The 72,089-nt window shown below is 42.5% G+C and overlaps 1 protein-coding gene and 1 non-coding gene across 2 annotated transcripts; both read left to right on the top strand.

The window, feature by feature from the left end:
- Positions 1-11,397: 11,397 nt before the first annotated feature.
- On the top strand, positions 11,398-11,470 carry TRNAL-CAA (transfer RNA leucine (anticodon CAA)). The gene has a single exon. It is a non-coding gene; the product is annotated as a tRNA-Leu (tRNA).
- Positions 11,471-22,254: 10,784 nt separating this feature from the next.
- LOC142586137 (uncharacterized) lies at positions 22,255-34,598 on the top strand. The gene is made up of 5 exons (XM_075697389.1): positions 22,255-22,757; positions 23,027-23,160; positions 25,555-25,674; positions 29,548-29,808; positions 34,384-34,598. The coding sequence occupies exons 1-5, from the start codon at positions 22,255-22,257 to the stop codon at positions 34,596-34,598; spliced, it is 1,233 nt and encodes a 410-aa protein (XP_075553504.1).
- Positions 34,599-72,089: the final 37,491 nt, after the last annotated feature.

Below are 72,089 nucleotides of genomic sequence, written 5' to 3'. Positions count from 1 at the left end.
ATCCTTTGAATATTATAGAGATTTATATAAAAAACAAGGCTCGTAGGCAACCCCTTCATTTATTTTTTTGGGTCCTATTCTGCTCCTGGCGACGTTGTTACAGTTCTGTAGGCATTGTTTACCACCAACTATGAGTGTGCAAATCTAGGCAATGCATTTTGGAGGCCACACGCAGGCTTTTCCGCATTGCCGCCTGATGGCGTCTTGTTCTTATTATTTTTTTTTTGAGAACGAGAGCAAGGAGTCTCGCTGCTGCTCACGCCTCCGACATAACTCGTTTCCACGGTTGCAAATACGCTGCGCCGCTATTGAATGCTAACGTATTACTGTCGCAATCATTATGAGAATGGTTCGGCCGATTACTTCCCCCTGGAAATATATGCGAAGTAGCTACACCTCACATGACTAATATACCGAATGCTCACGTCAACCAAGAATTGCTGTTTTTTTTTGGCAGACCTGTGCTGATAGCTATGGCAGCTCTGCGCGCCCAGAGCTTTCACTCTAAATATTCATTGAGTCATAGCAGCGTTTCAATATATCCATTGTTCATTCATTTTTGCAGAAAAATGCATGACACAATTATATCTGAGACACGCAATTTTGGAGGCGTATATTGTTAAGGCGCTAAAAAATTAAAAAGAAAAGCGAAGGAAAGCGACAACGTGCCGGGAAACGCGCTCATAGAATGTTTTTTTAAATGGAAATTTCACAAACGCAACTTACTAGAAAAAAAACTAATATCACAAGTTGTAGATTAGGCCCTGCAACAAATACTGCCTAGAACGCAAAGAAAATCAGCCGTGTGGGTGGAATGGATTTCACGTTGCACTGCTTAGCTCTAAAACGAGTGGTAAAATCGCGGCCGCGGCCGCTGCATTTCTATGGAGGCGGAATACAAAAATGCCCGTGGGCTGGGCATTCAGTGCAGCTTAGAGAACCCTGGCGGTCAAAAAGTATGCGAGTCTTCCATTATGCCGTGCCTCATAACCAAATTCTTGTTTTACCGCTCAAAGATCCAGAATTTTCTTTTTAAAGTAAAAAAAGAACTATTCTGTGGAAAACCATTGATAAGGCCATTCTAAGCAACTGGGCAGCCATTCCAACGCGAAGGAGCCGACACTTTTGGCCCTCTTGCTTTTTTCCGCCGAATATTAAGAAGCGAAATCACCATGGGTGACACGCACACATACATAAAACCTTTCAGCGCAACACCAGGAAATGCTCGCGTTTGATACAGAATTCGGAATGAACTTGGTTGAAGAGACCGAATTCCTGCTCAAAGTGTGGCGCTGTTGTTTCACCGAATCAGTGTTTCCAAATCGTCCTCATTATACAAGTTCACTAGACTTACATTTATTACAGCGGAGCTGTTATACGCTAAGTTCTGGTAGTTTGTTCGCACTGGCAGAAAAGCTGGCGGTAACCCCGGAGCTAAAAGACCTAAAACATAAAGCAAAAGGTTATCGCCGCATTCAAGCGCGGTAAGAGCCAGAACGTATTGTGATAAAAAAGTATCCTAACAAAAAAGTAAGGAAGAAATAGACACTGCTTACTGGTGATTGCGGTTTGACATCACGGGTCTATAGGCACACTACGTAAGATAACGTTATCTCAGTTCCCTTCCACCCGTGCAATGGAGAGGCCGCGTGCGGTAAGGACTGCGGAAGAACAGCGCACCTACAAAGAACATCGTCGTGAACAGAAGAGGGAATGTGCGCGTCGAAGGTGGGCGGCAGGTCGAAAATCGTGCCGCAAACGCCAAGCGTATGCAACATGGTTGGCTCACCCTACTGACTCCACTCCCATCGTAATTTTGGGTGATTTCAACATAGACGTGTCTCGGCCAGACGCAAAGTGGTTCCTTCCGTTTCCCTTGGACGATTCGGCATACAGTGTTACACAAACCTCAGTCTACCCACGACGCGTCATGCGTCGTATATTGACCTCCCATGGCCAAGAACCTTCCAATCTAGCCATAGAGTCACTGGCGTCATATCATAGCAATTGTGAAGCGATAGCCACCTTGGTGACCAAATAATAAATCAATTAAAACAAACAAAAGAAGGTTAATAATAAAAAAGCATTGAGTATGCAATAAATAAAACAACAAGAATTCGTGAAAAAAAAATGAAATTCTTGGTGGTATATGTCTTATTTTCTTTCAACATATGTATTACCAACATATTTATCTCCAGATATCGAACTGATCTGGTCATCCAATTTCACAGAGTGGAATGGCTGTTATTTTTTAAATACATTTTAATAGTAAAATTTGTATACACTGAGTAACGCGGACGTCTAGATGAATGCGAGGAAAAGCGAATTCTTCATTTCAAATCTGGTTCACCCTGGAAGAGAGCTCGACAGAGCTGCCAAGGGTAGAAAACTGGAGTCCGCTAAAAGGATCAGAAAGCTTACAAAGCCATGCGACATTCTCTCCCTTAAGGTCTCACTAGGAGTAGCAGGCCACTTTAGAAGCTCCAGGAACAATTCTGCCAATATCTCCAAGCCTTTGACGGAACTGAGAAGGAATGATGTACCTTTTATCTGGACCACAGAATCCGAAAAGACCTGTCAAGGAATCGAATATAGTATAACCTGTAAACCATTGCTTAGGCTGTAGGACTATAATATATATTTGTGAGATCAACAAGGACGAATTAATTTACTATACAGGAGTGGTTCTGTACCAGAGAGAGGTGAGATATCTCACTCAGCAGCTGCAAGTAGTAAGATATTTCAGCTATTCAATGAATCCTACTCAGCTGAATTAATCGACAATGGAGGAAAAACCTCTGCCTGGTTTAGTGGCTCTGCATTACTTCCGAGCGCACGTCCATGGAAGGACGTTCAAATAGTACACTGGTCCCCAAGCACTAATTCATATTTGAAATATTTAATAGTTGAGAAAGAGCATGGCCCGTTGGATCAATGAACTTCAGCAGTACGGCTTTATGGTTTTGAATCGTGCAGACAGTCATCTTACAGATTCCCAAGCTCTGTCTTGACTGACCCTTGAGGTCCCATGTGGGTTAGTAAACATTAAAAAAAGTGGGAAGGGTATCAGCACCTGCACTTCGAGGGTGACTGCTTCGCTGTACCTGTTATGCTCATACGAAAAGCACCTCACCTATACCATGAGAGCCCTGAATCTGCGGTCATGACGGCTTCTGACGGACATATAATAAACTTGTTCAATAGTTCCCATGAGAAAGCATGAAAATGCACATGGCGTCAAGCCGTGCCACTTGCGCCAGGCATCAAGGCCAAGTACGGGCCGCACCCCGCAAACTTCTTTAGCAGCTATATTCCGACAAAACTTTTGCGCGTATACTTTGCTAACTAATAAACAACAGCCCTGGTGTTTGCAACGCGCTATCTGTTCAGGTTGCACTGGATCAGTGCACCAAAACAGTAGCAGTGCGGGCAGGAGGAGAAGATGCTCACATCATTATGGGCCTTCTCGAACGAGCAATGTTTTTAGAGCTGAAAGTTGTAGGATCAAAGAATGGGCACGCATCTTTAAGCAGGATACTCGAGCAGTGGGCCGATAGCTGTGGTGTTATGCATGACGCTGTGTTTCATATCACACGCAGGCAAATGCAAATGTTGAGAAAATTATACGTGACGTGCAGCACTTCATCTCCATAAAACCAACGTTTCAACAAGGGACCCTATTGAAAATTTGCCCGTTGCTGGGCATGGTGGAATCCATCACCCATCATCATGGTGGATTATGGTGATGGGTGGCATGCTGGGTGCCGGGTGGCATGCTGGGTGCTGGGCGGCATGGTGGATGACGGGTGGAATGGTGGGTGACGGGTGGAATGGTGGGTGACGGGTGAAATGGTGGGTGACGGGTGGCACGGTGGTTGCTGGGCGGCACGGTGGGTGCTGGGCGGCACGGTGGGTGCTGGGCGTGCGCAGTGGGTGCTGGGCAGCACGGTGGGCACTGGGCGACATGATGGATATGATCATGGGCACAGCAGGTCAAAGACAAGTTGTGCAACGAATTTAAGGAGCAGCCACTGCACTTGGAAAGCTCATGACGCGCTATCTTCATGTGATCTTGAGTCTTGCAAAGTGTATAGTCTGTACCTACATGTGGCCAAGTATATGCGGCCATTTTCATGCAATAAAAATCAATGTAAAGCACCATACTGTGTGGCATATAATCACATTTTATTGAAAAAAGATTTCAACTGTTCACTTTCTAACTCGCTTTCCTTGGCGACCTGCCTCAGTAAAGAAGCTGCGTAAGTGCTTCCGCACTGACGCTATGCGGTGCTCCGGAGGTGGTGCTGGTGGCCCCATTGGATGTTGCCTGATGTACTTCTCCAGGCAGTCTAAAGGACAAGTGTAATAAATGTAGAAGTAAATTGTTTTTGCAATGACTTGTAGCAATAAGGGAAGAAGTAAATCTACTGCAATCACTTTAAGCAAAAAATCGATTAAACAATGTTTCAGGTAATAAAATGCAGAAAATATTACAAACAAACATATGCTACTCAGTGTGCAAGCCAGAGCAGCTTTATTTGTAGTGAGAATGCATACACTTGCATCACATTGTTTCGCAGATTTACATGGTTTTTCGCGAAAGCTACGCTTCTTCTATCAGGAGCTTTACTGCAAGGTTTAGTCGCATGGCAGCTGCACTCAAAGCCTGCACAAAGCATAATTTGTCTGCTCTACCACCACCCAAATTCCTGTCAGATTGAGAGGCCACAATTTGGCTACACTGTCTCCACGCATGCAGGAGAGCTGCAAGGTGAAAGCTGCCTGGTTTGTCCACGCCATCACCTGTTACCTTTACCTGTTGCTCGTGCAGTTGGGGGCAAGCGGGTCGTAACTTTAGCATTTGCCATATATATAAACAAATAATTTTATGTAAAAGCTGTAGTCATGGCTGGTTTGCAAGCTTTATTTAGCTGCAAATGATGGCAATTATAATCAATGTTTGAAAGGGAAGCTTTCTCTGCCTCTTCTCCCAATTTTACGGGCGCTCCTGCTGCTATGGTTTTGTCATGCGTGCCGCTGTGTTTCTTGCAACACCATCAGATGGCACTCACCTCCGCACATCCTGGCCAGCGCTGCTGTGCTAGCATTTCAGTTTGCGCGTACTGCACGTGGTGTGCCTATCTTTAATTCCTGTGCTACAAACATGCAGCTGCTGGACTAGTGATAGTGTAAACATTACAATCGTCTTTAGCCTGAAGAGAGTGCTTTGAGCTAGAGTCTCAACAGTGTGCTGGTCATGTATGTAGAAGAAGCCCATAAACACGTGCAAGCAGGATGGCTCAAAGGCGTGCACACGGTGTCAAGGACACCCAGGCCCGAAAGAAGCGTCACACATAAGAGGAGCGTCTTCGCTACACAGCAAAATGTGGTGCAGACCGCGAATGCTTGCATCATTGTATACATATACAATTATAACAACTAATTCAAGTAGGCACAGCCCCATAATTCTATGAACGTTTCATACTTGCGCCACAATTTGGTGCGCCATGTGAGGCCATGACAATGCTCAATTCCCTCTCAGAGATTATGAACAATGACTTGCAACAACGCCTCAAGTAAACACGTCTTCCTGTGTGTTCTAGGGACAATGCAGACACACAGCAGTGGTGCATGTAGCGAAAACATTTTACATCATCTCACCACTCTTGTAATGGACTACATGCTAAAGAAATTACACATTTGTAATTATTGTCAATCAAACCACACAGCATACAAAGCTTCACTTACATCGATTCTCACAGTTCATGGAATCCGCAAATTGCTTGTGTTCTAGTTTGCAATCTCCATATCGCTACTTTGCTAAGCTAACCTACATCTTAAATGGAAAGGAGCCTAAACAAGCATCTTAAAATAATACAGAACAATCTTTTATGCTCATTTGTTTTCAAAACATTTTTTAGGAAACGGAATTTGCGTCAGTTCTTTCATGCCAGTACAAGAGTTACTGGTACTTTGATCCATAAAACAACTGAATCTGCCCAGAAAAAGAATGCCAGTTACAGCCACACTATATAGTTGTCCATTCTAATCCAGGCTGGTGGCGAGTGCTGGAAATCTGCGCGATGCCCACCACCTCGCTTTCTTTGGCACCAACGACAGGCATGAAAGTCTATAGGATGTTTTGCATAGGACAAAATCAGCTATTCATGTCACAGCGTACATGCGACTAATGTACGAGGTGCTTTCTTTGTGCAGCATTTCTTTTCTCATTCTTATATGCTCAAATAAAATGAGATCACTGAAAGTGCTGATAGGCCATATCTTACAAATTTCAATCATCAAAACAGTGTTTTGTTTTGCAATTGCATGGCTGTGAACGCTACAGATTGTAAAGTGGCAACCAGGTGACCACAGTCAACACATTGGAAGGCAGCGGTTTAAAAAGCTTCTTTTCAGACAACAAAATTTGCCAAGCTGTGTCGGAACCCAATTTTCTTCAGAAGCATTTTTTCAAAACAGTGAGATGAAAGCTGCAGCATGAAAAGCTACAACACATGCCAAGTCTACATTAGAATTTTCAAAGACAATGAGGTGCTTAAATGCTCGCTTCTGTTATAAAGACAATAAGCAGCAGGTGAACATAATTCAAGCTGCCAATTAAGGTCCTTACAAAATTAATGCCTCATGTACAATTTAAGGCACATGTAGCCACCTGACTTTCTTAATTGTTTTTCATTTAAACTAATTACGGGGGAAACATTGTGGACGGTTTTTGCCAGAAACGAATATCTCAAAATTATTTTCTGCTGCTTTTCATAACTGCAGATACATTTAAATTATATGCCAAGACAGAGGGGATATACAGCAGAGGAAAAAGGTAGTACACATAGGCACTTGCCTCGTTCTTGCTTTGGCATTTCTTTCATCCAGATAACTCATCCAGATAGCTCATCCAGATAACTGTTACGTATGTACTGTCATGTTTCTTAAACAAGGTGACTGCTGACTTACTCTTTACAGCAGCCACTTTATCCGGTGTTGCTTGGAGTTTGCCGGATGCCTCGGACATTGTACGGCAGGCCTGGCCGGTCAGGCTTCTTTCACCTGCTTCTGCTGGTGTCCATAAATGTCGTGCAACATTTATTGTGCACTTCGCATCACATGTGGATTTTATTACGTAATGCCACTTGCTCAGTGGCATCACGTATCCCACACCAATCTGCACCTGCAATAGATATGAAGTGTTTTTTCTGAGCTTGTACTCTTAACACTAAAACACGTCTGTATAAAACAATATTATAAAGGTTAGCTCCTTCGATTTCTGATACAACCCCATAATTTCCAACTTCTGCACCTCAAACAAGTTTTATAAAAACGGGATTAAACCCAACCACACCAAGAAATTTACTTTTTTGTAAAGGATTAAACTTATAAAATTTTCCCACATTAAGGGTAGCAAACATTCATATTTCACAGTCTAACCTTGAAATTATGAAATCGATAGAGAAAGCAAAACAATCGTTTCAAATAGGTGCAGCGCCACGCAGAGAACAGTGCAAGAATGGAGTGCCATCAAGGTTGCAAGCAGTGTCACATGGAGAACAGCGCGGTGCATGTGACTTAGAGAGCTACGCGTGCCAGTCTCCAAAGACCACCGCCATCATACACTACATGGCATTGTTCTGAAACCCACAGGAGACATGCCTTGAAAGTGTGATTACCCTTGCATGGTTGAAAAGGAGTGAATTCCCTTGTGGCTTCTGAAATCCACACTTGGCAGCTATATTTTCGTCATGATTAAACTGCAGCGGAGGATGCGCCAAGTCCCGTCACCACTTCAAACTTACGAACTTGGTAAGCGCCCTCCTTTTACCGCGGCCAGGTTTGAAATGTTTCTAATGAATGCATTGTTGTGCCAAAAGGAACATAAAGACTTAGGAGAGAGAGTAAGAAACGACGGGTCAAGCGCTGAACTTCAACTTATTTTATTATTACAGCAAAGCAGGGAGAATCAACAAATGCGCATACGCACATCAGTGTTGTCTAGAGCGATTACAGTGATGTTTTCAACAGCTGCATCACGTCAAACAGAAAAACAGATATCACTAATACAACTCATGCCTCTCTTTCATGTGATATGCCTATTTGGTGTGCCAGTTTTCTCTGCACCACGCAAGTTGGATGGACTGTGCCCGTGCATAAGTCACGTTAACAAAAAAGTCAGGATGCCAGAAAAACCACACTAGACCATATGTGAAATGTGTCAATGACCAGGCCCAGGAGCATGAATTGTCTATAATTAATAAAGGTAATGCGCGTAGCAGGCACGTGCCAGCCACTACTACACGAGATTAAGATACTTGGCAGAAGTGGCAATACATAAAAAAAGCATAAAAGAGAGAGGCACGAGTTGCATTAGTGATATGTCTGTGTTCCTCTTTGACAACGAAATGCAGCTGTTAAAAACATCACTGTAATCGCTCTAGACAATACTGACGTATGCATGCGCATTTGTTGATTCTCCCCGCTCTGCTGTAAGAATAAAATCAGTTGAAGTTCAGTGCTTGACTTGTCGCTTCTTACTCTCCCTCCTAAGTCTTTAGTTTTCCTTTTGGTGCAACAGTGTAGTCATTAGATTTCAACCAACTCGACCAGCAACAAGTTCTACTTGAAATGTTCGTTGTAACAGCACAGCGCTATTGAATATGTTCATTATATGTGGACGCAGTTTCAACAAGCATGGTTAGAAAATCGTAAATTAATGCAATGAAACGTGGTGATTTGAACCAATAATTCGTTATATCTGGGAGTGTTATTAGCGAGAGCTGTAGTGTACATGAATCTAAGCTGCGAGAATTTTTTACATATGGCGCTCCAGTAATAGCAAAAGTAAAGGCATTTGATAAACTGCTAATAAGCCATCCCTGTTTCTCACTTCTTTGCCACACTACTCACACCCTTTTCCTGCACTACAAAGTGCAGCTAAAGCTAGGAGTTGCATTGCACGCCAGAAGAAAGCATCCTCCGTTCCCAGCCCCTAATCCCCCTCCCCGTGAAGCTGGCTGAATGGAAGCTTCAGTGTTGCACAATAGGTGAGCCCTCCACCATTGTCCGAACACAAAATTATTGGAAATACCTAAACCAGGGTTTCTGCAGGTCTCCGAGAGAAAAATTAAAGGACATTCTAGGACTTTCCTGGCCCTGTGAAAGCTTTTTCAAGGGTGCAAGGTCCCATGCAAAAATAGGAGATAAGATCAGCATGCGGATCTTATCTCCTAATGTTAAAGTGTCTATACTGCTTAAATAAAAGGTCTGACGTTTAGTGGTTGTGCTCAGCAATATCTGTGCCTTACCGTATGCCCCTTTTTTTGTGCTGATGACAAGTTTCCCAGTTCAAGCTAAACCATTATCGACCTTTAACTGTCCTCCAAGTAACAAACGTGAGGCTGACTTCTCTTGAGGCCGAAGTGTGTTCAGAGTCAATAGTGCACAGTGAAACCTCGTTTCTATGAACACCACATTAACAAACTTTTCAGAAATCCCTGCCGACTTCTTGCAGTTTCAATGTAAAAATATTTCAGTACTACGAACTTCAGAATACCAAAATTTTCAGAATAGTGATCGCTATTCACTTTTCTTGTGATGTTAACACCTCAGTACTATAAACTAATGTTCCGAAATGTGAGGATTCTTAGATTTCCGTGTATTCTTCACAGCAGCCAAAACAGTAGGCTAGCAGACAAGGCACAGAGAGTGGACATCACGGCGCATGGGTTCCGAAAACCGTGAGACGGGACCAGAGAAAAAAAGAATGTAGGCAGGTGGAACCGACGGCGCATAAGGTTTTGCAAGCACATGCTCCGACCAGAAAAATATCGCCTAGCAACGGAGGCATGTCTCTTCCTTTTTTCACCCTTCTTTCTGTGCACACCTTTCTTCCGCGCTTCTTTCTGCGGTTGGATTAGCTATATGCACAGTGAAATGTAACCTCTGTACTCATGGGGATGTCACACGGTCACAGTTTGCACTTTCTAGACAGTGTTGTTGACGCTTGCTTGCACTTTGACATAGTTCAGATGTCTGCCTCGAGCGAGACACTTGTGGTGTACACGGCAAAAAATGTGAAAAACAAACAAAAAGCAAGAACATTGCGCTTTGGGGACGACATAGAGCTACATTTTTGTCGGCAATTTTCTCAGCGTCAGCGTCTTGTTTTGCACACGTCACTCTTACTATACAGTGCTTCATTGTGCACGGCAGCGGAATCTGTGGAAAATACCTAGCAGCAGCACGTGGTCAGAGCCTACAGCGACGTTATTGTGAATAGTTCATATGGTGACAACTTGTGAACTGATAGGTTGATGGGCGGAATGGTTAATTTTGGGGATTTCACTATAACGATCTTTCAGAGTAATCAAGAATTTACCGTGGTCCCCTGAATTTCGTTATATTGAGATTTCCTGTATAAGCATTCACCTCACATTCCTTATTTGTGGCAATAATCGATGACACACGGACCTTTTTTTCCTGACATTCCATTGAAAAGCATATCTATGAAGATTTAGTCATACAGAAATTTGGCTTCACCTCTCCATCAACAGTGGAAAAAAGTCCACCAGGAGGGGATGACGGCCCTGGGTCGACTGCACTAGGCAAAGTAGCGCAGAGTGCAAGTGCACTTCCGGAAGTTGGGGCCTCCGCTACGGTGCCTGGCACGTTTGTGGCCTCCACTGCAAAAAATGACAACATTGATTGAAACATATGGTGGTCATAGCAGGCTTTCAGTCAGAAATCATGGGAGCACGCGGACAAACATACACATAGGCAGACTGACATGATGCTGCATCTGATGGCGGTCGCAGGCATTAAGCACAGTCAGCTATGGTGTCTAAGGTTTATGACGACACACGACGTGCATACGCAAATTGTAGATGCAGTAAGCCACATTGATGCATGCTCTCAGCGAAAACTGCATCACACGTGCCATAATACTAAACCCACAACCTTCGCGGGTGCGGTTGTGGGTTCAGTTCCCACCTGCGGCAAGTTGTTTTTCATCCACTTTAATTTCTATTAATTTATCATTTCTTCATTTCATTTATTAAGCACAAATAATTTCCCCTATGTTGTCCTTGGTGCCAATGTTTGTTCGCTTCTCATGATATGACTAATAAAAATCAGGCCCCTCGGTTAACCGCCTTTCTTCTCGTTCATTACATAACGAGGGTCTCGAATCCGGCTACCTTGATACCTTCAGGTAGCATATGTGGGTTTATTGACCAGTTGCCTTCACCCAAAAAGATAACGTTCTCGTGACGCCTGCGGCGAAAAGGACGTTCCACGTCCACTGCCATGGTCTGAGTGGTGGCACTGGCTAACACTCCCAGGGTTCTACTAGGACACATAAATACCGAAGAAAGAGGATGGGGAAACAGCGCCGCGGTAGCTCAATTGGTAGAGCATCGCACGCAAAATGCGAAGGTTGTGGGTTCGGTTTCCACTTGCGGCAAGTTGTTTTTTCATCCACTTAAATTTCCATTAATTTATCGTTTCTTTATTTCATTTATTAAGCACAAATAATTTGCCCTATGTTGTCCTTGGTTTCAGTGTTTGTTGGCTTCTCATGATATGACTAATAAAAATCGGGCCCCTCGGTTAACCCCCTTTCTTCTCGTGTCTTAAAGAAAGGTGGTTCAACGCCACGCTACCCAGACGAACTGTATATATGTGCAGTCAAGATGTCTACTAGTCTTGCGATCATAAGCACGTACAGGCTCGGCCACTCTTAGGGGGAACACGGCTCCCCATGGCCGCGCTTCGCGGGGCGCCAGTGCATCGAAGCGAAGCAGCACAGACACACACGGACCTGTAGGAGGCACTTCGCGTCGTCTGCTACAGTGCTGGAGCGCGCCGCTCTGGCTTTGCTGTAAAGTAGACTTCACGAGACCCAGGTGACTGAGCGACCGAGGCGGCGTTGCGGGAAGGCGCACTTCACTAACTGGAGCATTTTCCAACTGGTTCGGTCTACGACTATCAAGGGTCGCCTCTACGCCCCAGCCTAACAAAGAGCGCGAAAAAATGACTGCATTTTTACCCTCATCACTTATACAAACATGCTAAGTGATTTATGTGGTAAGAAGCTTGCTTCTGTTAATGTATATTGATTAAGCAGGCTGTTCACAAGCTGTAGACCGAACCAGATGGAAAATGCTCCAGTTAGTGAAGTGCACCTTCCTGCAACGCCGCCTCGGTCGCTCATTCACCTTGGTCTAGCGAAGTGTACTTTACAGCAAAGCCAGGGCGACGCGCTCCAGCACTGTAGCAGACGACGCGAAGCACCTCCCCCAGGTCCGTGTGCGCCTGCGCCGCTTCGCTTCGATGCGCCGCCGCGCCGGACGCACTGGTGAGCCGTGTTCACCCCAAGAGTGGACGAGCCTGTACATCAGACCGAACACGTGTCGTTGCGACTCAGAAACATTTATCGCACAAACAATAAAGGCCTGAAAGTCCCACAGTACGCTGATCCTTGTGTGCAAGTACCTTTTAACATCGATGTGGCAAAAAAGCATGACAAATGTATTGAGTTTAATGCTAGATCACTACACGTTGAAACTGAAGATGCTACAGAGACCCACGACAGAACACTGTTCCAGCGCTGATCTCACATTTGCAAGCAGGCTGTGTCATGTTACGATGGCAGAGTCTCTGACCGTCTACCCCAGCGATCACAATGCAATACTATGCGAGTGTGTGTGCACGTAATCAATGGCTACACGATCTAAAGTAAAGGCTGTGGAATTTAACGAAATGTGTCTTCATTCAACTTCAACACTCAAAAAATGCAATCCTAAACAAGATCAAATCACATATGCGTACCATCGGGTCGCTCAGCACTTAATGAGTTCCTTGCGTGGTCATTGGCTTTGGACTTTCAGTTTGCATTGGGGAAAGCTTTACATTCAACCAACTTTCTTTCAGAAAGCGGCTTTTTTAAAACAGATTAACACTGCACGGGCCCAGAAAGAAAGGCCAGTCGACAATCCAAAACCAGATAACCACACAGAAATAACAGTACCTTCATTCAGAGAAGCTGGTTTGTCGGTCACTTGGCCTGCAGTTTGTTGAGGCAGACCTGAAGCCTCTGTTGGCTGCCGGTAGCCCACAGACAGGTTGCTCATACACTCTACCTGCGCACAATCCCTTCTGGCATATGCACTGACTTCGGCGTCCTTCTCTTGGGCTTTCCCCCGAGCAACCTCTGCATATAAATTCATTAATGCACTGTTCAGGTAAACTGCCAATGAATGACTGCTGTACACCTAAATCTGCAGAAAAAGTTTATTACTGCCTGCCACTGCTTCAGCAACATGAAGAGGTCATAAATTGAGTACACGAAGTTAGTGCACACCTTCTTCATGCCCCAGCATGAAGAACATGCCATCATGCAAGGGTAGCGATGTAGGCTTGTTCGTAAATCTTGACAAAAGGGAGTTAGAAACACCATGACAAAGGAAGGCATGGTGAAATCCACAGACGCTACTATCACCAACGGTGCTTATTTCCTTGACCAAGCTGAACTGAGGTACCATCAGTACGAAATGTCACTGACGTGATCAATCTGCTCAGATTCAGTTTGTTAGGCCAGTGGCTTCAGTATTTCTACCTACAATTACTTTGATAATAAGCTTAAACCAGTAAACTCCAATAAAAATTTTGAGAAAGTCACCAGGTATGAATAGAGAATGCCAACAGTGACAATAATAACAAATAACTTGGCATAAAGCAAGGGTTATCCTGGATATAAATATAAATAGCAATTTTTATGACCATGAACTGTGTGTGAAAAATGCACAAAGAAGCAGCTGGGAATTTCACAATCGTTTTACATGCTGCAGGTCATCTAACAAACTATTAAAATAATTAAATTCTGGAGTTTTACATGTCAACCATGACATGATTACAGGGCGGTGGTGGTGTCCCACTATGGTAGTGTCCCCCCACCATAGTGGGGGGACACCAGATTAATTTTGACCACCTGCAGCTCTTTAATGCACACTACTGCACAAAACATGAGCGTTTTTGCATTTTGCCCCCCCCCCCAAATGGGGCCACCGTGGTCGAGATCTCATCCTGCACCCTCGGGCTTAGCAGCGCAATGCGAAAGCGACAACGCCACCATGGTGGGCTGTCTAGCAAAACATAATGACTAAGTGAAATTATAAAAAACCAACAAATTATAGTCAAGGAAAGCATAGGGAATTACAGTCAAGGAAAGCATAGGGGGCATTTCGGTGTACATTTAATTTAAATGTAAAATGAATAAATAAAAAAAAATTAAGTGGATGAAAAAACAACTTGCCACTGGTGGGGGCCGAACCCATGACCTTTGCATAATGCGTGCATTTACTGCATGTTGTAGGCTCAGTCCCCACGAGCAGCAAGTTGCTTTCCATCGCTTACATTTCCCATTGCTTTACCATTCCTATACTTCAATTCAAACTACAAATAATTTCCCCTACGCTTTCATTAACACAATTATCTGTTGGCTTGTTATGGCTATGATACACAAAATTAAGGCCCCTCGGTTCCCCTTCTCATTCAAGTGCAATATTGTGATTTCTGCTAAGAGAGCACCAGAGCAAATAGATCTATAAAATCATTGTTATTTCGTCCCTTATGCAGATGCAGACGTTTCTATGGCAGCGTTGCACGTAGCTGGCATGATGAAACAATAGCTCATTATCCACACAATTAATCTTTTTTTTAATATCTAACAGGAGCATATTCTTATTCATTGCAAAGAAGTACCAGCAGCAAGAGGTCATAAGAAAGTGCATGTGCTCTCCAGCACTCATGGTAAAATTACAAGCCAATGAGCACCAATCTGTATAAGCAAGCAAAGCCCCTGCAATTTGTTAATGTGCCTCCTAGCAGAAATTTGATCATGGTGGTCACTATTTCCTGTTGCAGGGTGATAGGCTACCTGAGAAATGCATAACGTACTCACCAATCTTTTCCAGCAATGCATTGGTGAGCTTTTCATTTAGCTCTCCGGCTTCTTTGAGCTCGAGCTTAACTTTCTTAAGCTCCTTCGCCTGCTTCTCAATTGTGGCTTTTAGCTGAGCCACCAGCCCTTCCGTTTGCGATTCACTGGACTGAAAATTGAAGTAGTGCAAAAAAATATGGATCACTATAAAATACTGAGTACTGTGCTTCTGGCCATTTTGCCACATAATATGGTTCCAAAATAGTCCTCAATGTTTTGTTCCTACCTCATGCTGGTGCAAAATTCTGTCGTGCAGAGCCTCTGTGGCTGCCAGCCGCTGCTTTTTGGCATCTCTCGGTGTTGGCTCCTTCTACACAGGCAGGATCGAGTAGGAATGAAATGTTACCTCAAGATTAAGTACCTATAAACCTATAAGCATATTTGAATGTGAAGCATTCTTTGTCTCATTCTTTACAATTCGTAGTAGGTAGGTGCGTAGGTTCTTGTCTCTCCTCGCTTTAAAAAAAAGAAAATGTGGCCCAATGGAGGAATCACACCTCTACCGTTGAGCACAGCAGCTTGGTGCTTCAACCACTAGGTCACAATCACACGCATGCTTCTCTTGTTCTAAAGCCAGCCAGCTCTTTGAAACACTCAGTGCATGTACCACACACCTGTTCCTTGTTTTCTTTCTCTTTCTCTATGACCGCTCGTTCTTTAGGTGCCTTGCTGTACTTACTTTGGGACCGGCCCACTTTTCCCAGTACTCTTTTCATAGCAGTTTACGCAATGTAGAAACTGAACTTCGTGACTACCAGGCTAATCATATTTATCTCTTCTCTGGAGTACAAATTCCACCATTTTCACTCTTCACTGAAGTACAAGTTCCATCATTTTCACATACCCTGCATGACATAGCCCTAAGCCTCAACAATTATGACAGTCGCCGATGACATCACAATCAGTGTCTCTCCTTAGTTTGCCCACTACCGCAGAACCCAATAATTGCCATATCCTAAGGATGCGACAAACAGCCAGCAATGGCAATGGCCGATCATGCCATTGCTGCCTTATGATCCTTTGCAACATGGTCATCGTTACGCTGCTGTCCTCACACATGCATACACTCAATACCCACACACAACTACTCAATTTACAAAAACTCACTCATCCACTTGGTTTTGCTCAGTTGAAATGCTCAATAGGCAGGTAGCTGAAAAATGCTTTGCATAACATCCGAATTTCACACTGAATGGCATCTGCACAACTTCTTAGTAGCTGACAATGCAATCATTATCTCACTGATATCTTGCTAAAGCTTCGAATGCCACGTAACTAGCATACAAGGTCCTGGTGGTATCAAGATATAGTGGGAAAGCAATGACTAGACCTTCAAATTACTAGTGCTCAGAAACACTCACCCTTTGCTTGCGAGGTCCCAGCTGATCTTCAATTTTAATTAATCGGGGAAAAGGTTCCCTCATTTTTTTTAATTTGGCGTTCAGGACTTCCAGAGTGTCTAAAACCAAAAGAGCACCACAGTTCATTGGTCACATTTAACTGCAGCCAACATCAAATGCATGCAGCTACACATAGATGTACAACGTAACTGAAAATTTAAGAGTCGCACTGCAATCAGCTGGCCACAATTATATTTATAACAATTTCCTTGAACTACCTTTCTTTCACTCATATTCCATGATTACCCAAATGGTTGCAGAGACTAACGGCCACTGTGCTTTTCAACTCTTTTTTGCAGACTGTAATGTATAATCAAGGTCAAATGAAATTGAAAGAACAAAATGTGTGGCCGAAGCGTACCTGTAGGGAAAGAGTATGCCGCTGACCAGTCATTGTGCATGGCTGCTTACACTACTGCTTTGTTCAATGGTCGTTTTACATTTCCCAGTTCAGCAATGCCATTTTCACTTGCCAATATAGTTAGAGTGCATACAACTGTCACCACTCGTGCTGCGTGATATGGCTCGCACATGCCCTGCTTCCTTACCTGCATCACTGCTTTTGCTCCCACAATCAAAGAGCTCCAAGTTTCATAGCACCAGGAATACATTTGCACTGCAAGAGCAGCAATGATGCAGGAGGAACAACGAATCATAACTATGCTTGTGCCACATGACCCCACTGTTCGCATTTTCCTCACTATAAATAGTACCAATTAGGTTGTTGTAGTTTGTAAATTAGTAGGATAACAAAAGGAAGAGAACAAAATTACTGCTGACTGCCTCGTAACTTTCCAGTACAGTCTCCTGAACTTCAAGAGAAGTCAGTAGTCTGCAAAGCAGCAATCTATTTTCAGTGTTAATACAGGTCACCAAAGATCTGTCAACAAATTAGCCTGAATTTGCTTATTCATAAACAGCACAAAGCGGAAAAAGAACGCCGGCGTTCGTGTTGTCCTCTTCTCGTCCGTGTTTAATTGTGCGCTGGAACGACGTTTCATAATGCCAATCACAACCAAATGACCCAGCTGTCCATACTTAGGAAAAATTGTACATCTTACCAGGCCTTGACCAGCTTAGCAGTTACTAACATTAACTAGGACAATCATGACAAAGAATGATCAGGCAGAGAATGATCCCAAGGCTAAAGAATGCAAAACAATGAAATATGAAAGATAAATAGAAAAAGTTTTGTTGAAAACTTATCCTCAGACCTGTTTGCAACAACCTTAACGCTCAGGAATAAGGCATTGACGCGGAAGTCCTGGCCATGCAGAATGAAATTCCTGTGACAGTCGTTTCGCCTAACTGTCCACGTATGCATGACCACATGAGAAAGCAGCGATTTCATGAAAAGCAGAAATAGGCTGGGCACGTCCCAAAAGATGGGCAAGTCCATCTGTTGAGGTTACGCGAGATTGCGCGACGTCGGCGCAAGCACACAATACCGCAGTGCAAAGGTAATACGTTAATGCCTTCTGGTACGATGCTAACACCTCACTTGCACTTCAGGCGCTCCTTAATATCATAAGAATGAGGTACTACACTGCCGCTTTCGAACAAAATTTCCACTGGGCCCCTTTACTAATCCCTGCGGTGGTTCTCGCAAACTTTTGGTAAAGATAACAGCGCTGCCATGTGGACCAAAAAAAAAAGCTAAATATGGGCAGCCGAGTATCGATGGAAACTTCATAAGACCAAAAAACTGCGCAATGTAATAATATAAACATCTGCAAGCAAGGCTTACTCACCTGCGAGGGCATGAACAAAGGCCGGGTAGTAGACTTCTGTGCTCCCATCTTCGCTGCACCAGTGTGCTTGATATTCAGTCGTTTTCGAGAAATCTCGCTCATCTTCCGGCTCAAAAGATTTGATGAGCCGCACAGGTAGTATAGCTCGATAATTGTCGCGATATTTTACATACGCAAACATTGTAGAGTCCGCACGCTACACCACGACCAGACGAGACACAACACACACCCTACACGGCTTCGGCTACAACTTTGTCTTCACCCGTCTACGAGGCCACATGCATGGACACCCTTCAACCCAACGTTGCTTCAACCCTGCCTTGATGTACGGGATCCTGAACATTTCGCTGCATGCGTTCTCAAAAAGATTTTGCGCTCACCGCTGTACTGTAGTTGCTAAAATTTTGCAGGGCGATCGCATTTTGGTGTCGACTTTGTTTAGTGTAACACTTGATACAGTTAATTCACTAGTTTTTCAGAAAACTACATATTTGCCTGTGCGTATGAAAACACAAGAGGCAGCCGCGAAGCGACAAGCATAAACTTGTTTCGCCGCCTGCTGTCAGTTGCAGAAAGCAGCGTTTCAGGGAGGACAGTCGCCTGTTCCAGGAGCGGGAAACACGTGGCAGCCCCTCCGGAAACGCTGCTTTCTGCAGCTGACGGCAGGCGGCGAAACAAGTTTATGCTTGTCGCGTCGCCGGCAGCAGCTTGCATCCCCATAAACGCAGGCAAATTTGAATTTTTTTTCTACAAACCAGGCAATTAACTGTGCCAAGTGTTATACTAAACGAAGTTGATGCAAAAATGCGATCGCTCTGCAATCGGGTTCTCTGCAAATTGCTCGCGTGCGTTTTGACACACGCACACATGTGCATGTCCGTAAGGACATAGAGCATTTGACGAGTGCTTCGAAAGAATACCACTATTAAATACGTAGTTCACTTCTTGTTTGCTCATTGCCCGTGCACCTCATTGCCATCATACGCATATATTTTCGCTCTTGTGTATGATTTTGGCTGTCCATTTAGCTAGTTATAACGGCGCGTATGCATGAAACCGCGCTATTTTTCTTCCCCTGCGCTTTCTGTAAAGGTATGCCGCCTCAGAAAGTACGACGATTGCGTTTCGCTGTTCAATATCTTCTTCCCTTCCAGCACCTTGTAAATCATTTTCCTGACTACCGACTGCAGGGTGACAAACCGAACTTCTTTCTGGTTATCATATGCCTGCCATTTCCTTTTGTTCAAGGCTACAATAACTTCATATCAACCAACAAGCTGGACGTCTCATCTACATCTCCTCGGCCCCCTTATAACACATGCAATCTTATTGAACAGTACGTGTCATATCGTTGAAGCCAAACACCTGTACGGTTTATATATATATATATATATATATATATATATATATATATATATATATATATATATATATATATATATATATATATATATATATATACACACACACACACACACACACACACACACACACACACACACAGGGTGTCCAAACTATCACGCACCAAACTTTAAAAATATGCAAACCCCACATTGCTGGAAAAATCCAAGGTAATGTTATGTGCCGTCGCTTGGAGATATAATTAGTCTGAATTAATCAACATCTCGTATATTATGATTCGAGTTAAACGTGTCAATGACAAAATTGTAGAGAAACGCTGAAAGCTCCCGATACAGCTTTCTGTAGCTCACTTCGTGCTACATGAAAGTTTTTTTCCGAGCGAGGCACTTTGCGTGTATTCGCAGGCTTCTTTCACCCTCGGAAAAAAACTTTCATGTAGCACGTACTGAGCAACAGAATGCTGTATCGGGAGTTGTCCATGTCTCTACAATTTTCGCATTGACGCTTTTAATTGGATTATAGTGTTTTAGAAGTTGATTAGTTAATTCAGATCTAATTATGTAATTAGGTGGAGTGCAGAAAATAATCTCAGTATCTCCTAGCGACGGCAAACAACATTATCTTGTTTCTGTACAGCCACATTGCATTTGCATATCTTTATATCTTGGTGCATGATAGTTGGGGCACCCTGTATAACCTGGTATAACCAACCAACTCAATTTCACAAGTAGTGCGAGGCTTCTATCGTACACGGGCATAAAGCCCCCTCGGTGACACGGCATACGCTGCGGACAGAAAATAATGTTGCTGCGGACTGGCGTACGTTAATGACAATTTTAGATTGTCAGCGTCCGACGTAGGTTATCGTCGTCTTACATCCGCCACGTTACAAATTTTGCTGAGATAACAAAAATTGAATGACTATTACCCAAGTTCAATGCCTATATATCTGCACATGACGGAAACATCACATTCGTAGTAATGCACATGTCACATAACATTTCATCGCTGATAAATTACAATTTCGCAAAAATTGGGTTCATTGCATGAGTATCACGCAGCCCTGCCATATATATAGGCCTTGCCGCCTGTAGAATGTGCATTTCCTGGCTTATCGTCTAAACGTGACAAACACATGCCGTTACTTCGTGAAACTTAACAGGCTCCTGTCTGAAAACAATAGACCGTTCGGAATAGGCACTGAGGTCAATTTGCTTAAGATTTACCACAAAGGAAAGGCTCATTAATATGCGGATAGCGATTTGGTGGCGCCAAATATATACTGTGGGGAAATGAATTCTTGTCAGGTTCGACAAAACACGAATCACGGCTGAGGAGTAGAAGGTAAAAATACAATGCTTCGTGGCACTCGCCGCCCCTCTGTTTCACAGAGGACACTCGTAATATCCATCTACAGTCGCCGTTCTTCGTCGTCTAGTTGGTCTAGTGGTCTTAGTAACCACTTTGGTAACCTTATTGAGACATATAGTAAAAAAGAGCATCGCGCAACGCAATTGAAGACAAATTTGTCGGCCCAGCACGTGATAGCACGTCAAAATGAGCAGTTGGTTTTAGTGTTCTTGCTCTCTAAGCAGATCCGCAGTAGGGCAGCTGCATAAGCGTGCACCGAATAAAAACTATTGGCATAGCTACTGGCCACCAAACGTCTGCGCAAAACTTGATTCTTGCTCCGTGATCTCGACTAACGAGGTCACGTGCTGGGCCACTACTGAGCAAATGTGTGGGCTTCATGGAGGGTTTGCTTGCCAAGGCGGGCTGCATGACGTCAAGCTCCCTCCTAACTTTTTTGTTCTCCATGGGTAACGCGACCCTACATGACCCGGCTGCTTTCCGCGTTGTTTATTGTGTGCTGGCGATCATTGCTTACTCGTTTAGTGTGCTTTCTCAGCTTAGCGTGTACTAAAAGAAAGCGATGACCGAGACTTCCGCTAAAAAGCGGCGCAAGGTATACTTAGACGGGGATAGCTACTTCGATGTGCCGGACTCTACTTTGCAGAGGCATGAAAAGGCGCACGCCGTGGCTATGGCCGCCGCATCGGCAACCCTACGAGCACAATCTACGAGCGTCGGCCCCGGTGCGCAGTCCCAATGCGCGACACAGGCTTCGTCTAACACATCGCAAGGTGGGTCGAATGACGGGGACGACAGTGACATTTATTCGGACCGCAACGGTAGCGACAGCTTCAGACGTGATAGTGGTGAACCCGACAGCGATGAAGAATCCGACGATGTGAACAGCGCAAGAAGTGCAAGTGACACTTGCCAAAGTGCGGACAGCTCTGACGGTAGTGACGAATACGATGCCAACAGTTTCTCTGATGATAGCACGTTGCCGTCTTGGTTTGCGCTGTACGGCGGCGAAAGATTGCCCAACTCAAATGTAACGAAGGCGGCCGCAATAGCAGCAGTAATGTCGTTTGCGGTTTCTCATGGGTTGACGTGGACAGCACTTGGCGACCTAGCGAAGCTGATAAACCTTATCGTGGGTACAAATGCATTGCCTCAGAGCAAATTCGCTTTTCGGAAGCTCTGGGCAACGGACATGCATGATGTTGTGCAGCATCACTTTTATTGTGAGCCATGCAAACGCGTCATGACAACGCATGGCAATTCCGCTGAGTGCAGCAGCTGTCACAGTGTGAGAACTACCCAGTCATTGAAAAAGGAAGGTAGCTTTTTCTTCATTCTTAACCTAGCAACGCAACTCAGCCATATGATCGAACGGACCAAAGAGGAACTGCATGAAAGCCTTGAAGCACTTAAACAGCCGTCATCAACAATCACTGATATTACGAAAGGCCACTGCTACAGCAAACTGAGGGAAGAACAGAACCTTTGCCCTGATGATTTGACACTGACAATAAATACTGATGGGAGCCCTGTATGGAAATCTTCGAAGACGTCAGTGTGGCCCCTGCAATTTATTGTTAATGAACTGCCACCACACTTGCGACTGAAGCACCCGGTTCTCGCTGGGCTGTGGTTCGGTAGAAAACATCCAGAAATGCACCTGTTCATTCAGCAGTTTGTGAATGAAGTGAACAGCACAGGGGTAGTGAAGTGGGCTCACAAAGGCGACATTCATGTGTCAAAGCCTTATGTTTTGTGCCTCTCCGTTGATGCACCTGCAAGGGCATCAGTGCAGAACATGGTCACTTTCAATGGATATTTTCGTTGCACATGGTGCCTGAGTCCAGGAGAGCACCGGGAAGGTAAGTAAAATATATTTTTATTAGTCTCCAAAAATTCCCTTATGATGTATATTTTCTTAAAATTCAAAGCTAGGTTTTTCTTGCTGTATATAATGCATGGTGTATGTTATATACACACATATACAGATTGTAAATTATTAATATTTCATATACATATGCACAATGTATGGTATAACGTAAACATGCTAACACAGGCTCTAGATGTAAGCAACAAAATTTTAGCTTGTTATTTTCACTAATGTTATTGTCGCACTCTTTTATGTGCATAAGGAGCATGCGCTACACATTGGTGTCACCGATTGAACAGAGAACTTCAGACCGTGTCAAGAGTGAGATGCATCTGGCAAGCAGGATTAAAGACACCATCAATGGCTTAAAGGGACCGTCGGCCTTGATGAACCTGAAAGGTAAGTAAGCAGCATTTATGCCATAATGCTTTTCCCAATGGCAGTAGTTATTACCCGAGTCACATGAACACAAAGACCGTTGAGTCGGAGGTAATTGAAAGTGTCGAACTTCAAGGAGTTGTGTTACTGCAACGCAGCACTTCTCAACGGCTATTGAGAGTTTCATTGTCATGTCATGAACGAGTGCCACGTTGGTTGCCACACTAAAGTTGCACAGAAAGCAAGAAAAAAAAGTTTACCATTTGCAGCACTATCAGCACATACATAAGTTATTTTTAATTAGGCGCTTGCAATTTTCGCTCAGCTTTCGGGTAATGTTTTCATAGCAGGTATTTCCTTTTGATGTTGATTCTAAAATGCTACTATGATGGCACGACTGCCATTTCAAGGCCTTGGAGATTTTGAGGATGTTCCAATAAACTGTGTTGGCTCGTTGTCTATCAAATCTGCCCGTGTAGCAGCACCCAAATTGCCTTTATGACCTAAGACTGTCGGTTCAAGAGCCTTAAAAGTGCATATGGATACTAATATAGTTTCCTGGCTTCACAGCTTTGCTGCTTCTATGCCTGTACGCAGTGTAAATAACACACTGCTGTACATGTGTCCATAGCATAAACCACATGCTTTAGTGACGATTGTCTTCAATGAAGAAATGTATGATTTCACACAAACTGATAAATTTTGTCTGCAAACAATTCATGTTGGTAGCAGACATCACATCTTGTGTGATGTCTGAGTCAATATTTATGTATAACTTGATTTCGCCAATTCACTTTCTATGTAGCAATATTATGGGCCTTGTATTGGGTTTTCTCAGCTGCATGGCAGAAGACCTGTGTGCACAGAATATGTATTTGTTAAAAGGTGTTCGCAAGGGTCTTCTTATGACACCAGTTCTGAGGAAAGCAGACTCAGAAGTCGACGTTTAAACTAGTCCGACATGCACAGGGCAAAATTAAGCCACAGACAACACGAGTGCTGTACTTTACAATTGAAGTTAAAAGGAAGCCCTCCACCCCTGGTTTACAGCAATGCATGCCCAAAAACAACCGCAATCACTAAAATTTGGATGGTACAAGCTGATAAAACACAAGCTAAGTGTGACATGAAAAAAGGACGAGATATCTAAACTTGGAAAGAACCACGAACATGGCCCAAAAATCTTTTTCCTTTTTCGAACAAGAAAGGCTGTCACCAGCTGAGCAAAAACAATTCCTTCTCAATTATTGACACCGATAGCATACTAACAGTTGTGTCGGGCCCCTGCCTACTGATCTGCGCTGCCCCAATTTCATCACACGAACATTCTACATCACACCAAAGAATTCGTCTCCACTGCACAATTTTATCATGCAAACGTACACCATGCCAACAAAAGGAGGCAACACGAGGTCTTTGAGTGGCCCCTTTTCGTGAGGAAGCAAATGAAAAGGAAATGTGTAACCAAAATATGCATGTTCTATCTTGTATGTCACAGCAAAGTTGTCTACTTGATCAGATGGGCATATATAAAAGGCTATCTTAACGAGCATTCAAATTTCTTAAAGCGATAGATTGCCAATGATAATAGCAAGTGCAAGTGTCATCCTGAAGATGTATTCTTGGACGGTAACTTTCAGCGATTCTATCCCTTTATGTGATAGAATCAGACGTAGTATCAGCCGTCGTACATGGCAAGTTTGATGACTTGAGCAGTTTTACTCAACCAGCCAAACAGTGTATACTCTGGAATAGCTCCGGAAATGACCGTCCAATGATATGTCCTCAGATTTTGACTGGTTCCTTGACTGTACAAAAATATTGTGAGCAGAGCGCCTGGAAAATATTTGATGCATTTTGGTACACAAAAAGGCTTCATTGTAGAGCACAAAATCTTGGTCTCACAAACACAATCTGAAAAGGTGACTGCCTTCTTTTGTATGATAAGATATTACAGATAAGAAACAGTGCGTTAGCTTTGACGTTCACATTGCGAGCTGATGCAGAAAGAAAAAAAAGGCAAATGTAGGCATAGAATGGTAATGGAGACTCCTGTGTGACGACTCGCCGAGGGGCAATAAACCAAACATTAAGATTTGGGGTGACTGCAGTCTTTATTTCAAGAAACATGAATGATACACAGCTTGCACAAAAGGTGGCTGCCAGTCTGTTCTGATTTTGATGAGACAGCTTCCTTCAAGCCTGGGAGAAATGGCCAGAGCAGGCATTAAGGTGTTATGTTCGGAACAAAACTAGCGGAGCCCTGTCAGTTTAAGCTGAGGACATGGTGCCCATTGACATCACTATCCAACCTGGGAGAGTGCCTAGCCACGTGACCATGCGTTGAAGTTCATAGTAAGCATGATAGTAAAATTTCGTGTTTATGTATGCTGACGCAAAATTCTGTTTGTTCAGGTCTGGACCTTGTGAACGGATACAGCGTTGAATATATGCGCTGCGTACTACAAGGTGTTGCAAAGCAGCTGACGGAAACAATTCTATCAAGTTCGAACTCTGATCAGCATTTCTATTCTGGTAAAGTAACCCTTTCCATTCCCATTTACTTTGTATTGTATGGCTTACAAGGTGAACCTACAAGATGCTTGACTTGTACAATACGGTGGATTCACACAGCAGACAAAATCAATTGGAATTGTCTGAAAATGCATCATGGGACTTTGCATCATTAATTTGATACTTCTGCATCTAGTTCACAATTGGCATAAATACTTAGGTGTGTTTTCACTGGACAATTTTCATCATCATCATTTAATTACCCTTAAGGGATGGTAACCATGGGTCACAAAGATAAAACACATTAATACAGATTGCAAGAACTGGTAAACACAGTAAACACGTGAAAATGAAAAAGCCGATAAAAGGGCTTACTACTGGGGTTGTGGACAAAACTGGCGTAGTAATAACAGTTTAAACTCTACAGAACTTGTTTCACTGACGATAGTGTCAGGAAGTACATTCCAATCCGATATGGCAGTCGGCAGAAATGATTTATTGAAAGCGTTAGTTGAACCATGAATGCGTTGAACACTGTGACAATTAAGCAGACGTGGTGCATAATACTGCCCTAGTCTTGGCTACAAGCATTTCTTTGACATTCAAAAAGGTGCATTGCTGTCTTCATTGCCTTTGCATGCGTCTGTTGATATGCATACCTGAAAACTCTCCCTATTTGCCGAGGAGACTCCTGAATTCCGAGCAATCCCCCTGATTCTACGGGCACGCGTATAAATCTCCCAAAAAATTGTTCCCAACCTCACTGCAAAAGAAAAAATGCAGCATGCAGCGCAGCCACTACGCAATTACAATGATATGCAAGGTAGCTAGCCAACATTATATTTAAATACAAGCCGTTTGTGCGTAGGCAGTGTAGGCTTAACTACTGTAACATTCCGAGCAAGCGCCACCCCCCCCCCAGCAAGTCGAAATCACTGGCAAAGTAGGGGGGCGCGCTATCCCAGAACGGCGCCGAAATTCAGTATGGCGGCAACATTTTCTCGCAAGAAAAAAAAAAGCACAGTGCACATGCATTTAACATTTTGTTTACTTCTTGGAACATGAACTTCATTGGAGCAAAAGATTCATGATTGCTATGTAAATCACTTTCAAAACCATCGAAAGACTCCTCCGAGTCAGTCGCAAAAAAAAGTTCACAGCATTCCGCTTCAAGTCCACCCTAGTCTGTCTTCTGGCGCCACGGCTCCAACATCTTCCAGTCCGCCATGCAGGTCGCCGTCCTCCGAGCCATCGAGTGCGTTAGTAACGCTGCATTCCTTGAAGGAGCGTGCCACAGTCTCCTCGGGTACAGCAGCCCACACTTCGGCAACAATATCGAGAGCATGCAGGCGCGAAGGCTTCTTCAGGTTTCCTTTGGCCGACCTGCCTTCTTCATGCATATATTCTTCCCACAAACGCCGTAGGGTGGACTTGAAAGGCTTGTTCCAGTAGACGTCAGCTGGCTGCAGGATGCTTGTGCACCCAGCAGGCACATAAAGCACATCGGTATTGGGCTCCTCGAAAGCATTCTTGGCAGCTTACGTTTTATCGATGGGCGCCTGGTCCAGTACCAGTAAACGCCACATGTCGTCGTCGTTTGGGCCCCAGATCCTTGACAGCCACTCCTGCATCTCTTCCGATCTCACCCAGCCCTTCAGCGTTTCATAGTCAGCGTTTTGATAGAACGAACTTAGTGACATCGTGCGATTCCTCACCCCATTGAAAAAAAAAATTCTCACCTGGTATGCAAAGGCTGGCGAAGACCCTGGATGGAATTTTCCCAGTTCCTTGAAAATAACGAATCCTGGGAGCTTGTGGCCGGTGGCACGCTCGGCTAGGCGAACCGTGAAGCCTCTTCGGGTACATCCAGTGTTTGCGATCTGTATGGTGCTTTCGCCGACCATGTTGTTTGTCCTGTTGGCTGGATTGTCTATTCGGACCATCATCTGGTGCATATTGGCGATGTTGTACAACGTGTAGTCGTTGCACCATCGCAGGGAGTTTGCCGCAGACGGAAAGGCACTTGCTGCCTCCGAAAACTCTTCGGGTGTCTTCTGGCTCTCGTTCGTAGAACGCCGCATTGACATGCCGAACTGCTGCTTCCATCAACTTATGTAATGGCTGAAAGCTACAAAATTTCCTAACTGCATGTTGTTGGCTATTCTCACAGCCTCTTCAGAGAGAAGCCGTTACTAACGGCACGTCCTGCCGTTCTTTCCCGCTCGGAAGAACTCAAAGAGTGCATCGTCCACGCATTCACTGAAAACTGGGGCGCCGTTACTCAGCTTTCTTCGAAGTTTTGTTCTCCCGTAATTTTGCTGAAGCAATTTCTCGAAATTACTGTCCCATTCCCGTATCCATTTGCGGTCGAGCTCAAAATGTCGGAATGTTTGGTGCACGTTTCTTCTGTTTTCTCTATGCCATTGTACGACCTCAACTTTTTTCGCCCCTGTGTACAAATGCATCGGCATCGTGAACTTCACAACGCGAAAACAAGGCGACAAATGGTGCATGCGAACGAGCATGCAAATGGCTTGAAAGGAAGGATTGGATTGAATTAGCTGCTTGGACTTGATAGGTCAGACCAGTGTTTCTAAGGCGCGGCGCATGATAAGGGCGCGGGCGGGGGGAGGGGGCGCTTTCCCGGAACGGTGCGGAGATATGAAATTGACAGTAAAGTTAGGGGGGGAGGGCCTTGCATGGTTGGGGGCGCTTGTTCGGAATTTTACGGTGGTCTAACTGGATTCACTTCATATCAAGGAATGCATTGAGGATTGCGCATGTGGCAATGGTGGAATATGTGTTGCATTATAGTCGCGTTTTCTAAAGTCAGTGTTGCCGCTGTAAATGAGTGTTATGTGAAGACACAGAAGAAAATATTGCAGGGAAGCATATCAAGAGGGGAAAGGCTCGACTGTTGCAGAACATGGCCAGTGCTCCTTAATGTGCATGCACATATGCACTGTTTTTAGTCAGTATGAGTGCTGAAACTTCTAATAACTGTACTGCCCGTCATTCAGGCGAGTCTGTGACGTTACTGTAGCCCTGGAAAAAAATTTGACTTCATTACTCTTGTTGTCGTCGTTACTCCCCCTTCACACACACATTTCCCCTAGGTGAATCTCTCGAATTTTGAGGTCCATAGGTTGGCAGGTATGAATATGCGTGCAGTGTTTATGAGCCATACCATTAGCAGCACAGCCCACTCAAGCTATGGTGTAGATGAGCTTTCATTTCACAGTAATTTATTCCTAATTAAGTCACTTTCCAAGGACTTTTGCACTTGTCCGGATTCACACTTACCAAAAGTGGCAATTGTTAGTGTCATAACATGTGTGCGACGCTACCTTGTGAAATATCCAATGAACCTGGGCTGCCGTATTTGTTTGTACTTGCAACTCTTTTGGAAAACTGAAATGAATAAAGCAACTTAAAAGGTCATCATTGCAATCGCTTAGTTTCGGGGGTGTAGCCAGGGGGTGGCACACTGCCAATGCCCCTGGTTAATACGGGGCCAGATCCTTGATCAAGTTGGGGCCCTCCCTCCCTGTCCTTCCCATAAAAAAAATTCTGGCTACACCACTGCTTAGCTTCATTTAACATCCACACTAGCACTGCTGCAATCAATTACTTTTCGTTTATAGTCTTTCATCTATGTTTTCCAGCAATTCACTTTCAACCCAAGAAACAAATATATATATATAACATACAAAATATCTCTTAACTGAGCCCTAGCAAGTTTTAATGTTTTAATATGTCCTTAGAATCAAATATTAGACCTCCTATGACAGTTTTTGGGCATGTAATGCTGTTTATTTTGATCTGTTTTGAGCACTTCTTGACCCACATTTGTTGTGACACTGATGAAATTAACTTTCATGGTGCCTTTTATAGGTGCACCATCAGCACTTTCCCGAATAGAGCTGCGGCTGCTGTCCATCAAGCCACCTCACTGCATCACACGACTGCCACGGTCAATTCAAGAGAGAAGCCATTGGAAGGCATCTGAATGGAGGCACTGGCTCCTTTTCTATGCTTTGCCTTGCCTTAATGAGATTCTTCCTCAAGAGTACTGGAGGCACCTCTCCAAGCTTTGCGAGGCTATATATATGCTGCTTCAAGAGGAACTTACCAGTTTCGAAATTGACAAAGCCGGTAAGGTCCAAAAGCAAGTGCCAGTGCATGCATACAAGCCAAGTTGGAACTAAAAAAGCCGATATGTGAGAACATCTTGTAGGGGCAGTGAAAGACGACAAAGACAGAAGGCAGGAAGAACAGGACAGTGCTGAACTCGCAACTTTATTAGAAAGTCTACACATGCTTAAGTACAACCTATACCCATGTGCTCTCCCATCGATGGCATCATTATCAGTGCACAGGCAAACAGAAAAACCCTGTAAGCTAATGCTAGACCATGAGGCGGTTTAAAAATGCAAATTCACTGTCATGAAAATTTAATGAATGCATGCTTACACAATGTGATCCTTTTTTCCCGATATGGTAGGCCTCAATAGTCTTCGTCATAGTCTGATTGCTATGTGCGGAAAGAGTCATGGTGTTTTCATAGATTCAAGCCATATATCTATACTCAGAAAATAATTTCACAGCAGTAGACCTGGAGCCTGCTAAAGTTAAAGAATGTGCACTGTCGCTGCTCCAGTCACAACCTTGGGCAGCTAGCTTCATCAGTATAAAAAGGGAAAAGGCTTAACTTGGATATTTTCTTCGCTGCAAAGAGTCACAAGCTTGACATTCCATTTCAAATATAGTCGCAGGAAGGGATATGTGGCAGCCGATTGTGTAGGCCTATTTACAAAGGCATTTGCAATCATTAGTGATCAGAGACCCTTTTGTGGTCTCATTAGCTATGATCTCGTTAGCTTCATCATTCAGTCTAATCCTGGTGATTGCAACATTCTTAGCATCAATGTTCAAGACTTATACTATAACATACCACATGATGATTTAATGGTAAGTGTTGAGCTGTGTATCACCGAGGACAACAATGAGCTCAAGTTTTCTAGCGGCAGTGGTAACTCGAGATTCTGTCTTTTTACTTAGCTTCAACTTTTCTTAAATAGAAAGAAAGTTTAAACCAACAAAAATCTGGCATTTGCATTGGCTCCAAAGTTGCCCCGGTGCTAACATTTTCCTAGGCAGGGTTGATAAAAATAAAAATTACCCTAGATGACCAAACGATCAAAGTGCTAAGATATGTTGATGATTTTCTGGTCTTTGTGAAAAATTCTAATTTCCAACAAACTGTTGATAACGTAGCTCCAAGTGTTCCAGAAATGTGGCTCAGGGTTAGAATTCACACATGAATTGCCAGCTAAGAACTAGCTGCAATCTTTATATAGGAGGCTTAAACTAACTGATAAGCATGTGTGCTGAATGTATTGCCCGAAGTCAGAAAAACCGATTTTAAATTTTAACTCTGCACATTCAAAGATGGTAAAAAATTCCATTGCATTTTCGGTCCTACTTTCCGCACTTTTGCAATCTTTCCACCAGAGTTCTGAGAGTTCTTTAAAACTACCTGAGCGTTTGATAGCAGCAGTTTTCAGTAGCACTCCACCCGCGTGACCGTGCAGAAGCTTGTTAAGGTGTAAAATTAGGAGCGTCCACAAAAATGATTAACTCAGAGCCTTCCAAAAAAAGTAGAAAAAGTAATTGGAATTCCACATATAGAAAAACTATCGTACAGCCTCACGAATGTAGCGGGAAGGTTTGATGCAAAGGTTCTTTTTTCTGCTGCTAACAAGATGAGAAAAATTTGCAGTAAGATTGATAGGTAGTTGGCACAGACTGCCTCCACTGTTGCTAGGAAAGGCTGCACTGTTAGCACATGTCCCCACCTGGACACTGTGAATGGAATGCACAATGTTCATTACCAGCTTCTGTTTTCCGGTGGCCACGTCTATATCGGCCAAACAAATTGATGCCTGAACATTAGAATGTCCGAACATAGGCGCTCGCTAGCGGGTGATGCCTATTCACATGTCGCGCGGCATTGCTCTGAGTATGGGTGTGCTCCAATCTGTGAACCACCACACTTGTTTCCACACATAGCAATAAGACTATGAGGGAGAATATTGAGGCCTACCATATCAGGAAAAAAAGATTGCGTTGTGTTATCATGCCTTCAATAAATTTGCATGACAGTGAATTTGCATTTTTAAACCGCTTCATAGTATAGCATTAGATTAGAGGGTCTTTCTGTTTGCCTATGCACTGGTAATGGCGCCATCGATGGGAGAGCATGTGGATATAGGTTGTACTGAAGCATGTGTATGCTCTCTAATAAAATTCGTTGCGAGTTCAGCGCTGTCTTGTGTGTTTCCTGCCGTCTGTGTTTGTCATCTTGTGCTGCCCATTCAAGAAGTTCAAACAGTACCAACTTGCCCAAGTGTCGATTCTTCTACGGCATATGTGAGCTTATGGTACTGCCTGCAGGTACTCCATGCTGTACATAGACTATCAACCTACTTCTTGTACTGCTATGAGCTAACCTGCTAACTTTTTTAGCTCTTTTATGACCAAAACCATGTGCATCATAATCACTGCTTTATTCAGAGTTAGCATAGTGAACATATACACGCGTCTGATGTGAGAAACCTTACACATAATAAATACACATTAAAATTTAATTATATGGCATGCATAATGCCGGAGAATTCTTTTTCTGCAAGGTGGCAAAGAAATCGAAAGGTCACTAATGCAGCCAGTGGCCTTATTTGTTGTAAGGTGCACCTTTACAAGTTCCCTGAATTGTCATAGTTCCACTGTTTGTTAGCATCTTGATTTCTCAGGAGTGTGACTGTGAGCTGCCAGACCGGGAGCGTGTTTTGTAAATGTGTACCCCCATTATTCCTGATCAACAGAATGTACTCCCATGCACAAACTCAGTGGCCAGGATATTTAGGATATTCTCAGCAACTGTAATCAAACTAAGCAGAGGAAGCCTGCTGAACCTAATCTGTTAACTCGGTAACTAAAACTGCCTTGCATTATGGATGGCACAGCCTTAGCAGCATGAACTCCATATGTAGAGTTATATTGGAGTGTATCTATCATATGGTAGCATGGTAGCAGCCCTCTCTGAGCCCTTGTTTGATAACACAAACGAACATGTTCTCAGGGTACCTCTAGGTTGCTGTCCAATGACTGCAAAAGTTATTGTTGAAATAGCTCACCTTCATATGAAAGTTAGTTGTGTGTTTAAAAATGATTGGAATTAATTTTTTTGTTTGTATGTCAGAGTAAGTTCTGTTAATAGATACGTAAGAACTTTGTAAGACCTTGTCTGTGTCAGCACAAAGGTTGAGAACTTGCACTGCCTGCGCATGATAAGAAATGAACTGCAAAATAGTGTAAAACTGGGCGATTTGGTTTAGCTTCATGGTAAAAGCAGCACACCATTAACGGATACACAAGGCAGAGAAATGCACAGGGCAGTTTCTAGTTCAGCGCGTTGTGCAGTGTATGTCTCTGTCCTGTGTTGCTGTTATTTTTTGGCTGCTTTTACCATGATAAGATAGTATGACGCAAGATAGAAGCCATGCAAGAACTGGTGCAACCAATGCCACTGTAAAAACATTTTTGTTAAAGGTGGTAACAGTCAACTCAAGGTTCTAAAGAGCTCATATCATTGACAGACATACCAGCTGAATGCTGTAACAGAACTGCTTCATTCTTGGCCATGCAATCCTTGACTGTGGTACGAAGTAAGCATGAAAATTAAATTTAAATTAAAGTAAAAAAATGAACTTCAATAAAATAAATGAATTGAAATTAAAGAAAGCATCAACGTCACCCAACAAAATACATTGAATATGGTAGTCATCCGTAAGAACCTGATCAAGTCACTAGATATATTGCAAAAGGATCTACCTTTCGGGTGCTGTTTCTGGAAGAATAAACTAGCAAGGTGTTACCAATAATTATTTTCGCTAACTGTGGCAGAAAAAAGCAATCCTTTGTACATCTTGATTGTGAAGGCAATGTTTAAAGCAAAGCTTTTCTAAACTTCCATATATTTAGCAAGCCTAACCAGCTCAAGCCAGTTGCAATCACCCCTGCTTTGCTCCTGACAGTAGCATTTCTCCCTGCTGCAATGAAGTTTTCTGGAATAGCAGGGGGAGGGATATTGTAGGCACCAAAACACCATGAAACCACTATCCTTATTAGCTTATGGAATAGCCGCACATTGCTCCTGAAGCAGTGCACAGTAGTCATAGTGTCTGTGTATTGTAAAAGTTTATTATGAGCACTCTATACCTACTTTTTAATGTGCTTGTATGCGCTCCACAGCCAACTCTGACTAGAGCAATCATTTTGTCTATTGTGTCCATATTTGTTGTTTCACTTGTTCATTTTTATTTAGAGACCATGCACCAGCTAGCCCAGTATTGTAGAGCAAGTTCCTGTTAAAGGTTCAAAGTTCTTGTTGATTGCCATAAAGTGCTCCTACTTCAGATTATAACCCAACTTTATATGAAAATAAAAGCCATGGTTAGATGTGGTGAGACATCTGAGACTACGTTTCAAAATTTGTGAAGGCGCTGTATTCCTTCTAATTATCACTGTGTTCTGTGCACAAGCCCTGTATGCCTGTTTCTACATTGGACAGTGTGACAGTACTTGTGTAAGCCTTTATGCATTGTTTAGCCAAAAGTGTGAAAAAAAAGAGAAAAAAATTGGGTCATTGAATACTATTTTACTTTTCAGAGTCTCTTCTGAGGAACTTCGTGTCGAGGTGCGAGGCATTATATGGTGTGACATTCATGACGTATAATGTCCATGCACTCCTCCACCTTGGAAACTGCACCCGCTCCCTTGGGCCCCTTTGGGCACATTCTGCCTTCGTGTTTGAAGGGGGAAATGGATACATCGTGCGGCAGATTTCTGCAGCAAAGGGCCTTCCAGACCAAATTATAGAGTGAATCGTCATGTTTCAGCAGCTACAGTGTGTACTTCAAAGCCCACTTCTACTTTCTGAAGAAAAAAGGTTGTGCAATGGTTTCCTCGGATATGCACCGGTAAAAAACTTTCCGTGTTGATGGCCTATCGCTCTTGGGCATAGGTAAAAACACAGTGCTAAGTGCTGAAGAGCAAGATGCAGTGTATTATCGGTCTGAAGTGGCTGTGTCCTCTGCTGTGGAATATGAGCGGTTTGTACAAAATAAGCAAGTTTTCCACAGCACTAGATTCAGAAGACCACCAAAATCGGATACAACCTTTGTGCGGACAGAGGCTGGGTGCTATGCACGAATTGAGAAGATAGTTGTGCTTGAAGAGACAGGCCGCTGCGTTGTCATCTGCAGACCTGTGATCATAGCAGACATTCGTGCCATTCCTCCTCACATAAAGGAGTGCTTCCTTTCATGTGATGGAACACGCAGTGCGTTCTTCCCTGAAGAAATTGTTGACAGCTGTTTGTGCATAGACTTTGTGCAAGAAGATAAGATGTTCATTTGTGACCTCCCAAACAAGATCGAAAGGGATTAAGGGGACACTAAAGAGAAATGTGAATTCAGCTGTGTTAGTAAATAACCATTCCTCATTACCTAACTGAAGTGTCTAAAGCTACGGCAAAATGACAGATCCATAAGGTGCACGCTCTTAATGCAACTGCGTTCCACAAAGCTCCTCACTGCTTATCACACATGTATACCACCCCTTTATCACATATGCGAGGTAAAATCCTGCACAAATAAGAGCAAGCAGTATGTACTGTAGTAAACTTCGATGCCAATCAGTGCTAGCGCAGAGGAGGGCTTGATATTGTAATGAAAGAGGCATTTACAAGTGGCTCTGGCTGGTAAATACGTTATAAATAAAAGGCCAGGAAAGAATATGCGTAAAGCACACAAAAATGTGCCTTCAAAATACCCAACAGCTTTATTTAGCAGTTAATATTACAACTGGAGATGCAGCTCATGAAACTTCAATGGTATCGTAGCAGTAGTATCTCGAATTCTCACGCTGCTGTCCAGGGTTCGATTTTTAATCGCACATTATTTTTACGGTTTATTTTTTCCTTTTTTTCTTGCTTTCCTTGCTTTAAATATATTGCCGTGAAAGCACGCATCAATGCTATGGAAGCAGATGTAACAGATGTTACTGCAATGTCGAGCACATCAACCTATGTGGGCTGCGCTGAAACAGGCATATACGTAATGTTGTACTTTAATGTGCAGAATAAGTGTTAACACGAGACAGGCATCTATTTAGCTGTTCAGCATACTTGTGCTTGATGTATCCTAACAGTAAACAAGGCATAATCACTAAGAAATGTCACATGTACTTCTAAAATAGTGCCGGATTTGTCTAACATACCTGTCAAGGAATTGGTGGGAGACGCAGGATGTACATTTAGTTACAACTTACCAAGAAGGCACTCATGCATCAGAACATGCTATATGCGCCTGGACAGATGTAAAGTGGCGATGCTGTCTTAAGTTTTTCGCACCAGCTTGCCACGACGTTATAGAATTCGACGTCTGCTCGAGCCTAATGGATATTTCTGTAAATATACATGCATTAATCGTTTTCTGAAAGCCGATGACAGAATTCACGAAATTTCAAGACTGCTGAATTACAATGGCTGTGATACAAACCAATGCTTTGCAATCTGTGATGTCACACTGATGTCTGGACATAGTGTTTCATTGTAAATTTCAAAAAGGAAACGGATCATCATTTTTTCTTCTAATGATCACCCTAGCTGTCACTGCAAAATCAATGAAACTAGTCTTTTCAAGACACTTTATCATCCTGAGCTGATTCAGTATATCTCTTTATTGTTCTTTTAATGTCCCAGGGTAGGCCATGCACCTTCCATGCAAGTTTATGTATAAGGCCGTTTTTCTGGAAACACATTTTTTCTTTTATATAATACCAAGCGTCTTAATGTTTGTCATTTTATTCATCTTTCAGGTTCTTGTCCCTATTTTTTTAAAGCAAAGATAGTGCTGTTGGAAAATTTGGTCATCCTATGAATATTTCAAAGCCAACTTTTTTTAAGTTGTAGGGTGTACATATGCTTCTAGTAGAAAAGTTAATATGTACATATATAATTGGAGGTCTCTGAGCCAGCAGCAAAGATTTTCCGGTGATTACAAAACATGTTCCTAGCTTCTCTAGCTCTACTTTTTTCTGTTCCCCTGCTTCATGTTCTACTTTGCGCCAGCAACAATATGTGTCGCACCGACTTGCCCAAGAACAAGTTCTTTTGGAGTACTTTCCAGTGACCTCGCATCCATTGGCCACACTGTCTCTGTAGCCACCAAAGACAGCATCTACCAAATTCTGCCAAGGGGGATGCTCGAACAGTGTCTCTGAAAGTAACGAGGGTACTGATCTGGGCGAGTTAGTAGTATTACATAAAAAAATAGTTGTTGCGCGCAAACTGACTGACGAAGGAAAGGAATTAGACGAGCACAAGCACAATTTACTGTAACGTGCAGCACGCTCCGACAGGTCCGTCTACGCACAATGCTATCTCAGACCACCATGAATCTACTGTTTCCGTCGTGGCTGTCTCCATAGATTATCAACTTGCTCTTGTGACAACCCCAATGAGGCCGTGCTGACACACTCGATCCCTAGTTGGATTATCTCGGCCGCCTTTATGGTCTCTCGTGTCGGTCTCATTCCTGTGTTTAGCAACCACCAAGCAATCTTCGAATACTGGCAGACACCCTTAATCCCTGCAATGCACTCCTAAATGCCCTTGTACTGTTCTGTACATGGTTCTGGTGTTCATAAAGCCTATCATTTAAGCATCTTGCCGTCTGCATTATGTATGTCTTTCCACACGAAATCCTCTAATTCCTGTCCTTTGTCATTTAGTTTGTGCACAACTGCTTATTTTCATAAAGTGTTGGAAATGTAATGTGGTGCCGCATAACATGGTACGCGTTAGTGACCACTGATGTGGGATGTAGTGAAGAAAGGCAAAATTCGGCTGGGCTGACCCTGTACCGGTCATCAACCGTCCTAATTCACATGCATCATATCTTCGAAGTAAACACCTTTTGGATGAAAATATTGTGTGTCACAGTATATTTGGGTTGTTATCCTTCCTTTCTTCAGAACTTTCTCTAAGGAGAGAGTGGGAATTCGAATTTTACCTGTCTCAATATTTTCTCCAAGATACTTTTTGTAATTTCCACCACTTTGTATGTCACTACAGGATGTTTCAGCAATATATTGTGTTTTGTATAGTAAAGGTCCACTTTTGCACATTTCTTGTATGGGCAACATAAGAAAAATTATGGGGCTTACATTTGTGTTCTCCCTTGCCTTTGTTTTTGAGTTGCTGGCTTGTTACCAGTTACTTATACATCCCCTGTTTTGAGTTGTGGAATGTAATACAAACAGTTCACTTTCCACCACTTTATTGTAGTAGAACAGGTGTTTAATTTTTTGTATAAGGGGACATTGCACTAGTGTGTAAAAAAAGACGTGGACAGGAACATGAAAAAAGACACACCGAACGCTAGACGTCAACTGGCTTTATTCTCAGAAGGACACAAAATATATATGCAAAAGTATGCATGCTACATGATCAATCCCTGAAGCACATGCGCAATGGCACCATATTGTGCAAGAATTTTATTTCCTTTGCTGCCAAAGATAAGTTAGGTTTGCTGACACAGGCCTGCTTTTTGCGATAGATAAGGAAGGCGTCAAGTATTTCACGCTCTCTGATGTGTGCTAGAAGTAATCACTTGAGTCTTATCAAAGAGCAGCGTGCATGCATTCTCACAACGCTTGCAATGTGCCGCCTTGGGCCCAGATCCTGATGGTGCAATGACAAGCAGCTTGTGCTCCATTAGACGAACGTTGATACACCGGCCTGTTTGGCCAATGTAGCACCTTCCGCATGACATCAGAATTCTGTAAACTACATTTGTCCTGCACTTGACATAAGGCAGTTCATGTTTAATTAGGTAAGGTTGTTTACTGTGAATGGCGCCACTGACAACTTTGCAGTTTCCCGAGTTTATCGGTGCCATGAGCACAACTCGGACATTGTATTTCTCCGCCACCTTTTTAAGGCGGTGCGTCAGCTGGTGAATATAGGACAGTGCCATGCATCTAGCCTGCTCAAGAGCTTGTTGCTCAATCGCCGACGCCTGATCACCAGTTTCAACCACTCTTGTCAGGCCTTCAGCCACGGACGCCACAAGTTCCCTAGGGAACCCTGCCTTTGTCAGGCGAACTGCCTGTGTACATACATTTTCCATGAAATTTGTGTGAGCAGGACTCGTCCAGGGCAACACATAGGCATGTCTTGGCGATCCCTCTCTTTACGAATTTGGAGTGGGCCAAATCAAAATTCAGTATACTCTTTTTCGACCTTGGCTGGTACATATAAACGTGCGAGTCATTGAAGAAAAACCGAACATCCAAGAACTGTAAGCTACCCTTGTTAAGCTCATGGGTGAAGGTCAGACGTTGAGCGCATGATTCGCCATGTTCCCGGCACCTTCACCAATGTGCGCGACAACCAGAAAGTCATCGACGTACCTAAATATTTTAAAAATTTGGTTGTCTTCAAGGCAGCTTCAATGTGTGTCCAAGCTAGCTAAAAACAATTCACTCGGCACGGGGGTGATGCGTGAGCCTATGCACACTCCCTTGCACTGAATGAATCTGCCACGCTCGAAATTTACAAAGTAGCAGAAAGATAAAGCTCTAAAAGCATTAAAAAAATGTTACATAGGAATACCTGCATCGTTTTGGAAGCCCACAGTTCCAGACGATTCAGTAATGACCTTCACTCGCTAAAATATCGCTCTGAGAAATGGAATAAAACGTCTGCAATATGTCAGTCGAAGAAGTCAAGTTAGCTTCCAATGACCTTCCTTCGTGAGAAAAACAATCAGTTATAACCCTTGAATTACACACTCTGAGCGGGTCAACAATTGGAAGGCGCGTCAAAGTTTTTTGGAGGAATTTTGAAAGAATACCGTGCTAAGAGCCTGCCTCGGTGACTCAAATGTAGGGTAACCTCTGGTTTGTGAGTTGTGGCCGAGAAGAATACAGTCAAGCCATTTCTATCGACCCCTTCTATATTTTTCTGAAGATTATAGCCAGATTCAGCTTTTTGCTAAGGGAAATTTCGTGCTTAATTCTTGAACTTTGCCGCAGTTGAATGCGTTTGCACAAAATTCTTCGATATAGCCTCCAGTGCCTTCTCTTGGAACAGCTGTTTTGGCATCACTACAAACCCGCCCTCCTTGTCGGACACAAGTAATTTGTAAGATCACTGGAAATTAAATAGTCAACACTGGCTTTCACATTCGGCTTGGACTTCCCAGAATAGAAATTGCCACTTAGGAGGCAGTCCACACCTTCCGACATACGCTGACTTTTCTCCTCATGGCTGATTTGTATTGATAAGGCTACTTATTCTTGATGAAACATCTCACCTAATTGCAATAAAATATGTAATACTACAAAATGAATACTACAATTGCTGCTACAGAAGCTGTGGCACATCATATGCACATCTCTGCAATCACTCGGTATTTAGGTGGCAGTTAAAATTGAAAAGTAGCCTTTGAACAAATGCACCAAGTGTAATTCTTTATAACTCTTGCCCCCTTCAATGAATACAAAATTCACATTAGCATGTCTCGATAGGTGTGTACAGTGCTAGCTAGAGCCTTGACCATCAAGTATCAAGGTTTGCCTTTCAGCAGACACTTCGCCTTTCAAAAGAGCATTTTTGCAATAGTGCAGCTCTTCAGAATTAGCTTGACAAAAGGGCACATCATTCGATGTGTAGGACAACTGGTGACCTATTGCAATATAGGAAATGGGCATGCCATAGAATGCATAGGACGGACTATTTGTGGTGCATTGCAATAACAATTTGATTTTCAAAAAGATGGAAATGCAGTCAATGGTGACAGCATTGCACAGAATTGTATTATGAGATGGTGGTATAAGAAAATTGGGGGCCATTTGGTAGGTTGGGATTATGCATGAAATTGGATGTTGCAGAGGCCTCAATGCACTATAGTGGATTCTGCCTAACCAAGATGTGTAGATGAATGTTAACAAAATGCATAGACTAAGTTGTGCTTTGTTGGAAATACATATGACGGTATGTCTAGCACATTTAATAACGGAAAAAGAAGCAAGAAAACAAATACAGTTATCCTATAGCCGGGAAAAATTACCTTCTAAAAGTAATTCTATATTCCCTAAATATGTTGCACTTCAAGAATAATTAATATTCTGTTGCATATACAGCTACTTGTTATTGCCAATTAAGCTTTGCAAAAACTATGGATTTTAATTTAAAGATATTTCTACTCATCTTGCAGTTAAATGGCATACATTTAACAAAATATAGGATATGTGCTAAGCTTGCTCTACAAGGCCAATTTATCACTACATGTTCTCTCGTAAAGTCTGCATGGTTCCATATTTAGCATGCTGCACAAAACAAGGTGCTGAATTTGCTTTAATGTGTACCTTCATAAAGATATATTTTTTCTGGTGGGTTCTGTTTTTTTTCCTAATTGGAGCAATCCACTACAACTACATTGTAATGTAGTGCTTAGTGGAATAGCATATGCCTAATCTCTGAAACCAATGCCTTAATTCATGATTGGAGTGTAATGCTTTGTCTTGTATAATGTATGTTGTATAGCTTGTTGATTGACGGTTACATTCCTGCTATGTACATAAGAAAAGCTACTGCAATATCTGGGCCCTCCTCCATTGCATCGACGAGCAAGATTAATTCTTTTGAAATGTAGCATATTTGAATTGTAATTACTGTACAGAGTCTCAATAAAGTTGTTACCACCACCTTAATTACTGGACAAAATAAAGCACTTAAGAGCTTCAATATACTTGACATTATTTGTCCGAAGATAAACATCCTTGTTAGCACTTTGTTCTTTTGGCACCTTGAAGCTATACATGTAGAGGCCCATACCGTGCATTGAAAGAAAGCATAATGAAGCCAACCTAATTTATGTAATTTTGCTGATCTACAGCCTGCAGGACGATTTGACAACACACTTTTTACAAATGGCTGCCCTAAAGAGCATTGTGCTTCAACTATTTGATAATTTTAGTTGGTGACTATACGTGCTACCCCTCTGAAAACTTCAATATCGCATGTTTTATATGGCACATATGTATGATTGTCATTTGTACCCATTACACATAAGTTATGTAAGAATTAAGTTTCAGTCTGCCATGAGGATTCCATGCTTGCTATTGGTCTCCCAACATTGAGAAAGTGCTTCCCATTATGCTGATGGATATATGCAATTTACCATAGCCAGTACAGTATAGTACGTAGCACAGACATGTCATGGTTTACCATCACCATCAATGTTCAAGTTGAATTAAACTCAATGTATGTCTCTTTAAACTCAAACCATTACAATAATTAATAAAATAAGCAGCAAATACTAGACACAAAGTAAGCAGGGTACAATAATAATTTGGCATGCATCATGAAATAATATATATGCTGAAATATTATAACAAATGTTATATAGAAAAGTATACATGTGCATGCATGTTTATATAAGTAAAAAATGGGACTACATGCAGTGCTACCATTTGGCAAATCAGACAACCAGGTACACATTAGGCGCCTGCCATCGCTGCGTGTGTCGCTATATATATACCATTGACACCTATTATGTTCTCACTATCACATATATTCGCTCATTTTCCTTCCAATAAGTGTCCCACGATCCACGGAGTACACCCACCATTCACCCACCATTTCCGCGTTGCCCATTACGTACACCCACCATTCACCCAGCACATCCATCATTCACCCAGCACATCCATCATTCACCCGCCATTTACACAGGTCACCCAGTATGTACCCACCATTCACCCAGTATGTAGCCACCATCCTCCCAACATGCCCAGCATTCACCCACCATTTACGCAGGTCACCCAGTATGTACCCCACCATCCACCAACCACACCCACCATTCACCCAACATGCCCACCATTCAGACAAGTCACCCAGTATGTATCCCACCAATACATCCCACCATGTACCACTGTACCCACCATCCACCCACTATACCCATGATGAATTCCATCATACCCACCATGTTTTCCACCATACCTAGCACATTTTACATCATGCCCAGCATAAAATTCATGATGGGCAATGCTGGGATTTTCAATAGGGGAGGAATTGCTGTCTGGAAGTGCCTGCGGCTCACCATAACATAATGAACACTACGAGCTCACAAATAACTTTGAATTGAAAACAACGTGCGCATGTTCGAGAGCCGTAAAACAGCAGGGGTACTATAGAAGGCGATCATGTGCGAAGCAGAAATTCCTCGGACAATGCAACTCCGGATGGGGGTAATCAGTCATGACTATTCGAGATTTTTTCCATACCTTTTGTAATGTGTCTTACCTACTGAACTAACCAAAAAGACGTTTTTTTATAACAGTACGAAATTAGAGTCAGTTGACGGCAAGGCAATGTGATTAGAGATCACTTTAAGTGTATTATGCGTGTGCTTATGCTGTCATTTTTTGTTATCAGCATCCTGTAAGCGAATTTTTATCAAATTTGTCCCTCCTATTTTGTGAACCATTTGCAAATCATAGGCTTAAATAAATTATAAGGCTTGCAAACAGGTTTTGCAGCCGCAGTGCATGAATACCTGATACTCCGAAAGCACAACATATCTACAATGCAAAGTGGACGCAATGCAAATATAAGTATATTGTTCAATATTTTACGCGATTATCAACCATTATGTACCGACTTGCAGAACTATCCTCTTCGATAGTACTAAGTATTCTGGAAGGAAGAATGAAAGTAGAAAAGAAAATTTTGCATTGATAGTAGTTTCTTATTATCAATTTCCTCTTTTACACTTTATGATTGATTGCAGTGGTTCGACACGAGGTAGTCTCCGCTAGCCCGGCCCTGGGTGTGCACGGCCTAGCTGAGCGCTAACGCGGCCGGTGCTCTTTTTATCTTTGCGGTAATCTGCGGTGGGTACCGTAGCTAGGTTAGCCGATATGGCAAGTAGCTTCTGGTTGGGTATCTTTCTGCGCACATAGTACTTGAGGTCGCATGGCTATATTCTTCGGACGCGCGTTGAAGCGCGAAGCACAGCGAAGTTTTCTCTTCTCCCTTTGTTCTCAAGTAGTGCTGTGTCACTGAGTGAGATGTCTTTATATTTGTTTGTGCCCACGTTACACTACGCTTTTTATTTATTAGTGACAGGTAGGGTACTGAAATTTGTACGGTCAATAGAACAAGGAACCATACATTGGTAATTGTCTTATGCTTTGCTATTGCTACCAATGCTGAGACATTCGGTTAAAACTGCCACTTCTTTTGTTTGAATTTAGCATTTGGGGTTCTGTTTCTACTTCACGTTGGATCGGGAAATAGAGAGGTGAATTTATTTGTTGCTGTGTCGAAAAGTGTATTTCTTCAATGTAGAAAACTCGAAGGTGTCTTATCAACAAAGCAACCCTAAATATATAAAAGAGCTATTTAGTCACCCAATATCTTTGTAATGTGATGACGAACCCCAAAAATATATACCGAATTTTTCAGTTAGAAATAGTTAAACAATGTAAACACATAGATTAGAATTTATATACCCATAACACTTTCGCAACATATATCCTAATTGTTTTTTTTGGGGGGGGCGGGAGGAATTAAATTTCTGTGTGAAAGGGGATTCATTTTACATATGGTTAATAATTCCGCATGCTTGGAACTAGAGATATCGCCCACAAAGCTTTACGGGTGCACTCATTTCATGCAGTTAAGCATGCTGTGTCCACTTCTTTGACTATATATGTTATATTCAAACTGGGCGCCTGTGTATTTAGGTGTTCGAGTGAAACGCCGTTTAAGGAGAAGATTCAGCTCGGAGGCTCCTAAGTACGTGCAAAAGGAAAATTCGTTTTTCTCAGCAACCACGGCACCCAAATATGACGAGCTTTGTTGCATGTGAAAAAAAAAACTTAAGATCTTGTCACTGTTGGTTTAAAATTTTTGAATTAGAGCATTAATTTTTAATGAAGATGGGAAAATCGCAAATTTACAGAAAACCAAACTTAGTTTAGAACTCGGACTCTCTACAATGAAAAATGATATTACCACTCTGTGAATTTTATCTGAAAGCACATCTGAAGCGGCAAAATTGATTTGTTACACATTAATATGAAGAAAATGTTTGTAATATCGAAATGTAACTTTTGCAGAACCCTTGTACACAGCGTAAAAAATTCACGTAAGAAATTGGAATATAGAGCTTGTCCACTCTGAATGATCTAATGAATGCTGTTTACAGAACTACGATGATTGTTTTGATGCAGAGCTATTACTTTGTAAACTTCGTCCTTCTATTATTTTAGAACTTTTGAATGTTTGACAATTCTTTTAGCAAAATTAAAGCACTGAATTGAAATTCCGCTTGCAACAATAACTAGAATTTGATTTTCTCTCTTAAATAGAACAAATTTCATTAAAATCGCTCCCGCGGTTATCTCAGAAAAGCGTTTCTGCGTTTTACATGTATTTGAATAGGCCGAATCAGATTTGAGCCCGAGATAAAGCTTCCTCCTAAGCGGTAGTTTGAATACTGGGGTTTCAAGTGCCGATACTACGGTTTGATTATGAGGCACGCCGTAGGGGGGCGGGAGGGGGAGGACTCCGGATTAATTTTGACAGCTTAGGGACCTCTACCATGCCTCCAACGCAGAGGACGCGGGCATTTTTACGTGTCGCTCCCGTGAAACGGGGCTCGCGCAGTGGGAATGCATCCCGCGACGTTGTGCATAGCAGGGCAACACCATAGCCACTAAGCCACCACGCGGCTTAAGCGGTAAGTCCAGATCAGATTACCCAGAGTATGATTGGTCGTATTGAATCTTTACACCATTTTTATAGAGCCGTAAGTGGCTGCGTATTTATTTTTGACAATTAAAGTACGTACTTGCATAGTACGAACATGTGAAATATTTACATGCAGGAGGCGCCCTATGAGGCGGACATAACTATACCTGAGTCAGCGTAGCTGGTGAAAGTCAATTTATCAACACAAGAAATAGTTACTTGCCGTATATAGTCGTTGCCATAAATCCGCATAAAAGGAGGTACACTGTCACATAGATACCAGTAATCTGGCTGGATAACGCTATAAAAGAAGTGTGTTGCATTTTCGTTTCGTTAACGCTGCAAGGAATCTATCCAAATTAAGTAAAATATCGCAAAATAAACGCGGAAAAGGGACGAACACAGGACGAGAGCTGACTGCCAACTACTGGGGTTTATTGTGCGTATACACAAATATACCTATCAAAAAAAGGGGGACAGGTTTGCTGTCTTGCACCCTTTTAAGTATTCACATTAGAAGGCTAAGTTATATAACAATAAGATATAAGTCGGTATGACAGGCGCAGCGAAAACGTTCTAATTCTATTCTTGCATGCAGGTGTGTAAAGGCAAAAATGCATTGTAATACGGCTGCACGTTTGAGCAAAACAAGTGCGCGGCGGTTACAATGTCATTCTATCACGGAAGAAGACGAAAATTAAACTAAGGGGTATTAGGTGGCGAAACCACCGTCTGGTTATGAGGCGCGCCGTAGTCATGTAATCTGGACTAACTTGGACCACTTCTGGTTGTTTAACGTTCACCTAAATCTAGGTGCCCGGGTGTGTTCGCTCCCATCGAAACGCGGCTGCCGTGGCCGGAATTTAATCCCGCGACTTCGGGCTTAGCAGCCCGGCACCACATTGACTAAGCGACCAGGAAGGGGGCACAAAGATAAACGAGAGCACTGACGGCTAACAAATTGTTTCAAAGAGCTCTGGGAGCATGGAAGTATATAGTACAGCAATTTTAGCGAAAACCAACATAAATATTTGTGACGGCAGTGACGCACCTAGGTTTTACTCATGTAGATGTACATATTTGTGTGAAATATGTACCAGCGGATTGAAGAAATTGCTTCCTTCTCTTCTCTGGGTCCAGAGAGCCATAAACAAAAAATTCTACCCTTTGATGGCTTCTGCGCAGCAACTTTAGAAAGCGATATATGAGAATTGAAGCTTGCACGTTATAAATAGGTTGAACAAAATAGCTATAGGCCTCCTAAATCATACAAGCAGGAGCAGTCAGATAACGCCTGTAAGAACGTGAGCACCCACTTCAAGAAGAAAATACCTTTTTAAAAGTGACTCAGCTTTACTCAGGCATGATGATCATACAGGAACTGAACAGCTATATGACGGTTTTTAACGCCGCCAAATTGCGCTGTCGAAGCAAAAGATTATTATGCTCCCTTGTAAAAAAATATTTTGAGCCAAAGAGTTCTAATAAAGTATCTAAATATTACAAGTTGCAATTGCGCATGTGTAACCTCGTATACGAACAATGGAGACTTAGAAAATTTAACGCGTTTAACGCGATTAAAAGGGCTAAAATCAAAGATCTGATAGACACAGTAATTAAGTCCACGTCAAGCGTCCCTAGGGATGTTTCACGAAGATTGAATTAGTGTGCTTCTTCTAGGCTTAGAAAAACGCAGTACGTACTCGTTTTTTCAGAGCCTGAAAGAAAGGGCGGCAAAACACAAAAAGTGCCACGCGGTCAGTTGCGTGACACTTTTCACGGGTTTTCGCGGGCTTCTTTGAAGCTTGGTAAGAAATTTTATGCAGCCCGTATGGAGTAACAAAAAAGGGGAATTGGGAGTTTTTCACAATGGCCCAAAATTTTATTATAGACAGTATTGCCACGTATTTAATTGAATGAAGTTGAATATTTCATAGCAAATAGCTGCCTAATTATGCGAAAGAAATTGTCTCAGTTGCTCCAAGAAATGGCAAACTTTCTGTCGAGCTACGTGGCACTCGAATATTTTTCGGCCATTGTTGGCGCACCTCGATGCACCAGAGTTGTTGCTATTGTTAATTTTGTTAATGAACTGATTAAAGTTTGTTAAAAAAAATGGAAACTCGTGTGCTCCATACCAAGCGGTCTCAAGGCAAGTCGTTCACGAAACGCGCTGGCGTTCCATATACGAAACAAAATGGAAGCTCGTGTCAGAATGTTAAGAAAGCGCTATGCGCTTTCTTAACATTCTGTTATGCTTCTGACTGCTAAGTCTATTCTGAAGCGACTGCTTAGCTTCCCACATGTGGAGAAGTCTGCTGTCACATTTATCCAAGTTAGATTCAGGTGGCACTATTTTTGTGGCAGCTTTGACGTCATCACTGAGATCCTTAGCCCATTGTTCTATGTCTGCGATTGATCGTTGCTGTGTCGTATTTCGCGTTCTACGAAATAGTTCCCAGTCTACTAATTTGATCTGTCGTTCCTTGGGTCTATTCGGCCCTTCTCTGACGTGTAACTCTAATATGCGGTGGTCACTACCCAAATCTTCCAGTGTGTTGTGCCACGTCGCCTTTTCAATATTCTTGGTAAAGGTTAGGTCTGGTGTTGTGTCTCTGTTTACCGCCGTGTCTACTATGGCTGGAGTGGTGGGGTCTGTGATGAGCGTGAGGCCTAATTCTTGCGAGTCGTTCCATAAGTCCTTTCCTTTTGCTCTGGTATATAAGTATCCTCACGTAATAATTTTTTTCTTGCTTCAAATCCATCTTTTAGGATTGGTGAGTTTCTCTCATGTACGTGTTGTGAGCATCGTGCGAATTGACATTTTGTAGAATTGGGTGAAACTGCTAAAGTTAATCGTCATCGATGGTTGAATGGCGGATGACGTACAAGTGAACATAGCATGTTCATTTTAAAAACTTTTCGTGGCACAAAGAAATGAAACCAGTTGTTAGAAAGCGCTCGTTCTTGGGTTGCTCCTCTTCTTCGTTCCTGTTTCTTTGCTCTCAAAAAGTTTTTAAGAATGAATCTGCTCCAACTAGGCCGACTCGCAGTTATGCTTCATGGCATGTTATCAGAAGTTGGCTAATTAGAAATTACTATGACACGTCTCGAGCAACAAGGTAACTGATATGTGGGAGTTTGTGAATTTAAAGAGACACGACCGGAGAGAGATGAGCTGAAAGGACTCGGTGACGGTTGCGAGATTCGATGGCCTCCACGTCTGGGTTCAACGTCAAGAACCTTGCCTGAACCAACGTGTGCTTGTTTTCACTGCTGTAGCTGATATAAGAGCTGCTGTTCCCGAGTTCCGATCCTTGCACTCGCCTGGCTCTTACCCAGAGGCCTGCAGCGGCCTTAACCAGGGGCTTTACTAGGAGGTCTGACAGATGCTTAAATGAGCCTCACTAGCAGGCTTTCCCAGCAGGTCAAAGTGCGAAGCCTGACTAGAAGGCTGAACCCATTTTGAGAGACCAGGACGCACCGAGTTTTACCGCTCATTGATGGCCCGTCGTCCGTGCCTCCCTCGCTGCTTGCACATCGGCACGTTTACCATCTGCCCAGGACCGATCATGCATTATCAGTGCAAGACTCACTGCCCTTTCCTTTTACATCCTCAGTGTATGTGTGGGTAACTGGCACAGGGATGAAGTTATTTTTCTTGTGAGTGCTAGTTAATTTATTCATTGATTTTCACCCTTTGCTGTCGCATGTATATTATTAAGTGCTTTGCCAACCCACGGGATAGGTTTTCTTAGGTTATTAGGTTCAAATACTCATGTTAAGAAAGCTATGAAGGACTGCTGCACATCAAATTGCCAAACGTGAGAGGAGTCGAACATGCAGTCTCCTGACTGGTGCTTGAGCTGCAACTCTGTGCAAACATTCTTTGGCATCTACCCTGCTGGCCATAATTGCGTTTCAAACAGATTTGATCCTGCTTGCAAAAGAATAGTCACTGAAAGCACGTTTCAGAAATAATAAGTTCAGGGACATCCAATAATAAAATATTGTATTTACGCCTGCTTATGTGGCAGTGCTCATTCGAGGCTCCCGAGTATGCCTGCCAGGACTACGTATATTCTGACGGCTCTGTTTTAACGACGTTTATTTGTCCCGAGTCCTCGGCATTGAACCAACAAAGGCACACACCCGATGCTAATGATTCCACGGCACTGAAGTTGGCAATGACGATGTTTATTTTCGCATCAGTACAGTGTAATCATACGAAAGGGCGTGGGGAAAACGCTGTCATTTTGACAACGTGGCAAAGCCGCAGGCCCCTGCCTTGGCGATTACGGTAACAACAGACACAATCAGTTATACATTTGGAAAGATTATACAGAAAAATTACACAAGTAACAAAAGAAATAAAGTGTAGCAAAATGCAAACTTATACAATCAGACGGGTATATATAAAATATAAGCATACATACCTGCACAGAGAAATTCAATCTTCTATAGAGATGCAAAAGAAAAAAAAACAATCCCAACGTCTACATCATTATGCAAATAATTTTTTGCAGGATGGAAATCTAGAACGGACAAAGCAAATATGCTGCTCTCGTAGAAAAGGGGCAGTAGAGCGAAAAACCAATTTTTTGCTAATAAACTCTAAAAAAATTATCAAAGGAATTTGTCTAGTGTCAGTTGAAATGACTAAAGTAGCTTTAAAGGGAGTGTTCTCCAGCTGAATAGCTTCGCGTTGTAGTCTATATAGTAATCTTGGTAGTTTATTACAAACTGTCCGTTTTCCATATTTAGTTCTTACTGTTGGTACTTTCCAGCATTCCTTTTTGCGTGTTGCATACGTAGTGGTAGTTTTTTCTAGCTTGCCAAGTTGCATATTAAAACTCGATCCAGTGTTTAACTCTTGTCCATAAGCTCCACACACTGATAATCGTACATTGTGGCAATTGGCATAACCTAATATTTTACAAATAAATGCAAGTGTATGAAAGTAACCAGGGACATTTCATTACCCGTAGGAACCATTTTTTTGCAGGACGCGAATCCTGTGCAGATTTTGTTGAGTGGTAGTAGCCCAAATTAAATGGTAATACCTGAGCCGAGATTGAAACAAACTTATAAATACATCATCAGAACCTTTTCTGGCAGTATATAGTGACTACGATGAACAATAACAATTATCTGTGCCAGGTTTACTGCTAAATAATCGCCATGTGTATCCCAGGATTAGGTTTCTTGAAAGACGGCACCCAATGTTTTAAAGATGTGTACCTTAACGATAGGCGAAGAATTCAGTAGTATGGGTTGATAATGGACAATGTTTTCATTTTTACTGCGAGTTATCATAGCTTTCGTTTGTTCCGTATTTAGCCTAAAACTATTTTGACATGCCCATTCGTATAATTTCTGTAAGAATTAATTGGCTTTATCAGAAGATTCATCAACTGAATTTCGCATTAAAAGGTGCTGTTATTACCATAGTAAATTATCTAATTTGCCGCAGAGTTTATAATGACAATATCAATAGAAGTAATGTCAAGATGCCCAATAAAATCAAGAAAAGAGCCCAGGATGCTACGTTGTGGCACACCGCAAGATACAGCAAGCAGACTGAAGAGATCTTGATTTATGTCCGCTGTCGGAATACAGCACTGTACATAGGATTTAATAAGTGTGCAGCTTTGCCGCGGTAGCCATAGCGTAAATGTCTCTCAATTAGGAAAGACTGGTTTATATGGTGAAATGCTTTGGTAAACTCTACACTCTTAAAAAAAAGAGAGTCAAAAGAGGGTCACGACTACCTCGACTCTCTTTTTTCAGTCGCTGACTACCTTTTTTTCCAAGGGTAGTCACAAAACGAAGTCGGGAATGACGCATGAAATGGATGACTCCCATGCTGCTTGAAGGGAGTCAGTGAAAGGCACATATGATGTTATAGGTTTGCAGTGAATGTGGATTCGTTGGTTCACTCAATCAAATAACTGATTGACTATACCAAAGGAAAGAGCACGATATGTAACTACCCGAGTTCAACTCTATAGCCGCAAAAAGTAAAATGCGTTTCATGCAGTGCTGTATTACAGCATAATCAGGATAGCAAGAAAGGCAAATTGTTTTTTTAATTTTTCAGTAAGAAATAATTGAAGCAGGGTGGTACAACACCAAACTCCGAAAGTAATAACACTGGTTGGTATATTTATGCAACGCACTGTACATTAATATGTATTTTGTACATAAAGATACCTTAAGGGAGGGGGGGGGAGTGCATGAATATTGATTGCCCATGCACAGAATGGAAAAAACAAGAAAAAAATACAACACGAATATACACACAACGTCAACAGAACACAAACTGTGAAGTACACCCACTTAGAGTTCATAACATAAAGCTAAGCAAATATTACAATTTTTAATGAAACCACTAATTCACATCTGGGTACCACTTTCCCTGCCAGATAAAGATCGAGGAACTCTGGTAATACCTCATCTTCTGGCTGCGCCGCACAAACTACATTGCGTTTAGATACCTTACGTGCTTATCGATGTCTCCTGAATTCAACAAGTCCCATCTTGTCTAACAAGAACAGAACCTCATCCTGAGCCCCAAAAATACCTGCAATCTGTCCAAATTGTGGGTCGTCTGCCTTACCCGTCGTGGTTGCTCAGCGGCTATGGTATTGGGCTGCTGAGCACGAGGTCGCGGGATCGAATCCCGGCCACGGCTGCCGCATTTCGATGGCGGCGAAATGCGAAAACACCCGCGTACTTAGATTTAGGTGCACATTAAAGAACCCCAGGTGGTCGAAATTTCCAGAGTCCTCCACTACAAGTGCCTCATAATCGGAAAGTGGTTTTGGCACGTAAAACCCCATAAGTCAATTTCGTCTCCCTTGGTCATTAAAAGCACATCTCCCACATGGTATGCCATTTGCGGCATAGTGACTGACTTCGCCTGCCATACGTTACCTGCAGGCAGGCGCTCCTCAATGCACGTATGTAAAACAGATCTTCGCACAGGTTTCAGGCCTGACATGGTGTGGCGTTGGTTGAAGACAATCTCACGGAATTCATAGCTTTGAGAAAGTTGGTGAAGCTCTGCAAGTGTTTTACATATGTTTTTGAAGTTTTTCATCTTTGATGCCTTGAACCTCATACGCCAGATTTGTTTGAGTGGTCCGAAAAGAGATCATGCGTGGGTAGTGCACAAGGTAATGTAATTTAGGGATTATGCGGGCTTCTGGGTAGCGGGTAACGAATGAACGGAGAAATTCTTGAATTTTCACCTCCATATAAACAAGAGACTCTGAGGGAAGCTCATCATACAAAAGCATGCCTATAACTTCCCTGAATAGGAGGTAAACCTCCCAGCCTTCGTTTCCCTCTATAATTTTAGAAGCGAAAATCTGAGGTAACAGTCCGAAAAGGCACCACTTCTGTGAAGCAGTGTCCTTTAGAGGGGTATTGCCTCGTACGAAGGCTTCTGTGGGGCGTGGTGGTCTGTCAACGCTTTAGATTTAGAATCTAAAAACGTTGTGGTCTGTTTGTACCATCATTGCGGCCACAATGGAATGTGCAAACTTTGTGCAATGTTCTGCAAACCCCTGTGCAAAAAACGTGCAAACGGCTGCTCTGTTCTTGCTCAAATTTTGTAGAGCGATCGCATTTTGGCGTCGACTTTACACTTGGCACAGTTAAGTGCCTTGCTTGTAAGAAAAAAAAACGCAAATTTGCCTGTGCCCTTGAGGCTGCAAACAGCTGCCGTAACGGCGCAAGCATAAACCAGTTTCGCCGCCTGGCGTCAGCTTTAAAAAGCAGCGTCTAACGGAGGACGGTCGCCTGTTCCAGGAGCAGGCAACACGCGGCAGCGCTCCCTGATATGCTGCTTTCTGCAGCTGACGACAGGCGGCGCTACAAGTTTATGCGTACACCGTCGCGGCAGCAGCTCGCATTTTCATGAGCGCCGGTAAGTTTGCATTAAAACAAAGATCAGGCAATTAACTGTGCTAAGTGTTATACTAAACGAAGTAGGCACCAAAATGTGGTCATTCTGCCAAATTTGAGCAAGAATAGTGCAGCGGTGAGCGAAAACTGTTTTGCGAACGCGCGCAGCGAAATATTCAGGATCCAGCACATGACTTACGGCTTTCGTATTTACTTCGACTTTGGATTCGCAACTATGAGAAGCACGGCTTTGGCTCTGACGGCACCTTGCTATCTACGGCGGTGAACGAGTATCTAAACGCGAGTGGCATTCCTCTCTTGCTTGCGTTGTGCCTGTGAAATCTGACAGCGGTGGCAGCATGTCGTCCGATCCGCCTTCAACTGAACTCTCGCCGACTGATGCGGAAGGAGCGGTTTGCCTCTTGTTTGCGTTGCGCCTGTGGAATCCGACAGCGGTGGCAGTATGGCGTCCGATCCGCCTTCAACTGAACGCTCGCCAACTGGTGCGGAAGGAGCGGTTTGCCTCTTGCTTGCGTTGCGCCTGTGAAATCTGACAACGGTGGCAGTATGTCGTCCGATCCGGCTTCAACTGAACGCTCGCCGACTGGTGCGGAAGAAGCGGCTTGCCTCGTTTCGCAGGAGCCATCAAAGAAAATCGTGAAGCTCACAGGCGCCCGGAAACTCGCCGACCTCCACGAAAGCCTGCGGACGGGAGGGTTCGTGTACCTGATGACAGGCAACGATCTTCTAATACAGGTGAGCGTAAATGTACTGCGCGTTATGGAGCGCAAAGAGGATTTGGTCATTGTTTGGTTCATTTTATGTTATTTTGTATACAATGTTTTTTGCAATGTTGTTTGCCTTCCTTCCTTATTTTGTGATTTGCCTCTGTATTTACTTTGCCCCTCCCCTCTGCAATGTACAACCGTACCTTGAAGGTATGATAAATAAATAAATAAATAAATAAATATGGGCAAAGTAGCAACAGTATGCGTAGCGGAAATGTCGAGCACGATTAATAACTTCGGTTGCCGCGCTTTGAACTGACAGATCGAGTCTTAGGAAATTGCTCTGTGTCACTTCACTGTGCTGCCAACTACTAATATTTTTGTTTCGTCGCAGCCAATGCACTTGACTTTAAATTGAGAAGTGTAGCGCATACTTGCCCGTACGAACACAACGTTGCTCAACTATAATTATTGCCGTGTCGAGAAGCCGCAAGGAAACTAGCCTTTTCAGGACTTCCATCTTCTGAAAACTTCTGCAGTTGGTTTACTACTGATATTGGGGTAAGGTGTGCAATCGCTTCCCTATCTGGTAGGAGAGGGAGTAGTAACAGCTTCAGTCAATGTTATGGTGCTTTAGTTAGCATAACTGGTCGCAGTATGCCATATTCTGCAAATTTCTTCAGCGTTTAACTAATAAAACAGGCAAGGCGACGAAAACGGACTTGTTGTTTGCCTGTTCAATCTTTGTCGTCATTTGTGCGCTGCAACATTCACACAGCAATGAAGTTAAATTGAACCAACTGAGGAAAAAAAAATTGCTGGCATTTTCAGCAATAGGACTATGAAAACCTTGGGCAATCAGCAATATGGTTCTATCTTTGTGAAATCATCTGTTCTTATACACTGGTGGTTGCTGACATTGCATAAATAAGCTTAGCCTTGTTAGCTTAATGCGTCCTGTACTTAGCTCACCTATGGGCAGCAGGATTAGTGCTGTGCTGTGCTGTGATGGCTCTAAATAACAAACCTGTTTGGGACAGTACAGCAACTATAAAAAAAGGCTGTTTAATTAATCAGTGCCTGTTCAGTGCCCACAGCTTCACTTCTAATGTGCAAAACTATTGATAAACCATCTGGGTGTGCTTTCAGATCTTCCAACGACCGGTTCCAGTGCTACGTCGACATGGGTGAAAGCATGACGGTGTGTGATGGAGCATTGATTAACTTGGTTGTCTCTCCAAGCCACGCCGAAGCATCATAGGCACCAAAAAAGCCGTATGCACCCGATCTTATTTAATCTGTACTCATGCATTAACTCTGTATAACATTAAAACCTGTCGTATGCTGGAAAGCTATAATATCGCTATTAGCAGTACTTTAAAGAGCCCCTCACCAGGCCACATAGCTAATTTAATTATACGCTGGAAGTTGTTAGGTGCCCTCTTGGGAGCATTCTACTGCAAAAATTTTCAAATTGGCTCATTAATAGCTGAGATAGAAATATTGCAGTTCCGCAAACCCATGATTTAAGGAGGCGAGCGTCACAGCCAAAAAACGCTTGGATGCCCCTTGCCAAGCCACTAGTGGAGAAAAGGCTGCATGTTGTTCCATACATGCATGAAGTGGCCCACGATTTAAAGAAAGTGGCCAGCAGGTACAAAGTACCTATTATTTTCTTGGCTCCATGGAAGCTTACTGGCCTGTGCCCACGCATCTCAGACCCACAGAAGCTGACCCTTTGTGGTAAAAATCATACAAGGCCATATGTGACTTGCGCGGTCGGTATGGTGTACGAAATTCCACTTAATTGTGGCAAGGTGCATATCAGCCAGACAGGCTGTTGCACCAACGATTTGGCAAGGGAACATGAGCTGTCTGCCAGCAATAAGATTAATGCACATTTGCCTATGCACTGCAATTACTGCACGTGTGAGCCATATCTTTTCCACATCCGCATTCTTGGTAAACGCAAAGATTGTCTGCATGGGAATTAATGGAGGCCTGTTTCATCAACATGAAATGTGACGTCTATGTCAGTGATACATCTGTGCCTTGAACTGAATTGAATGACAGTTTCTGCACTGTATGACTGAATAATAATGGGCAAGCTTGTTTGAGCATTGCGTGCAAACGTATGTGCGCACATGGCCACCTTCACCTATAAATATGAACCTGTTTGCTTTCAGTAAAGTAGTAGCAAGGGACACTCATTCCTGTCCTGAAGCTTTTTTCTGCCCCTGGTTGTATCTTAACTTTGGGGAATAAGCTCATGGGAATTTAGTAAACAAATAAATGCATGCCATAGGGGCAATTCCACTATGTAAAAATAAAACGTTTTTTTCCCCCTAATATTTTTATGTATCTATATAGTCCTAGTTCCACTTTTATAGCATACCACTGTCCTTGTTAAATATTATAATGCTCTGCTACTAATAGATATGACAAATGAGGTGTATTTATGAAAACATAAAAACAAAAAGCTGCAAAATATTTTTTTAAATTTTGTGCAGTCTAGACAGCCCAAATATAACTGATGATATATGAAGAGCTTAAGAAGCACAATCATGTTTGCGACTCCTCAATCCTTCCGTATCATCCTTCAAAGTCTTATCCGACCTTGACATTTGTATCTATCTCAGTAGCTCAGATTTATGTAATGCTGAGGGAAAATTTGACTTCCTGTTTGAAATAATAGCCATGTTTCACCAAAAAAGCTTATAAGCAAAGGCACCAAGAAGTTATCAGAAAAAATGCGTTCATTGAAATATTAATTCATTAGCCACCAGAAATGTGATAGGGAGTTAATAATGTTTGGATAAACACAAGCGGTCTAGTTTGTGTATTTGAGAACCAGAATGTTCTAGTATATTTTTGTTCTATCAAATCATCCTTGGCCTTCATATGACCTGCTTTTGTTCTCTGTTTCTGGTCCCAAGACAATGCTAGTCTGGTCTTGGCACATTATGGCCCAGTATTGGTCCTTCACAAAGCAATACCTGTGTAGACGATTTAGCTAGCAATAAGTTTTCCTCAGAAGGAATGTTTGCAGGTGCGTCACTATGGTTGCTTATTTCACCTTGGTGGGGGAGCTTCTTGCTCATGGTACCAATGTCTGTGAAGGGACCAATAATGCGCCTTCCTTGTGCATGGTACCAATGCAAAAAGGGGGAGAGGGATCATGGTGTGTTAGTAAGGAGGTATCTGTATAAGGGGTGATAAAATTCCTCTTTAAATTTCGTTTTAACAGCCCATTCATACTGTAACGAGTCAGTTGTCTCAGTCAGTGATTTTTGCTGTTCGTACATCATTATCCTTGAAAAGCAATGGGCTCCATTTGCTATGGCAAATGTGCCCATATCTATCAAGAGCCCTTCCTGTATTCTTAGCTCATCACTAACTATACAGTAGGTAAATTTGAGCATGTGGAGTGATAGTCTGTGATACCACATCTTATGTTTTTCTAGCACTGGATTTTGTTGTTGATTTCAATGAATACTTCTCTTTTTAAGGCTGTCTGGTAGTGCAGTTCGACATGCGGAGAATGCAGTCAAAGGAGAGTACAAGGAATGGAAAGAGTACAAAGGAGTACAAGGAAGTCAACGTAGACACTGCCTCCGATGCCCATTGACGTTGCTGCACACCTCTGAAATATTACAGCAGGAGGCATGCCTGACAATCTTCAAAAGAAAATTGAATGGATTGCCTACAATTCGTCATCTCAGACAATGTAAGTCACAACAATTACCTGGATGCAGTGGTCAGCAAAATAATGAGAACTCACACTCACCAAAATTCTATTCAGCCTGGTTCATTCGGGCTAAGACCTACAGAAATTCAACTCAGTCGGACTCACTGAGACTCACTTTCGAGATCAGTCTGAGTGAGTCGACTCATGCATCAGTTTGCCAACCTATGGCAGATGTAAATAAAGTTGGGATAGAATGTACTTAATGAGAATTCATTCCACAGTAATGTCTCAATTATGTTCAGTCGTGCATTTTTCCCAACCTTGTATTGCAATATGAATGGTAAGCACAATGTTAATTAGCGTATTACGCTCCATTCTCATGCAGTTATGTCACTAAGGCAAGTGGAAGGTGTCTATAATCAAAACAAGTTTTTGTCGTCTAATTCATGATTATAACTTAGTTGCTGCGTAGTTCCCCTTGAAAACGCTCGATAACCGAGGGGAAAAAAATTGTTTTCCTAAAGCTTTGCATTGGGGCAGTGAACAATGTCCAAATTGTGCAGTGCCTTTTTAAGTGTTTAGCAGTGTATATGGCATTGTTGGTTCGAAATTTTTTTATCACTGATACATCGTTGACTAGTTCTGAATTACAGTTCACTCATAACCTCGAAATTTAAATATTCAATGGCAATGTCGACATTGCAGCCCTGAGCCCATTTTCTTTATTCTGGCGAACAACATGAACCCTGACACTAGCAGCGCTACATTTTATGCGGGTATACAAATACCAACTGAATTGGATGGAAAGACAGTTGTGGCTAGATGAATTAGTACAGTGCTGCATGCGTCATGTCAAATTTGCGAGTTCGGTTACCACCAGCAGCATTTCTTCTACTTCCATTCCTTTTCCTTCACAAAAAACAGTCATGAAAGCTACAGGAAGGTTAACACTCAGTCATAATTTATGTCATGCTTCAATGGAGCAATATCCTCCGTGGTTTCCTTGCCATGAGTCTTGGGTTAATGAGTGGGCGAGGGCGCTAGAATGGCGCGTTGAATAAAGCTTCTTTAGCTGCTAGTTACAGTTCTTATAGGTAGTGTACACCACAAAGGTAAACGGTACATAGACAGAAGTGCCGACTGTCAACAGAGAGGTTATTATTCAATGTGCCGAATTTACACAAGCAAGTGAAAGAGCTATCTGAAAAACATTAACTTCTGAAGATAGAACAAAAAAAGCAGACGAGTGGCCAAAAAATGAACTATGCTGGAAATCGAGATACAAAAAAAATATGATTGCATCACAAATACAGGCCGTTCACGTGACTTCCAGAATAACTTTAGCTCTTTTTCTGATAGGGCAGTCAGAAAGGCATCTGCAAGGTCAAGCGCAAGATTTGGCATGTTGAATCCACATAAAATGTTGTGTACGAAATTTCTCTTTCATGCGGCGCTTGTCATATGGGGCAGACTGCCAGATGCCTTCATGAGAGGTTGTGCGAACATGCATATAATGTGCGCAGTGGCAGAGAAAGTTTTTTTGGCGCATCATACTAGCATGCGTGGCTGCACTCCTTGGTTTGAAAGAATGTCAGTTATTCACAAGCACAAGGATGGTCTTACCCATATCATACTTGAAGTAGCACAATTGGCATGGGAGCCGAGTGCATGCATCAACAAGCCATCCATTGCCTTATCTGAAAGAGAGCTCAAGTTTCTGGGAAGTCAAACCTACGGCCAGCATTTTTTACGCAACTCTACATTTCTTCGTGTGCCTCTTGATGGTCTGCTTTGTTCTTTTTAGTAGTTATTTTTCAGATAGCTGTATCACTATTGTGTGTATTCAGCAATAAAACCTCCATTAGTAGTCAGTGCTTGTGTCTATGTCCTCGTTTAACCTTTGCACTGTACACTCACGATAATGGATCAACAACTAGCTTAATAAGCTGCCCTTGTAAATTCTTATAGGAGATGCTCCTTCAAGTTTGTATTCATGGCTAATTTTCCCTTGTGTGCATATTTCAGTAATAAGCTAATTTGAAATATTAATTACAACCTTTTATAACATCTTGTTTGGTCAAAGTTTTGTAAGAGCTTGTGAACTCTGGTCATGATTATCCGTTTATCTTGGCTATTGCAGGACAAAAGGATTAAATGTTACCCCTGTCCTGTGTCAAATCCATCTGATCAATTCTCTAACCTCGGTCTTGTCACGTACCTAATGCTTTCATGGTGCAGTTTACTTAAGTTCTCCCATCTGATGACTCACAGTTCAACTGTTTGATATTATTTCATGGAAATGTTGCATATTGTTTTTTGTGTATTGTTTGATGTCGAAGGTTGATGCATGCTTTTTTAAACATCAGGTACCCAGATAAATTGTGCAATGTTGCTACAAGGAGCCTCGTAAACAAGTACCCAGCTCTGAGGGACACATTGCACCTTGGCCATGTAATAGCATTTTCTTATAACTTTTTATTATTTCTTTTGCACTTTTAGATGTTAAGCATATCCTGGCCAAGGCAGCCGCATTTCAATGGGGGCATAATGCAAAAACACCCGTGTACTTAGATTTAGGTGTACGTTAAAGAACTCCAGGTGATCCAAATTTCCGGAGTGCCCCACTACGTCATGCCCCTTAATCAGATCGTGGTTTTGGCGCATAAAACCCCATAATTTTTTTTTTACATTAAGCATGCTGCCAAAGCCTTTCTTACTACTTTGTAAAGTTTATGGCCATCCTTGCTTGCAGCTGTTCAGGTCTGTGTGCTTGTGATTGAGTAGAGATGTGGTGGTTTTAAAGCTTTGCCGCTTAACTGAATATGAAGATATCAACAGCACCTCTGCATCTGGCATGCATATGGCCACCTCTTGTAAAATTAATTGCATGCTCAGCTAAATATGTATTTGGTTAAATAATACATTTTTGTACTGGTAGCCGTTTTCATGCATTAAAGTTTTGACCAACACCAATACTGAAAGTAATTCTCAGATATTGTGTTGGAAGGTGTGCTAAAATAGCTCACTTGGTACATTTTGGAACATGAAGGAAACAGTGCAAAAAGCAAGCTAAGGTTAGGGCAACTCCATGTTTAACTGTGCTGTGTTTGCAGTTTCTTTAAAAACTGGAAGTCATTGAACTGTTGATTAGGTATGTAAAGTCAATTTCTTTCATTTCATTCCAGTTCTCATGGTATATGTGCCCAAGAAACAAGTACAAAAACATGCGAAAGTGAATGCCACCAGGATGCCCTGAAGTCGATGCAGAAGTGAAAGCAAGAAAGGCAAGCGAAATTGTGACACATGCTCAAAATCTGGATTTTGAAGACGGGTGATCAGCTGCAAGTTTGCATGCATATTTCACTAGATAAACTGACTCTCCTTCTTTGTTATGTGGCTTAGTTGAAACATTAAGTTGCTTCTCTCGATCTACTTGTTCGTTTCATTTACATTTTTTCTTTAACAAATGCCAACATGCAATCCAGCTATAGCAACTATATCTGCAATGCTGTCATAGATTTTGTAGGTGATCAAAGAAGCAAAATATCATATCGCATCGCCACCTTGAACCTAGAGTGAAACATTTGTTCAAGATGTAGTGGTAGATGCATTTATAGACTAGTAATACAGCATTCGTACTGTACTGTATATTGATATACATACTAAGATGTAGTGAAAAGTGTGTGGCTATGCTGCTCTGACACTTCAGTTGTTTTAACCCTTCATTGATGAGTTCTGCATACAGCATACCAAAAAATATAAATTTTTCTTGCTGATTTTTGGCATTGAGTAAGAAGTTTCTTGTTAAATGTATTGAGCCAACATTGAATGGCAGCAAGTGTCATTTGTCGGTTTAGAGCAGGAACACAGGATGGGAAAAAAAGGACATGGGACTCATTTTCTTTGGAAAGCACGGTCAGAGGAGACAGACCAGTGCAAGATCTGCTGTAGTGACCTCAGACACACAATGCAAAGAGCTCTCTGTACAGATTCCAAACGCAGCCATATGTCGCTTGGGGAGAAGCCCACTTCTTCCCCCATACTACTAAAGGAGTTTCTAAAAAATATCCTTTATTTTCGTTGATTATGCTTATTCTCAATGTCTTTTGCACATTTAGGTATAAAATAATTTGTTTTGTATTTATATGCGTGCTCATTAAAGGGTTAAACAAATAAAGTGGTTCCAATGAATGTGAATGTATAACTTTAGCGACTCTAGTCACAATGTGTTGATCATTCCATAATCTTTGTGAGACCACGAAACAGGAACTAGGCAGCATGAAAATCGCTCAGCAGTACCAAGAAGGAAGTTTCAGCACTTATACAGTACTGCAGAATACACTTCTATGCTGTACCTGTGGTGTACTTTTTATTATGTGGTCTTGATCCCACTATGGGGAAATAACTGCTTTGCAAGTGCATTGCAGTACTTTAATACTTTAACTGCTTGCTGCAAAAGGAAAGTGCCATTAGAGTATTACATAAGGATAATGTGTTATGAGGCAGTCGCTAGACGTGGTATGTCACAGCGCTGAGTTGCCGGCGGCCATTATAATTAGCTGTTTTCTGTGGCATTTTTAACTTGACAGAACATAGTGAGCATTATTTGATCAATAAACAATACTACATAATTCTGGCCCTTATTTGGAACTTTGTCTCATCTCCGTGATGAGCGCAACCCGCTTTTGATGTTACTTAGATGGAGTGACTCCTTGCAAAGCAGCAGGGTAGTCTTGTTAATGATGCTGTCATTCACACTTACGCAGATTGTTTAGTAGGCATTAGCTCAGTGCCATTCCCCTATAGAATCACAGCTTGCATTTCATTCATGTATAATAGAAACATTCTGTAGATTTCATGTGAAAATGTGACATTGGAGGGCATTATGCTATAAGTTCACAGCAGTGAGCCCCATTATTGGAAGACAGCTGTTGTCTCAAATTACTTACAGCAAAGTGAAGCCATGTACAATGTTCATGTGCAGTTTAGTATGGGCCACAATGACCAAAACAAACATAAATAATGTTCTCGTGTTGCAAAAGAAAATTGTTCGAATAATCGCTAATGTTGACAATACAACTACCTCCAAGTGTGCTTTTGAAGCACATAACACTGTCCGCGTCAATCACTTGTACAACTTTAAGTTGTTAAAAAAAATTTATTTCTCAATGGCATCCACTGCCAATTTTCATTCTACTCTGGCATCTTTGGACATGTGTCGTGCTAACATACAAATAAGACCTATTAATACATGGAATATACAATGTTTTTGTGCTAATTATAAATTTCAAATGTTGTCTTATAACCTGCCTCATGTTCTAAACACGTATAAACATACAAAAGGGTATACCAAAGCTGAGCTGCGGAAATATTTTGTTGAAATGTGATTTTATGTCTTTGCTAGTAGATGCTGCATGTTTACTTGGTTATTACTTTTATTATTTCTGAACATATGCGTGACCATTTCAGCGTTTCGATTTTACTGTTCAAATTTTGTGCAAAGATTAATAGACTCTGTATGCATAAATAGTGAATGTTTCTCTTTATTGAATGTGACTATTCTATGTGTGTCTGTTGAAGATTTCCTGCACCACCCTTGTGCTACTGCTTGTAGGGGTTTTCTGGACAGTCAAGCTGTGCAGGCAGCTTTTTGCCAAAAACCTACCCTCCAGTTGAATCTGGAAAATGAACTTATACATATATTATTATACTTATTTAAATATGTTCTGCCTATTGTGTATCCACGTGTGTGGGCTTGTGATATGCCCTGATGGCAAGGCCATTTATGGTTCGTTCAAAGAGAACATCTACGGATGCATTATAGCTATTCTCTGGCTCCTCTCTTCCTGCTGTAAACTGGATTCTCTGCTTATAATAAATAAGTGTTCCTTGTGATTACGATATGTGCTCTTGCTAAAGGTTACTGTAATGTGTTCATGTTCTTATTGAATAAAATGTTTACAAAGTTTTAACAGTTGTGCTGTTCTTTCAGATCTTAACCGGAGCAGGCAGCATTTGACGCAAACATGGAGGCAGTGCTAATGGAAACATTTAGGAGGTGAGACAATAGTCTTTTTTGACAAATTGGATGAAATGACGGCCAAGAAGTTGCACTTTTGAAACATTATGGGATGTACTTACTATGCCGGCACCACGAGGATATTGAACTGGCGCTATTTATAATGTCCGGTTTTGCATTTATCTGGCCTTTAGGCATATTTCTTTTCTTCCATTAGCATCAATGCTGTATGATTGCTTTGATTTGGTGAGATTGTAAATTTGTCGCTTAATATCAATATTGAAATTTAATTCTTCTGTCCATGTATGCCTCCATGGCATATTGAAATAAATGAGTCCTTTGTCATGGCAAAGGATTAAATCCTTTTTCAAATGCCTGAAATGCTAAATTACCTCATAAGTTTGGACATATTGCAGCTGTTTAGTATGCTTTGTAAACTGAAGCATAATGTTTCTCAAGGTTGGCCATTGATTCCAATTTAGCAAATCAGACTGTTGTCTTCTGTTTTTGCCAGGTATAGTCCATTGATGCATTTGAGGTTAATACAGTGATAGTAGCGAAATATTTGCTCTTGGTGTTTCACTCAATGTAGTGTTATGTGCTCAGTGTTTTTTTTAGTTGTTTATAGTATTGCAGTTTATCATAACATATAATGGTGGCTGAATAACTACGCATTTGTTGCACATGCAAACTAAAATCTATTATGTTGTGAGCTTCCATCTTAGTGTAGAGATAGTCTATTCACTACCCAGGCAGAGGTCACAGCAGTTGCTACAATGGGTCTGGTTAAGTACCAGGAGGTAGTTTCACCAACTCTTGTGATGGTAATCATGTACACCACCATTGTGAGTCTTCAAATGACTACCCTAGGAAGGGTCATTGTTGCCATTCCAAAGGGTACCACTGACTACCAAGGGGTACTTGCATGGACCACAGGTAGTCACATCAACTCCTGCTTTGGGGGTAATACATACACCTCAGTAGTTCTTGCGGGAGAGTCACCGGTACTGAGGGAGTCGACCACACTGTGTCTCCAAGAGAGTATGTGTTACCACCCAAAAGGTAGTTTAACCAACTCTTGCCATGGTAGTCATGTACACCACCATTGTGAGTCTTCAGATGACTACCCTAGGAAGGGTCATTGTTGCCATTCCAAAGGGGTATCGCTGACTACCAAGGGGTACTTGCATGGACCACTGAGGTACTCGCATCAACTCCTGCTTTGGGAGTAATACATACACCTCAGTAGGTCTTGCGGGAGAGAGTCACCGGTACTGTGAGGGAGTCGCCTGCACTGTATTTTCAAGAGAGTACGGGTTACCACCCAAAAGGTCATCATATGTGCGACGAGCAGATACACCCCGAAAAGAGTCGCTTGAGACTACCTTTTTTTTAAGAGTGTACAAAAATTACCAAGACCAATTTTTCCTAGTGAACAGCGGTTAAGATAAAGACTAATTCTTTCTGAGATAATAAGCCAAGGTCAGTGCTTAGACCCTTACGGAAATAAAAGTGGAATGGAGTTTTGAGATTATGTTTTCAGTTTAAATTTGATAAAGCGATTTAAAATAATTTTTCTAGAATTTTCGTAAGTGCAGGAAGGTTTGATATGGGGCGATAATTACCCATGCCACTTTTATTACGTTGTTTGTGCAGCACTATTACTCGAGCTACTTGTATTTGATGAGGGAATACAGCCAGGTTAGTACAGAGGGTAAATATATAAGAAACATAGGGGGCTAAAAAATCAGCAACATACTTATTAGGTTCAATCTTGAATCCATCGATGTACGTTTCTTTACTTCTATTAGGGTTATTATTTATATCATTTATTTCAGTTTCATTTACGGGTTTTTAAAAGTTGTGCTTGTAACAGCGCTACGTTGTTTAGGTTATTTTGCACAACGGGCATGTTAACCACACTAATAAATGCTTAATAAAGGCGTCTGCAAGCAGTCTACCTGAATGTCCATCACCATTTATTTTCAGCTTCGTTATTTTATCAGCAGTTGCTTTATGATTTTAGCCAGAGTTAAGCCCCTTCCACATAAGCTCAGAACATCCAACTACAGCACCAAATAAATTTGCAAAGAAGCGACACCTTCCTTTTTTTATACCTTTATCGAAACAATTGCGGCTTGATATAAGCTGAAGAAGATCAGCATCTTTACTTTGAATAAACTTGTAATATGGATTATTTTGCTCGATTCTTAAAACGAGGTCCGAGCTTATCCAGGGTCTCCGATTTTTTTCCCCTTTGCTTAACGCTGATAGCAGCAAAGCTGGCTGCATATATATGTTTTAGAATACGAAGAAATGTATCATAGGCCCTGTTTGCGTCGCTGCATTGAAACACGTTTTCGAAGAAATATATTCTAGTTGTTCCCGTAATCTGGACAAGCTGTATTGTGTAATTTTCCGTGTAGAGTTCGTTAATTTGGACATCTTACTACGTACACACCTTATAGCAAAGAATAAAGGTACGTGATCGCTGCGATCGTAAGCGAATGCACCAGATTGATGTATGCATGATTTCTATTTGTAGAAAAATGTCCAAGATGAAGAACGCAGAGTGATTATAGTGGGTAGGTTAACTACATTCCCTGATGCCAAGGTGGGTATTATATAGTGCTGGGTGCTCCAAGAGCCAATGTAATCAGATAGGCTGATGAAGGCCCAGTGAGCATGGGCGGGGATGTTCAGCGGAGGCGTGGCAGTAATGGGCGTGTACGTTGTTAGCAGCACCGTTTAGTTGACGTTGCCCGTAGGTGAGGCCGCAACTTGCCCGTACGTTGGCAGGGAACCACAGAAGGATGGTTGCACGTGCGCACAGTAGATAAAGAACGCCTGTATATTCTTGATGACGACACGCAAGGCTGCGCCAAATGGTAGACTGGGGCACACCGACGGCAATGACAAACAGATTGCTTCTAATTCTTCGCGTATCATCTTTCTTATCATTCTACGGTCCACCGCAGAAGCATATTCACCAACGTGCGACTGAATATGCAAAAAAGAAGTGAGGCGTTCAGACAGGACACGAGTGTACAGAAGTGGATAACACGAATGCCGACTATCAACTGAAGGGAGCACTAAGGCGAAAAAAGAAAGAAGACACAAAAGTCATCTGCGCATGCTCAGGTCTGGTAACACCACGTGTCAGTTGGGTACAGGTGCCGGTCTACGTGAGAGATAACTGTTAAGGCACTTAATCTCTTCTTTATGTAAAGTAATCGAAGGCTGACTCAGGCACGCACTTCCACCATTATAGATATGACATGCCTCTACCATAACACGTGCATCTTGATTCTTATGCCTGTACAATATCGCGCATTCATTTAACTCTGGCGTGCAGCTACAATCTCGGCAATTTAGCGAAATATTAGAAGGCGCTGCACCAGTTAACTACCTTTTTATAGTTGCGAGTGCAGCGAGTGTCGTCTATTCCTGCTTGTCTCCACTGTGTCCGTGTTTGTGCGCTGCTTCACCAGCAAGGTACTATGATCACTCACCAACTAGCCCAGCTTTCCACGCTACTGAACTACCTTTTTATGTTCCACTAACTTCTGATTGATCCCGTTTGCCCTACGTAGGACTGGCCACAGCTAAGGGGAATTTTGTAAACCACACCCACACGACAGTCAGTAAAACTGTTCTTATTGTGCTTCACTGGACAAATATCTGTTCGTTTCTTGCTTTTTACCCGCTCCTATTTTCTCTGTACGGCAGCGCATATCTTACCTAGCTTATTTGGAGCAGTGAAAGCAACATTAGCATCATATCTACTTGCAGCTCTTTTAGGCCTGTGCGACACTGAATGAATATACGGAATAGCCACTACTCCTTTTTTGCTATTACTGCTTTCTGTAATCAAGTCCGTCCCTCTCGAAACCGACTTCTTCAGGCGCTAAGCCACAGTGGCCACTGCTACACTATGATAACCTGCTTCTATTAGGCACCGGACCTGCGCATTAAACTAGCGCTTGTGCATGCAGGAATTTTGTGCATGCAGGATCTGGTGAGGGAAGACTTAAGGCACGACATGGCAATTTCGTTTTTTACTACTTTGGAATGCTTGGATTGAATGTTTACCAACGGCTTCGAAGATCTTGGCCAACAAACATGATTTTGTTCGAAAACCAAGGAAAAGTCGAGAGACTGAATTACGCGTCGCTGAGGAAGTTCCTTGGTAAACCTTAATCCTCCTCCATCAAGTTTAAATTGCTCACTTACTGAGGTAGCAGCGGAATCGAATTCTTCCCCATTGCAGAAAATCAGGTAATCATCAACGTAACGAAATATCTTGATAACGCTATCACCTTAGGCTTTCTCTGAGCAGTTGTCAACCTTACTTAGGTAAGTATTGCTAAGAATAGGGGCAACCTTTGCGCCAATACAAATGCCTGATTTCTGCAGAAAAACACCATCTCTCCACACAATCGGCGTTGACTTCAAGTACATTGAAAGAATTTCTAGAAAAGCTCCCGTGGAAGCACCACATCTGTCAATAAAAGCCAACTCTTGCATTTGTTCTTTAATGCCCTCAGTTACCGAATGTAGCAACGCGTCATGCGGCAAAGAATAATATAGATCTTCGATATCCATACTAAAAGCTGTACAATCACCAGGATTTACCTCTCTCAAATACTGAACTATTGCCTGAGAATTACGTAAGCAAAAGGGGTCTGAAAAAACTAGTGAAGCTAAGCAGTTCTGTAGGTAACTAGCGACAGAGCGATGGGTAACAGAGCGACACTGTGTCCCTAGTTACCTACAGAACTTCTTAGCTTCACTAGTTTTTCTTCCTTCTCTTTTCCTTCACATAATCTCTTCCTTCACATAAGGAAGAGATTAAGTGCCTTAACAGTTATCTCTCACGTAGACCGGCACGTGTACCCGACTGGTGTTACCAGTCCTGAGCATGCGCAGAGGGGTTTTGTGTCTTCTTTCTTTTTTCGCCTCAGTGCTCCCTTCAGTTGATAGTAAGCGTTTGTGTTATCCACTTCTCTACTCTTGTGCCCTGTATGCATGCCTCACTTCTTTTTTGCATAATGAATCCTTACCAACTAGCTCAGCTTTGTGTCGTTCTGTGCGACTGAAGGCGAACGCACTGAAGTTCATCGAGGCGCTGACGCGTTGTTACTATGTCAGCGATTTTAGCGGGGTTCTTGATGGCAAGATTATTGAGGGCGACTGTTGTAATGCCTTTCATAATGTGGCGTACGTTGACTCGGACATTGATAAACTCGCACGGTGGCAGAGCGGAACAGCATCCTGGAGATCCGGTGTGCAAGATTTGCCTGGCTGTTGGTGAGTATCAACGGTTTGCTTTCCGATCGTAGAACGACACCGGTGTGCGAAACTTCGCACACCGGCATACTTAAAAATACTTTAAAAATACTTATTACCAACCTAGCCAGTGGTTGAAGAACAAAGTCTTCGACACAACCCTGGAGTAATTGAAACATAGCGGAGTTTGAGGGAATCATCCCAATATTAGCGGACCTTACTCACTCGTAGTCGCTGAGCCAGTCCTCCACATCATCCCCACGAGGTCCAGCGAACAAAGGGGGGTCAGGTTGGTGGCTGCTTAGAATATAGGGGATGGCTTGTGTTGTCGCGAAAGTAGCGGTAGAAGTGGAAGGTGAGTAGGTGGGTGGCTAGCTGCGCAAGCGGCGGCCTGAACGAAGCTTTAGGGGGTACGCTGAACGGGTATAATACTAAGGATGGATGAATCACATCCACCACGTGTGACGCCTTTGTTGGAATGACTATTTGGCCGGACTACACGGCATCGAACCAGCAAAGACAATCACCTGATGATGATAACCCCACGTTACTGCAGATCAGGATCGATCAACGTAGGATGATGATGATGATGATGTACAGACGAAGAAGGCGTGCGTAATAAATGCCTATATTGTCAAAAGCATCATAAGCACCTTCATAACCTGAAAGTTTGACTTAGCTGAGGGTGACTTTTTACGCTTTTGACGTACTGAGGATACACTGGGGGAGCCTAGAATGACCAACGTGATGTACGCAGACTTAACTAGAATGTTTGAGAGTTGATCTCTACCGCAATCTCTGAAACAAGCTCCAACATCCTAGTTTTGCAATCGGTAGCACAAGGGCCTCAGCTAGCTGAAAATTTATGTGGTTTTGCATGCCAAAACCCCAATTTCGTTATTTATACACGCCGTACTGGAGGACTCCGGAATAATTTGGACCACCAGGAGTTTCTTGAAGTCGCCTAAATCTAAGTACACACCAAGGTTCGCATTTCGCCCCGTTGAAATTCAGCCGCCGTGACTTGGATTCAAGCTCGCGACCTCGTGCTTAGGAAGCAAAACCATAGCCACTAAGGAACCACGATATGTGTCAGCTGAGTTTAAACAATGTAAAATAAGCACTACGCCAGTTAATAGCTTTCCAGAGAAATTTGATGGCTTCACGTACTCTAATACTACCACCCCTTCTGGAAAAGCGAGAGCTGACAGCATATCGAGTTCAAATACTCCGCCCCTAAAACAGCGCCGCATATGTGATATGGAGTTACTCCGCAGATAATGTCACGTTTATTGCTTTATTGCATCATTTATTTTCAGAGCGTGCATTTCCAAGTGCTGCTATGCTCAAACACGTATTGGAATTTATTCGTGAGTACTCCTTGATATTTGTGTTCGCTATATACCACGCATTTGCATAACTGGCGGAAAACAGTACAGACAAAATCAGCAACTTTTATATGGCTCTAAGTTCTTTGACGAATTTTGATGGGTAAATTATGAAGTGCAGGTAATGGTAGATAAATGAGTAGGGCATGGCAAGTGTAGTGCATAGGCAACGCCTGTTTTCCTTGGCTACCTTTAATCACATTCTGTTTCCACTTCGGACACTTACGTCTGGGTATATGGGCACACCAGTTGTTTAGTATTGTTAGTCAGGTATTTTGCAGTCTCTGCGTGAGGTATATTAAATAGACAGATAGTAATACCCTGACCACCATTTATTTTCGGAAACCAAAGTGCAGAAGGAAACGGTGACGAATACTCGATGAAGGAGTAAGGTAGTTCCCCATGATCCTTGCAAGTTTTCCAAATTAACGCGCAGCATCTGAAAACAAAAACTTGTAAGAACATACGGTATTGTGTCCATGCGTGTACTTAGAGGAGACAGAAGTACATATATATTTTCCGTGGTTCCCTGGAGTTAATTTCCACAAGGTTACTCCGAAAAAAGAGCAATTATTTCTTCGGTATAGCCTAGAAAGAGGTCACGTTTCACTTCCTAATATGCTGTCTATGAACCATACATAATTATATTCAACTGGCACCTTTTCAGTCAATACTTCAACTGGCAAGGTACGAAATACATGGCCTAGAATAATTGGTAGTGTCAATTTTCTCATTCTGTTCAATACATACGAAGTGAAATATAAAACATTTCTTCATAAGCTAGCCGAAGTAGATCAACAATATAGTTGAGATTTCCGGTAAAAGTAAATTTATGCTTTGATACTAGTGCTTAGTGTAATGGGTTCACTGAACAGTTCCGAGGGTAACGTCTCTTCGCAACCGAGGAGGCAGGTGACGCAGAGCAGGAACAGCTGGTTGCCCGAACGGCTCACACTCGTGCCAAGCACCGGCGATCCGGCTGGCCCACTGGTATTACAGCAGGCATGGAAGAGACGATCTGGCTGGCCTTGTTCTTGTGCTCTTCTTCTTCATTACAATTACCGCCGGTGCAAAAGCGGAGCTATCCTGGCGACTTACAACATGGAGACGAGCGGGTCATAGAATTGTTTCAGGCGGCGCACGTGAACAACATTCCGTCTACGGCGGCGCTTGTCGGATGTCGATGTAAGCGGCTCTATGACATAGTTGACCGGAGAGGTCCGTTCGACGATGCGGTATGGTCCATGATACTGCGAGAGAAGTTTTGTCGAAAGTGCAGGCGTGGTAGAAGGCACGGACAACAAGACAGGAGCGAAATTCGGATTCGTAGCGTCGCCATCACGATTGGCTTTTTGTCGTTGTTCACTGTCACTGGCGGTCGCTGCAGGTAGAGCAGCGGTTTCGGCATAGCGTGTAAAGTGATCAACTGCTACAATAATCCATCGTTTTCCAGCGGGTGTTACTGGTAGCGGCCCGTGCAGGTCAATTGCCACACGGTCAAAGGCACGAGCAGTGCACGGAAGCG

This window comes from Dermacentor variabilis, chromosome 6, assembly GCF_050947875.1.
Source record: "Dermacentor variabilis isolate Ectoservices chromosome 6, ASM5094787v1, whole genome shotgun sequence".
Classification (NCBI taxonomy): domain Eukaryota; kingdom Metazoa; phylum Arthropoda; class Arachnida; order Ixodida; family Ixodidae; genus Dermacentor; species Dermacentor variabilis.
The sequence above is the reverse complement of the archived record's forward strand: the minus strand, read 5'-3'. Positions and strand labels throughout refer to the sequence as shown.

What these genes read in the sequence shown, in the direction of transcription:
- LOC142586137 (XM_075697389.1), top strand. Translation starts at nt 22,255, where the DNA reads ATGATCGAACGGACCAAAGAGGAACTGCATGAAAGCCTTGAAGCACTT. An exon ending in GGAGAGCACCGGGAAGGTAA is followed by an intron (nt 22,758 to 23,026) that starts GTAAAATATATT and finishes GTGCATAAGGAG; the next exon opens with CATGCGCTACACATTGGTGT. An exon ending in TGATCAGCATTTCTATTCTG is followed by an intron (nt 25,675 to 29,547) that starts GTAAAGTAACCC and finishes TGCCTTTTATAG; the next exon opens with GTGCACCATCAGCACTTTCC.